Source organism: Rana temporaria, chromosome 3, assembly GCF_905171775.1.
Source record: "Rana temporaria chromosome 3, aRanTem1.1, whole genome shotgun sequence".
Lineage (NCBI taxonomy): Eukaryota > Metazoa > Chordata > Amphibia > Anura > Ranidae > Rana > Rana temporaria.
Window position 1 is genome coordinate 437,307,686 of NC_053491.1, and position 72,089 is coordinate 437,379,774.

At 44.3% G+C, this 72,089-nt stretch overlaps 1 protein-coding gene across 2 annotated transcripts; it reads right to left on the reverse strand.

Annotated features, from left to right (window-relative positions):
* Positions 1-1,192: 1,192 nt before the first annotated feature.
* On the reverse strand, positions 1,193-58,397 carry LOC120933279 (vascular cell adhesion protein 1-like). 2 transcript variants are annotated; one of them, XM_040346404.1, is made up of 6 exons: positions 58,206-58,397; positions 23,400-23,660; positions 19,271-19,585; positions 11,012-11,284; positions 5,213-5,488; positions 1,193-1,786 (listed from the first exon to the last, which is right to left on the reverse strand). In XM_040346404.1, exons 1-6 carry the CDS (start codon positions 58,264-58,266, stop codon positions 1,716-1,718), a joined length of 1,257 nt encoding a protein of 418 aa, XP_040202338.1. In that variant the 5' UTR covers positions 58,267-58,397; the 3' UTR covers positions 1,193-1,715. The 2 variants fall into 2 exon arrangements, with proteins under 2 accessions (XP_040202338.1, XP_040202339.1); XM_040346405.1 differs by lacking the exon at positions 58,206-58,397 and adding an exon at positions 31,499-31,636.
* Between the last annotated feature and the right edge of the window lie 13,692 nt (positions 58,398-72,089).

The following is a 72,089-nucleotide window of genomic DNA, read 5'->3' on the forward strand; positions in this document are numbered from 1 at the left end:
AGCCTCTAATTTGTGAAATGTGAAGTGCCTCTCTATTTTGCTGATCCAATAAATTCACTCCTCTCTAGCCAGTGGCATGGAACAAGTATGTCTAAAGGTGCCGACTTCACTCTGCCTTTCTAATGAGCATGCTTGTCCCGGGTCGGTAAGTCAGTGTTGAAGGCTCAAACATAATACAGATCAGAGTTCCAGACCAAAATCAGATGAAAGAATGTGGAAAGTTTAATACTGGATCCAATATAGATTAGAAGTCACTGCTTTTTCTGTGTCCATCCAAGTTTAATCCCATGTTGAGCCCTGATGAAGGGGAACCGGTGTTGCCCCTGAAACGCATTGCCTGTTTTCATATGAGTTTTTGTCAACAATTAAAATGATCTTGGACTCTTTCATCTGATTTTGGTCCAGAGCTCCTCTCTGTATTTTTATGGGTCAGCCTTCAACACTGACTCTGGACCCCTTGATTTCCATACTTGTTCCAGGCCACTGGTTAGGAAGCACAGAAGCCGTCACATTTGTACCAATTTTTTTTTTTACAATTTTTTACAATTGGTTTTGGACTCAAATTTTTTTCTGTATTTCTATGGTTTGATCAACTGTTGGGTGCTCATCGACGGAATCCTTGCTGTGTGGCAGCCTTGCCAGAGCCATTGAACTTGTTTGAAGTTTTTCTTCATCTATGTACACATGGCAGTCAAAAATTTAACAGCACCTCTTTGAGCAGGGATGGACTGGCCATTGGGACTACAGGGAGTTTCCCGGTGGGCCGATGGCTCAGCGGGCCAGCTTCAGTGACAGCGGACCGCCGCCCCCCTCCGCTCCTCTGTCTCTCCCTTCCCACAGCACTCACCTCCTCTCCCTCCCCGCAGCACTAACCTGGGAGGACAAAGAAGCAGGGGGAGGACCAGAGGAGCAGGGGGGACAACAGAGGAGCATGGGGGAGGGGACAGACAGCTGACTCAACAGCTATGGCCTGGGAGTTTCTCACTTCTGCTTAATCTTGTCCCATAAGGGGGGGCACCAAACTGATTCTTTGTCCTGGGTGAAATAATGTCTAGCTTCCCCACTGGTACTGCCTATATAAGAGTACCAGTACCAGCCATTCTACTCTAATAAAGTAGAACGGCTAGTGGCTAGTGAAGGGGGAGAGGGGGCTTGGGTGGCCGGAGGGGTGCGGAAGTTGTCCAGGCCGCCATGGGAGAGACCTGTCAAAGTGGGCCAGTCTGGATGAAGTCCAGGGCCAAATTTTTGTCCCAGTCCAGCCCTGTCTTTGAGTATGTTGTGCTCGAGTGTTGAAGGTTGAGGCAGCCAGGTCTAGTAATCTCAAAAGGCGGTCAGAAAAGGCATCCCCCTTATTTGTACAGGTTTCCTCTACTGAGCTGTGATAATGTTATCATACAGTGTATAATCCTATCATATAATATGTGAAAATAAGGCAGTGGGGTAACTGAGGCAGGTTTTGACAAAAATGGAGCATGACCAAGCCCAGCGAGAATGGACAGAGGTGGCCACAAATTGGCAGATCCAGCTTCCAGATGTGTCCTCATATTTTACACACAGGGATAATATAAAATGACGTCCAGCATATACGATCCTCTGTGCCAACAATTTTTACATTTCTGTCCATTTAAATACCAACAATATGTATCTTTTCATAGAACGTCCTTAGATAGGCAACGTCTGAACCATTTTAATACTGGTGATCTTTTTCCTGTTCTTCATAATAAAGCCAAAATAAAAACCAAAACAGATGGAAGCAAGATGGTGGCTGGCCTTGTATTAAATGAACCTAAAAGATGAGAAAAAAAATATCATTATAGATTACTATTATTGTCATCATCACTGCTGTTTATAGAGCAGCAACGTCATGTGCAGCGAAACATACAGCAAGATTGTAAAATACACACAGCAGTTTTCTAAATACATAGACACAAAACAGTAATGCCGCGTACACACAATGATTTTTCGGCATGGAAAAAAACAAAGTTTTTCAGCATGTCCAAAAAACAAAGTTTTTCCAACTTCATCATTAAAAACGACGTTGCCCAGACATCATCGTTTTTAAAAAATGATGAAAAAAGCGCGGTGACGTACAACAAGTAAAACGGTACTCTAAAGGGGAAGTTCTATTCGCCTTTGGGCTGCTTTAGCTGATTCCATGTTAGTAAAAGACGATTCGCGCTTTTCTGTCTGTTACAGCGTGATGAATGTGCTTACTCCATTATGAACGGTAGTTTTACCTGAACGAGCGCTCCCGTCTCATAACTTGCTTCTGAGCATGCGCGGGTGTAAAAGGTCATTTTAGCCCACACACAATAATTTTTTACTACCCGAAAAACGTAATTTTTTAAAACGACGTTAAAAAATGCAGCATGTTCGAATTTTTTTTTTTTCAGAAGCCGAAAAATGATGTGAAGCCCACACTCATTTTAAATGAAGTTTTTAAAAACTTTTTTTCATGCCCAAAAATCATCGTGTGTACGCGGCATAGGACTATGAACCCCCAACCAAAAGTGCTTACATCATAACAGAAAATATACTAAAAATAAAAAGTGTTTCCTTTGTGATAAGCAGCCAGCACAAAAAATGTGTTGGTAACTTTTAGTATAATGCCAAAATGTGTCAAAAAAGGACTCCAGAGTAACTTCCAAAGGATTAGCAAGCTTACTAATAAATAACCCATCACTTTAAATATTTTCCTGCTCTCAGGATATGTATTTGTCCTCCACGGACAATAACTGATTAATTAATAAAAAAAATATATACATATTTAACATATATATATATATATATATATATATATATATATATATATATATAAAATCGATAAATGTGCCACGCTGTGCATACCAATCTTAATGTGTATATATACACACTCAAATACGTGTTCAACAACCAATGATAAACACTGGAAACTGTGATATATGCAATTATATAAATAAAAAAAATCTAATATAATAACATAAGTAATATATTATTTGATATAAGTCCATCAAAATGCAAATACAGTGTCCCACATGTGACTTGACTCTTTCTGTGAATCACATTCAATGAAAAGACTGCGATCCAATATACAGTAAGGTGCTCCAACAACCGCTGTGCCACCTCACACGTGCCTACCCCTATTGGGTGTCTCCTCACCTCAAAGCGTGTGACCCCTCACTTAAGTTGGGTCAGAAAACGCTTGTGAGCCTCTCCAGGGCTCAGTATGGTGGATCTAGCACCGCTGGCTTCTGAGCCCTTCGTTATCACAATCTCCCTGGCAATGAACAGCATACAAGTGCATGTGGGTGTAAGAAAACCCTAATGCCGCAAACACGCGGTCAGACTTTAGACCGTGCAAAACACCGTCGGAATTTCCAACTGAAAAATAGAGAACTTGCTCTCTATCTAAAGTCCGTCAGAAATTCCGATGGAAAAAGTCAGATGGGGCATACACACGGTCGGAATGATACATTTTAAAAGAGGAACTGCAGTCTGCTCACATAATTTGTAATAAAAACATCTTTGTTATTCTGAAGCTTCCCTCCAACCACTTTGCAAATTATTTTATATATACAGTAATACCTCGGATTGCAAATAACGCGGTTAACAAGCGGTTTGCAATACGACCTATTTAAAAAAAATCCTGGCTCGGTTTGCGAGCGTTGTCTTGCAAAATGAGCAGTATTCAAGCCTCTGCGGTGTGCAGTACCACATTTGGCCAGAGGTGTGCTGGGGCGCCGGTGACACTATGAGCTGCTTGGATGCACTCGGAAAAACATTGGGGCCCCCCCACCTCTGGCCACAAGCGGTGTTGCATACAATAGAAGTCACCATTGAACGCGTTTCCTTTGACTTTTATGGGGAAACGTGCTTTGATATACGAGTGCTTTGGATTTCAAGCATTCTTCTGGAACAAATTATGCTCGTAATCCAAGGTACCGCTGTACTGTGACTCTGTACTTGCCAAATATTCTCCACTGAGTCTGGCTGCAGTCATTTTAACTGTGGGCAGCTGAAGCTGCTGCCTGTTCAATTCCTTGATTTACACAGACACACCTTCAGCTCTGCAGCTCTCATTGGCCGTCTTATGGCCTCCCTTCCTGGCAAACTCTCACAAGAGTGAGAGAGAGAGCTGTACATGATGTCATAAACCTAGGCTAATGACCAGACAAGAAACAAGAAGTGGGTTGTATATTTACTGGCAAAAAAAAATATTTTTTACTATCCAAAGTTAAAACAACAAGGGCAGAAGATTTAATAAATGGGAGGATGATAAAATAATTAAAGGTCCGCTTTAACATTCCAGCAGGAAGTTAGAACTTTGCTGCATTGCAGGTCTTCTCTAATGTGAGGCCCCAGGAAGGTTCAGTCAGAACACATTGACAGAATGATATGAACCAGCTGCCTTTAGGAAATCCTGGAATTCCCCAAGATTAGCAAAAGTCTGTGGCCAGGCAAAATACTGGTCGCTAGGCTGGTCATATTATAAAGTGTATATATTATATACATATATACATACACTGACAGTGTCAGTAGGGCAGATTGGCGTCAGTACTTTTTATTTTTATTATTTTCTTCAATTATACTTACTTTTATTTTATTTATTTTTTTATTTATTTTTTACGATCCTCATTAGGGGACTTTGTTGAAACATCAGGGGTCCAAACAGGGGGTAGTTGCGCCACACAGGGTGATTAGGGTATGCCCAGGCACACCGTGTGTGCATGCCTATGTTAAAAAGCTTTGAGTTCCCCTGGCATACGTAGTGGACATATTATAATAAAGATTTTTTTTTCCGCTCTACAGCAATTATGAGAAGCATAAATAACTGAAGCCAAATCTTACTGATGTTCCAAGACTAGCTATGATAAGCTGTTACAGACAACTCGCCCTCTACAGAGAGTTACAAGCAGGGATTTTTATCAGGGGGAACTTGGGGGAACTCAGTTCCACCACCTCTGATTCAGACCCTTTGGCACCTGCTCACCACAATCACTTGTAAACATAAGTCAGAAGTCTGGTTTCTGTGTTTACAAGTGACAGCTCTGCACTCTGTGTGTAACCCCCTGAACTCTACACTCTGTATGTAATGCAATCCTGGTATTTAATGCTCCTTTAAGACCCTTCTACTGTTTGTGAAATTTGAATGGGGTCGTGGTTGAGTTCCTGCACCTATTTTTTGAGAAAAAAAGCTCTGGTTACAAGGGTCATAGTTGGGTTTTTTACTCACCATTGGGTTGTCCAATAATCTTTACGACCACTTGCTTACGAACTTTTCCATGTGTGTTTTGAGCTTCACATGCATAGGTTCCATTGTGAGCAGAAGTTGTTTTTCTTATGAAGATTTTGCTCTTATCCGCAGAGAAAGACACACGATCTTTGGAAGGAATGATCCAGACGTACTCAGGTTCGGGGAATCCATTGGAGCGACAAGTTAGGTTTAGGGAGTCACCTTCTTTAACAGTCTCACCGGGTAAGACCATGAAAAATGGAGTATCTGGCTGAGCTGAGGGAAAAAAATTATAGAAAATAAGTCTAATGGCGTGTACACATGACCGTTTTTCATGTAATGGGAAAAAAAATAATTTTTCTCAACGTGATTCCTCTTAAGCCTGCCTTGCATACACACGATCGTGATAAAAAAAATGCTCTAGCAAAGCGTGGTGACGTACAACACGTACAACGGCACTATAAAGGGGAAGTTCCATTCGAATGGCGCCACCCTTTGGGCTGATTATGCAAATTTCCCTTCTCATAACCTGCTTCTGAGCATGCTCGTTTTTTTTCCTGTCGTTAAAGCCTACACACGAGAAAAAAAATAGAGCAGGTTCTAAATTTTAATTGCCCATTTTTCACGTGAAGAAAAATGCTCTGGAGCCTACACACGGTCGTTTTTAATGACCAATTTAAAAATTTGAATTTTTCTCGTCATTAAAAACAGTTGTGTGTATGCGGCATAAGACATAAAGAAGAACTATAATGAAATCATTAAATTTATGTCTGTTTGAAGGTGATGAGGCCGGCTGTTTGCCAACCTTACTACCCGGAATACCAGATCCAGTAGCACAACTGCTCCTCTGTAACTGTCATAGAAAGGTAAATAGTCAGTCTCCTGTGACCCCTGTTACCAGACATGGCTTTTTGAATAAAAACCTTGCAGCAGTATAGGACAATAAGCACATGTATGTTTCCTCACTTGGTTTAAAAAATATTTTATTTCCAATGTTGTGAGCTTTGTAAATTTGGTAGTAATCTCACCACATCCTGGAAGTATAATTTCCTGTCTTTGTAATTTTTCATGAAATGGGTTCTCAGTACTTCTTCACATGTATGCATGCACCTCTGAAAAATGATCCACACTCGGATTTCTTTTCAGAGGCCTTGGCAGGCAGTGAAGAGGCAATATGTCACCTCTTCACCGCCTAATTAACCCTATAATTGTTACACTACCACGCTGCATTCACTTGCATTGCATGTGGTTGTGGTGCGACCACATAGAACTGCATTAGCTGCATTTGGCAGTGGCAACACGACATGCTGTTTAATTTTTGCCATGGCCGTGATGCTGTGAGTGGCTGCCTCCTTTAAACAACCTCCATCAGCTCCTAAACCCCCCCCCCCCTCCACCTCCATTAGGAGCAAGAAGAACATGTTAGTTGTGGTCATGTTCACTGCTCTTTGTACACTACACATACCATAATGCATAATCCATAGTCCCCAGTCCAATTTGGGAGCGAGAAACAAATGGTGGCTATGTTGCATCTCGGGAGCGAGTAAGAGAGGGTGGCTATGTTGCATCTCGGGAGCGAGCAAGAAAAGGTGGCTATGTTGCATCTCAGGAGCAAGTAAGAGAGGGTGGCTATGTTGCATCTCAGGAGCAAGAGCAAGAATGGTGGCTGTGTTGCATCTCGGGAGCGAGTAAGAGAGAGTGCCTATGTTGCATCTCGAAAGGGAGCAAGAAAGGGTGGCTATGTTGCATTTTGTAAGGGAGCAAGAAAGGGTGGCTATGTTGCATCTTGGAAGGGAGCAAGAAAGGGTGGCTATGTTGCATCTTGGGAGCAAGCAAGAAGGGTGGCTATGTTGCATCTCGGGAGCGAGTAAAAGAGGGTGGCTATGTTGTTAAATACAGCTGCCCTCTAACAGGAAGTTCACAGCAGCTTTAAAAAAAATGGAATTAGGAGTTTTGGAAGAGATTTAGAGCAATAGAATGCAATTTTAAAGTTATGAATACATACTTGAATCTAATTGTTTTCTTTTTAAACCAGTTTAGTTTCCCTTTAAGAACAAATGGGAGGAAAATTTTGCAAGACATTTCTGACGGAATAGGTGCTTTCAAAAAGCGTTTGGTGTACATTATTGCAACACAACCCTACCACATTCAACCAAACCATGCAACTGTTTTTCAAATGTAAAAGAATATCTTCATGGAAAAACTGCATTCAATGAAGAAGATAAAGTGTAGCCCCTAACTTCCCATTTGCTTCCTTTGGTCTGTTAAATAAAGCATTAAAAGTGTTTTGTTATATCTGTTTGATAAGTGCACAAAAACACTCATTGATCCTGTCAGAAATTATTTGGGCTCTCTCATATACACACTACCTCTGGTACACTGAAATTCCAAGCACTACAGAACACTTCCCCCCTATGTAGTAGAAATGAGGACAGGGGGGTGGTATGTGCAATCCAAATCGCCAATTAACACCCTAGGGTGATAACTAGAGATGGGCCAAACACCCCCAGGTTAGGTTTGTGCCAGAGCCAAAATGGAATAATCAAAAATGTGCCCATTTTAAAGGCATATATGCAAGTTATTGGACATATACAAAGGGTATAAGGGTCTGGGTGCTGCCCTGGGGGACATGTATCAATGCAAAAAAGTTTTTAAAAACAATCGTTTTTAAATGAGCAGTGGTTTAACGATGCCCAAAATAAAACAATAAAAATTAAACTATAAAAATGAATAATCAGTGACATCGGCATCATGGGCGTGATAGCTGCTACTAATCAAGGACTAATTCATTTTGACAAATGTCAGCCGGTCCACAGAGTCTGTGGACAGGCGCGCTTTTTTATCTGTCACAAAACCTCCAGCAGCACTAAATGCCTGTTCGGAAAGCATGCTGGATGCAGGGCAGCCTAGCAGCTCAATTGCATACTGGGCAAGTGGAGGACAGAGTAGAGTGTTAAAGGTAGAGAAGAGTTGATAGGGACTAGATCATAATGTGTTAATGAGTGTGATAAAATTATCTCCTGGCTCCTGATGGTGGTGCATTCAGATGATGAAACGTGTAGAGAAAACTTCCAGTGACATCACTGCTGCTTCAGTGGAACGTATACTGGAAAGCATAGTTGTAGTTTCACTTTTGGTTTTTGAGCTTTATGATTTTACACTTTCCTATTTTCTGTCGATGGTCCCGCTGTACTATTTCTGCTGCCACCAAGAATCTTAAACGTTTTTACCATATTGATGGGGGACCTAGTGCTCAGGCCATAAAGAAGTGTTGACCACGTTGGTGGGGGATCCCATGCATGGTACATCAGCATAGAAAGCTTGACTTCTTTATTATATTAAGCCGCCACCATCTGGTGAGTGTGGTGGAGGGGCACTGAGGAGTAAAGACACATGCACTTTTTCTGTTTGAATTCGGAGCACAAGTGATTTGGATTCCTTTTATGATTTATAATAATAACACAATATTTATTGTTGGCATTTTCACGCATTGATATTGTGAAATCTCTTCCTTAGAAAAAGACTGGATTTATTAGCAATTAAAGTCTAACAGAGATTCTTCTCAATGTCATATTAAAAAGGTTTTTGATAGAATTAAATTTAAATATCCTAATATTTTACAGGTTTCCTTATTGAATAAGGCTTGGAACCAAAGCTTGGGACCAAGTTCAACGTGCAGAACCCCATACCTTTCTATGTTTACTGCTCAAAATGTATACTTCCTTTACTTTAAACAATTGTGATTAGTATTTTCTTATGAAATAAGCTCATCAGTCCTTGACATTAAGAACAAGTACTGTATGAAAAAGTTAAAAATAGTCACAGAGCAAAATTTTAGCCAATGAAGGGTTAAGTGTGGATCATCCAGGACATCTGTTAAATGTATGAGAAAAGTCCCGTAAAGTTCTCAAGGAAGTGCAAATGACCGTTATCTCTTCATATTCATGATTCTCTGTTGCAAGGTTTGGATAATTTTATCTCTTTCAATACGGGAAGGAGAACATTTGTGGCCCAAGAATGTTCACGGAATTGTGTTACAAGAAAAAAAAAAACTCAAAAAATACATAAAGTACATTTCCACCAAAGCTGCCTTGCCTCTTTTGAGTGTGATATCCATAAAAAAATTGGGGGGAAATAGAGTCTGCCATTGCTTATCTCTCACTCTGAAAATGCAGAAGACCTGGCCAGTATACTAATCTAATGGCTTCAATACTCTTAAGCCCTGTACACACGATCAGTTCGTCGGACCGATGGACGGTTTTCATCAGACGATTCGATCGTGTGTGGGCCCCATAGTTTTTTTATCCATCGGTGAAAAAAAATAAAATTTAAATTTTACTTATGGTTAAAAAAACGATAGAAAAAAACGATTGTCTGTGGGGAAATCCATCGGTCAAAAATCCTTGCATGCTCAGAATCAAGTTGACACATGCTCGGAAGCATTGAACTTAATTTTTCTCAGCACGTCGTAGTGTTTTACGTCACCGTGTTGGACACGATCGGATTTTTAACCGATGGTGTGTAGGCAAGACTGATGAAAGTCAGCTTCATCAGATATCCAATGAAAAAATCCATCGGATTAGATTCCATCAGATATCCGATCGTGTGTACAGGGCTTTAGACACTGGGCTAGAACAAGAGTCCCTTTGCAAGTGATAGTGAGAGGGTGCTGAGGCTTCTCTCTATAGTGTACATCACCCTAAAGGTTTTGACAGGTACCCTCTCCCACTTCTGGTCAGGTCGTCACTACAATCAACCGGAAGTTCTCCCAGCTCCTCCCTCCCACAATCTTCTGGGACACGTTACAGGTCCCAGAGGGCTGCAGGACCATTCACAAAGCACAACACAGCTTGTGCATGCACAGCTGGCTGTCCACAGTAAACATGCCAGGGCCCCGGTTTTTATTTTTTGCACTATAAACAAAAAAAGACTGACAATTGTGCAAAAAAAAAATTATATATTTTTTACTTTATGCTATAATACATATCCAAAAAAATAAGACAAATATAGAAAAAAACACATTTTTATTCATCAGTTTAGGCCAATATGTATTCTGCTACATATTTTTGGTAAAAAAAAAGCAATAAGCGTATCTTGATTGGATTGCACAAAAGTTATAGCGTCTACAAACTATAGGATAGATTGATGGAAATGGCGGTGATCTGTGATTTAGCAGGACTGCGACATTGAGGTGGACAAATCTGACCCAAGTGACACTTTTTGGTTTCCAGTGACATTATAAAAAAATGCACTGATCAATGTATAAATGACACTGGCAGGGAAGGGGTTACCACTACAGGGCGATCAAGGGGTCAACTGTGTTCCCTGGGTGTATCCTAACTGTGTGGGGGATGGGCTTACTGGGACAACACTGAGATCGCTGTTCCTGAGCACTAGAAACAGCAGATGTCTGAGTTGTCCACTGTCAGAACGGGGATCCGCCTTGTTTATCAATTCCAATAGAGACCCCATTCCCTATTTTGATAAAATCACCACTCCTAATCCCCCCCCCCCATTTAATAGTGTAAGCTGGCAGCTGTTGAGTGCTCTCAATTTGTCTCCTTGACTCCCAGGGCGGGCAGCGCCCCTCTAAAGTTGGCGCCAGGGGCCCGCCCTAGTTTTGGCCCTGTCATTAGGTATGTACATTTTTTGTGGAACCAGTAATTATGAAGTGGCTGCCTTGTGCTACCATTGTGCATTTGACTATAATAGCTATGACAATGTTATAAAAAGATTTCATCCAACCCCGTCTTCCCCCCCATCATATTATCGGTGAAAGAATTAAGACTACTTGCTTACCTCCAGGGTTTTTTATAACGTCTAAGAATTTCTCCTCACGAACTCTTCCATGTTTGTTCTTGGCCATACACAGGTATTTACCGTTGTAAGCAACAGTGACTTTGGCTATATTAATAATACTTTTATCCTCCGAGTAAGTCACATGAGCATCGGTAGGAAGCTCCCAAGAGTACTCAGGTTCAGGTAATCCCTCAGAATGGCAAGTCAGTGTTACGGAGTCACCTTCTTTGGCAGTTGTAGGTTTTATTGAGATAGTTGGCAACTGTGGCCTTGCTGAGGAAGAAGATATCAGAAAGTAAGTTTCGCACACAGAGTTTTATTAAAGAAAAAATTCTTATGAAATAGAAAAACAGATACATAGAGTGACAGCAAAAGAATGTAGTCCACAAAATCAAAACAGAAAAAATATTGCGCATACCAAAATAAACTAAATTGTGTAACAGCTGCGTCTCAAAGATGTCATACAACATCAAACAAACATAAAGAAAAAAGCGCGACTAATTTTTTTCTTTAAGTCCACAAAATCAGCCTTAAATTAAAAAAAAAAAAACGATTTTGTATTAATTTTTTATATTTTTTTTTATTTTTTAGGTGATGTTTGCAGTTTTGGAACAACCTATACTTTCCGTTGCGAACCCACACATTTGAGTCAAAGTTCATTCGATTTTTGGGACTAGGGCCAGTAATTCTTAGCATAGGCATGTTTTCACTGACAACCCAAGAATCCTAAAATTCCAAAACTGTCCCTAACTTCTAAAATGAATCTAAACAGTACCCTTTACAATTACCCTTAGCCCATCTAGACACTTAATCTAACTTCTAACGTGAGCCTGTAACACTTACCCCCACCCAACACTTCATTTCATTCATACACTACACTCAGAGACACTGTCACGTTATTCATTCAGGGCAAAATGACAGTGTTTACCCCTATAGTGACTTGAAAAAAGATTCATACCGTTTGAAATTTTCCACATTTGTGATGTTACAACCAAAAACGTAACCGTATTTATCGGCGTATATCGCGCACTTTTTTGCCCTGAAAATTTTCAGGGCAAAATCGTGGGTGCGCGATATACGCCGATACCCGCTTTCCCGCGCCGAGTTTTGAATACTGCGCCGACATATACCGAGCGCAGTACACTCGGGTATATTTGGCCAGTCTCGGCTTCTTCCGCGGTCACGTCCTGGACGTACAGGACGTGAGCGCGACAGTTGCCGAGCCTGCCCGAGTGTACTGCGCTCGGTATATGCTGGCGCAGTATTCAAAACTCGGCGCGGGAAACGAGCGGGGAGGACGCGAGGGCGCCGCGAGGACGCCGCAGAAGGACGCCGGACCCGCCGAAGAAGACACCGGACCCGCCGAAGAAGACACCGGACCCGCCGAAGAGGACACCGGACCCGCCGAAGAGGACACACTGGACCCGCCGCAGAAGGACACCGAAGCCGCAGAAGGACACCCGAAGCCGCAGAAGGACGCCGGACCCGACGAGGCCGCCGATGGACGCCGCGCAAGACACCAAAACTGTAAGTACAAAAATAACTTTTTTCCACAGGTATGGGGGTCACTTTAGGGGTGCGCGGTATACGCGGGAGCGCGTTATACCGCGATAAATACGGTAAATGTATTTTATGCTGGTTTTATGTGATAGACCAACACAAAGGGGCACATAATTGTGAAGTGGAAGGAAAATGATAAATTGTTTTCAACATTTTTTAAATATTGGAAAAGTTTGGCGTGCATTTACATTCTGCCCCCCTGAGTCAATATTTTGTAGAACCCCCTTTCACTGCAATTACAGCTGCAAGTCTTTTTGGGGATGTCTCTACCAGCTTGGGACTTCTTATGGCTTTCTTTCAACAATGACTTTCTTCTTGCTACTCTTCTATAAAGGCCAGATTTGTGGAGTGCACCACAAATAGTTGTCCTGTAGACAGATTCTCCCACCTGAGCTGTGGATCTCTACAGCTCCTCCAGAGTTACCATGGGCCTCTTGGCTGCTTCTCTGATGAATGCTCTCCTTGCCCGGCCTGTCAGTTTAGGTGGACGGCCGTGTCTTGGTAGGTTTACCGTTGTGCCATACTCTTTCCAATTTCGAATGATGGATTGAACAGTGCTCCATGAGATGTTCAAAGCTTGGGATTTTTTTTATAACCCAACTCTGCTTAAACTTCTGCACAACTTTACCCCTGATCTGTCTGGTGTGTTCCTTGGCCTTCATGGTGCTGTTTGTTCACTAAGTTTCTCTAACAAACCTTGCAGGGCTTTACAGAACAGCTGTATTTATACTTAGATTACGTTTTTGGTTGTAACATGACAAAATGTGGAAAATTTCAAGGGGTATGAATACTTTTTCAAGGCACTGTAGGTCACCCCCAGGCATGTACAGCACACTGACCCAGCCAATCTTCCTTGTCACCTTCCTACTTTGTCAAAACTCACACGGAAGCAGTGCTCCCAGGTATGGTGGAGCATGTGGGCTTCCCTATGCTACATAATTTGGGCCAGACCTGATTCAGGCCCAAACAATATAACTTGGGAGGTGCTATGATATCATCCTTGTGTCTAAGCTCTAACACCAATCAACACAGGGACATAGATGAGAGATTCTGCATGGGTGAGTAAGTATACATGTCTGGGGGAGTGGGCTATGTGCAGACATTCTCACATTGGTCTGAATGGGCAAAGTGACAGTGTCTCTTTACCCTATCCACTTACCACTCACTCATACACACTAGTAGTTTTTTTCAGCAGGGCTGAGTAAAAAAGCTCAGGAGGAACTGCTGTACTAACTATCCAACGTTAGTACATGGCTCTTCCCTTCTATTGTGTTCTGACAGGGGGGACGGCCCCCCCGCCAGAACACTCCAGAACACTCCAGTCAGCTGATCGGCAGACCTTTTTTGATCATGCCCCTTTGACAGAAGCCAGCCAAAATGCCAGCTTCTGTTCGGCCAACTTCAGTAGAAACGGGCCGAATGTTAGCCAGTTTCTATTGAACCAACCGACATTCAACCCGTCCTTTGCATATCTTTAAATTAATATTATATCTGACCTACCTGTTACCCCCAATCTTTGGATGGCCACCATAGACGTAACATCACTGTATACGATCATACCCCATGCCCTGGGTTTTGAGGCAGTTAAAATGTACCTGGATAGGGATTCTGGCTTACAATCTAAGCAGGTAGACTTCATTATGTCCCTGCTGAGGTTCGCGGCGGATTCAAACTATTTTTGGTTTGAGAACTGTTTCTTTAAACAAAACACAGGGGTGGCGATGGGAGCCAAATATGCTCCGAGTTTGGCAAATCTGTTCATGGCCAAGTGGGAGGAGGATGTCATCCACCTCGAGGAGGTCCCCCAGATTGTTATCTGGGCGAGGTATATTGATGACATCCTCCTCCTATGGGCTGGTGAGCAGGGTGACCTGATTGAATTTATCGGGAAGCTTAATGCCAACGACAGGGGCATACGTTTGAAATTTGAAGCCAGCCAGACTATGGTTCATTACCTTGATCTAAACATTCAAGTGAAGGAAGGCAAACTGGTTACTTCAACCTATTTTAAGAGTACTGATAGGAATGCCTTCATACCTGTAGACAGCTGTCATCATGAACCATGGCTTAAGGGAGTTCCCAAAAGCCAATATCTTAGGGTGAGGCGTAATTGCTCTGACCTTGGGGAGTTCCATGTCCAGGCCAAGATCCTGACTGAGAGGTTTTTGGAGAAGGGGTATTGTTCCAAATCCCTACAGACAGTTCTCCATCAGGTTGCTTCACTAGATAGAAACGATTTGCTGTGTGATAGGGAGGTGGGAAGGGGGGACACCTTCCCTGAGGGGGTCCCTTTCATCACCTCCTACTCTATCCAGCATAGGGCTATCAAGCACCTTGTGAACAAGCATTGGCACATTGCCATGAATGACCCTCAACTTAAAGAAATATTACCCCCTAAACCTAGGGTGATTTTTCGGGGGGTTCCGTCCCCGAGGAACAAAATCTCCAATAATGTTATTGACCCTCCCTTGAGGGGCTCAGGTTTCATGTTTGATCAATTAAAGGGGTACTATAGATGTGGCCGGTGCCGTGTCTGTACGTTAAATTCCAATAGACAGAGATGTGTTAGATCCTTTACCTCCACGGCAACGGGGAAGGAGTTTAAGATCAAACCGTGTGTGACATGTGCCTCTGTAGGCGTGGTCTATTTAGTTCAATGCTCATGCGGTCTCCAGTACGTGGGCCGCACTAAGCGGGCATTTCAAATACGTGTTAATGAGCATATCACGAATATATTGTCCGGGTTTAGGCACCATTCCGTTTCAAATCATTATAGACTCAAACATAGTAAAGATCCCTCCAACACTCTGTTTTTAGGGATTGATAAATATCAACCCCATTGGAGAGGAGGAAACCTGGTACGTGAAATCTCACAGATGGAAATGGGATGGATATTTCGCCTTAAAACCTATACACCTTTTGGCCTGAACATAGAAACAGATGTTAATGCTTTTATCAACAATGCCTGATGTAAGCCTAATGTGATCGGCGGTATGAGGGTGGGTGTTAAAACATTGTTTCTAATGTGGTTTGGCACAGTCTAGGATCTCAGAAAAAGCCCTGCCAGCATATCTGGATTTTTCACTTTTTTATAGAGATATTTACACGTTAGGGTTTTTTTATTTTAAGTCCTTTTTGGGGACTGTAATATTGGACATATTATATGTCCAGTCACCGAATAATTTAAAAAAAATAAATATAGATTTTTTCAATAAAGGGCTTTTTCCCTTTTTTCACGTAAATTAATGTTTATCACATTAATTAATTATTTATATATGTTCACGCGTATAAGTTGCACTGTGAAATGAAGTGTGAGGGAATCAATTTACCTATATAGCCTCACATTAAGAGGTTGTTTTCATAAATGTTTTTCAATATGGTTTTGAGTAATACACTAAGAAGTCACAGGATTGAGGGTAATATATAATTTTTCTCTAACCTAATTGGAATAATATCCACATTAGGGAGTTTTTTACTATTAATCTTTATAATTTATATTTAATTTTTATAATTTATATTTAATTTTTCCAGACAACTGGATCTATATAACACGGGCCTCTAACAACTCCATAAGAGGGTTAATGGGGTCCGTTTAAACATCTGGGGCTGTCAGACCTCTGTCTAGGTTTGAGATGGAGCTATTCCATTTATGCCCGATATGGTCACTAGGTGGGGATGATGAGCGCGCGTGGACTATTGGTAGAGAATGTCAGGTGCCAGACATATCTCTCTCCCGGTGGTCTTTTCGCCGTGATCTCCCTCTCTTAGTCACTGATACATTTGTGATATAGTGCTGTCCCGCTATGGAGGCGGGAGCATATAGGTTACAATTGGGATTAAGTTCAATGCCATCCTTGAGGGACCTCACTGTTTTTACGTTTTTTCCGTGAGGGCAGGGTTACCACATCAAAGATGGCGGACCTGGACTCATTACCAGCCGTTCACAATAGGCGGCTGGTCTATTTATAGAAGGTGATTACTGCATGACCCTACCCCCATTTGACAACGTCCTATAGTGACGAAACGCGTCAGGGAGGATCACGCAGTGACGTCACCACGCAAGGAGTAGGGCTCCTGTTATGCCGGCCGGCAACTTTGTCAGATCATTTTAATCGCTCATATTGTGAGTACCTTTTATCTTTTTAAATAAAAGTTACTGTCTCAGTGTTACGCTATGTGCACTTTTCTCTTCATTCATACATTCTAAACGGGGGAGTTGGAAACCTAGGACTTAGGGGACGGAGGACTTCACACTGCAAGGAGCCAAGGACCTAGGCTGGGTTATAGCCATCTGCCTGTCATTGCTCTCTTCTGGTAAGCAGCCATTCTGGCTGGTGGAGGGTCACCGTACGGTTAGGTTCACTGGGTGGTGTGGACTGCATGCAATTAACCAGTTCCAGGGCATTACGCAGAGGGGAGGAAGGACCCCCTACCACAAGGAGAAGGGCTGGGTCATAGCCAAACGCCTTAACCATTCAACTTCTGGTAAGCGGCCACTGTTATTGGTGATGGGTCACGTATGCACACTTATGGATAGCTGTCACTAGGTGGTGTGGACCTTAGACACTATTGTTGGGATCTGTCCCAGTATCACGCTATGTGCGCTCTCTGTTTTATTTTTATATAAATACGGTGGAGCTGAGGATAACGGATTCAGAGGACGGAGGACTTCCTGGTGCAAACCTCAGGGACAAAAGGCCTAGGCTGGGTTATAGCCACCTGCCCTAACCGCTTGCCTTCTGGTAAGCGGCTTTCTTTGTCATATTTTCCGGGTTATTCTGAGTAGAGTGTTTTTGGGGTTGCGGATTGGAGGAGCCATCATAGCTCGGAACGATCCGGACTTTCTTACCAATTCCTTTCATTACGGACACAATACACCCTCATAGATTGTGTATATTTATGGACTGGTAGCTGGGGCGCGGCTTTTTCTTTGTTTTTATATCTTTAAATGTAGTTCCAGTGTTGCTTATACACCTCTAAACTTCTATTTTAGCACAATCTGTCAGCTAAAACAGTCTACCAATGAAATTACACAGTGTCAAGATGCCAGCCCTTAAAACAACTGATCTAATGCCAGCATTTTCTTTCTGATTACACAGAACAGTCCTCTATCCCTGGAAATATAATGATTTATCTTATTAGCAATAGTGTTTGAGCTAAAGTCTGCTAAAAGCTTGTCAAACTCTTTACTTTAACAGTTTGTATATTAATGTTCTTCTGCATAATCCCTTGTGTAGCTTTGCGCTTTTCTTGCTGTGGGTCTAGGCCAGTGATGGCGAACCCTGCCATCCCAGAAGATTTGGAACTACATTTCCCATGATGCTCATGCACTCTGCAGTGTAGGTGAGCATCATGGGAAACGTAGTTCCAAAACATCTGGGGTGCCAAGGTTCACCATCACTAGTCTAGAATGATAACCGCAAATAAATCACTGTGGTTCCCGATCATGTGGTTACGATGTTGGTCATGTCATTGACTGATGCCACTGCATTTTTCTGAGTGTGTACTCGATTTGCACCTAGGAAGAAATGCCTTTCTTAACCACTTCCTGCCCGCCAATGACAAATTGACGTCGGCAAAGTGGTTGTAGAATCCTGAGTGGACGTCATATGACGTCCTCAGGATTTTGAGCCGCTGCGCGCCCCCGGGGGCGCGCATCGCGGCGATCGTTGTTGCAGGGTATCAGTCTGACACCCCGCAACACCGATCAAGGTAAAGAGTCTCTCACGGAGACTCTTTACCACGTGATCAGCCGTGTCCAATCACGGCTGATCACGATGTAAACAGGAAAAGCCGGTAATCAGCTTTTCCTCACTCGCGTCTGTCAGACGCGAGTAGAGGAGAGCCGATCGGCTGCTAATGTGACAGGGGGGTTTGTGCTGATCGATTATCAGCACAGCCCCCCGAGGATTCCCACTGGACCACCAGGGATGACCACTGGACCACCAGGGATGCCCACTAGACCACCAGGGATGCAAAAAAAAAAAAAAAGGTATGCCACCCTAGACCACCAGGGATGAGAAGGACAAAAAAAATGGATGCCAATCAGTGCCGTAATGGATGCCAATCAGTGCCCACAATACAAATAGCGCGGCTATACCGTCACCGCGGCTCCACGCCTCAATGTGAAAGAGGTCTAAATGATCAAAAACAATATGTGTGCTTATTCCTTGTGACTGGAAGCATTGTTTCGATGTTATCTCTCAGCATCATGTAAGTAATTTACAGAGGGTATACCACTGCCTGAGATCCTATTAAAAATTCAAACATCGCCTTCCAAAACCATCAAAAGCAAAACACTAATATCTGTATATGATGACCCCTACGCATGATCCTTCGCATGACCAATTATATGATTAATCCACTGCTGCACTGACTTCATCAGGGAGTCTTAAATTAAATTAAGAGAGCATTATGCATTGTTATGGAACATTCTTCAAAATTACGGAGAGCTCTGCAAATTTAGGGGTCCTTTCTTTTGAAGGATTAGCACGACTCTGGATACAAGCGCCTTGAGGCGATTCGGTTCACATTTGTCAGCGCTATACAAGTTACTCACTCACTCACTTTGCAAATTTAAGGAGCATTCTGCAAAGTGCTCTATAGCACTCCAGGGATAACTCACCCTGAGCCATCATAAACAGCTTTAGTTTTACTTCTGGGGTATGGTATGCAATGAACCTGAATAGCACGACTCACCAAATGTTTTCACGTTGATTTTCTTAGACTGTACCATGTAATCCCCAACTGTCCCAAGCTCTAAGGCCGCCTGACAGTAGAAGTCTTGAAGGTTGTCCCTTCGACTGGGTTCAAAGTAAAATGACTCAGACAGAGTCTGTTTGCCTGTCACGGTGTCTTCTGCAAATGTTAGTGTACGGATCACGGTCCCTTCTCTTATCACAGAAATCTTGAGATTGGCCAAAGGTGCCACGTCAAACACAGTGCAGGTGACTTCATGTCGTTGTCCTTCCTCCAGCTCTTCTTCCAGGTCAATTGTCACTTTACTTGGAAGCGCTAAAAAATTAAATAGAATAAAGTTATTCATTTACCTGGGAATTTACAGGTTTTGACTGTAAATCTCAAAACTCAAAATCAGCTCATTTGCTGTTATGTCAAACATAGTTACATAGTAGGTAAGGTTAAATAAAGACAATAGTCCATCTAGTTCAACCTATGTAGGTGTGCGTGTGTCAGTGTCGATAATCATTTCCTATATCCCTGTATGTTGTGTTCTTGAGAATGCATGTCCAAGAGTCTTTTAAAAATATCAATACTTCCCACTGACACCACCAATTCCTTATCGCCCCGGAAGAATTGACCACTTTTTGCGATTCGGCAATTGCTTTAACTGACAATTGCCCGGTCGTTAGACGTGGTACTCAAACAAAATGTACGTCCTTTTTTCCCCACAAATAGAACTTTCTTTTGGTGGTATTTGATAACCTCTGCGGTTTTTATTTTGTGCACTAAACAAAAAAAGAGCGACAATTTTGAAAAAAAAAAACAATATTTTTTTACTTTTTGCTATAAAAATTTCCCCCAAAAGTATATATAAATGTATTTTTTCCCACAGTTTAGGCCGATATGTATTCTTCTACATATTTTTGCAATAAGCGTATATTGATTGGTTTGCGCAAAAGTTATACCGTCTTCAAAATATGGCATTTTTTTATATTTTTTCTTATTAGTAATGGCGGTGATCTGCAATTCTTATTGTGAGTGCGACATTATGGCTGACACATCGGACACTTTTAACGCTATTTTAGGACCATTGTCATTTATAGAGCGATCAGTGCTAAAAAAATGCACCGATTATTGTGTAAATGACACTGGCAGTGAAGGGGTTAACCAGTAGGGGGCACTTAAGGGGTTAAGTGTGTCCTAGGGAGTGATTCTAACTGTGTGAAGGCTGGGCTACGAGTGACACAACACTGATCACTGCTCCCGATGACAGGGAGCAGTAGATCAGTGTCCTGTCACTAGGCAGAACAAGGAGGTGCCTTGTTTACAAAGGCATTCCCCCCCTTCTGCCATTCCGTGACACGATCGCGCTGTGTGGCCTGTATCCTCTTACACTCCCTGAGACTGAATCATTTTTTTCCCTACACTAGGATCACCATTGAGGTATTTGTAAATAGCTATCATATCTCCTCTCAGGCGCCTTTTCTCCAGCGAGAATAATTTTAGTGCTTGTAGTCAATCCTCACTCACTCACTTTGCAAATTTAAGGAGCATTCTGCAAAGTTGTGGAGTGTTCTGCAGAATTATGGAGCGCTCTGTAAATTCATGGAGCCCTCTACAATTTCATGAAATGCTCGGCAGCTTTACAGAATGCTCTATAGCAGAGGTCTCCAAACTTTTCAAACAAAGGGCCACTTTATTGTCCTTCAGACTTTAGGAGGGCCGGATTGTGGCCAGCAGGGACAGGAAATGTGACACGATCGCGCTGTGTGGCCTGTATCCTCTTACACTCCCTGAGACTGAATAATTTTTTTCCCTACACTAGGATCACCATTGAGGTATTTGTAAATAGCTATCATATCTCCTCTCAGGCGCCTTTTCTCCAGCGAGAATAATTTTAGTGCTTGTAGTCAATCCTCGTAATTAAGGTCCTCCAGTCCCCTTATTAATTTAGTTGCCCTTCTTTGGACTCTCTCCAGCTCCAGCACATCCCTTCTGAGGACTGGTGACCAGAACTGGGGGGAATACTCCAGATGACCAGAGGCAGGATTATAGTTTTATCCCCGGAGTATATCCCCTTTTTTATGCATGCTAATATTCTTTCCCGACTTTGCTAGCTGCAGCTTAACATTGCATGCTATTGCTCAGCCTGTCTTCTACTAGGACCCCCAAATCTTTTTTTCATCCTTGATTCCCCCAAAGGTTCTCTCCCTATTGAGTAGCTTGCGTTTATGTTTTAAAGCGGAGCTCCACCCTAAAGTGGAACTCACGCTGATCGGCACCCGCCCCCCCTCCGGTGTCACATTTGACACCTTTCAGGGGGGAGGGGGGTGCAGATACCTGTCTAAAGACAGGTATTTGCACCCACTTCCGGCCACACGCTACGGGCAAAAGACGGGTTTTTCTGACTTCCCGTCTGTCGCCCGTTGTGTGCTGGGAACACTCGGCTCCCAGCACACAGCGTGTGAGCCAATCGGCGGGCGCAGCGCGACTCGCGCATGAGCCGTAGGGAACCGGGTAGTGAAGCCGGAGCGCTTCACTTCCTGGTTCCCCCACTGAGGATGGAGGGGGAGCAGCAGAGAGACGAGCGATCGGTCGTCCTCTGCTGCGGACGGCGCTGGACTCCAGGACAGGTAAGTGTCCTAATATTAAAAGTCAGCAGCTGCAGTATTTGTAGCTGCTGGCTTTAATATTTTTTTATACTGGCACATCCGCTTTAAGCCCCCGAGTGCAGTCCCTTACATTTCTCCACATAAAACCTCATTTGCCATGTAGTTGTCCACCCCATTATTTTGTTCAGGGCTTTCTGTAAGGCCGGGTACACACGGGCAAACATGTACGATGAAACTGGTCCGTCGGACCGTTTTCACCGTACATGTCTGCCCGGGGACTTCTGTACGATGGCTGTACTAACCATCGTACAGAAGTCCGCGCGTAAACAATACGCGGGGCGTGTCCGCGCCGTCGCCGCGACGATGACGCGGCGAAGTGGGCGGGCCTGCCTTTTAAATGCTTCCACGCATGCGTCGAAGTCATTCGACGCATGCGAGGGACGGCGGGCGCTCGGACATGTACGGTAGGTCTGTACTGACGACCATACATGTCCGAGCGGGCAGGATTCCAGCGGACGGTTTTAAAACAAGTCCAGGAATATTTGTCCGCTGGTAAAAGGCCCGGCGGGCAAATGTTTGCTGGAATTCTTCCCGCTCGCGCCTACACACGACCGAACATGTATGCTGAAACTGGTCCGCGGACCAGTTTCAGCATACATGTTTGGTCGTGTGTATGGGGCCTAACATTTCTATATCCTGATGTGAAGTTATTGCCCTGCTTATTTTTGTGTCATCCACAAAAATTGAGATTGAACTATCTATACCAACCTCTATATCATTTATGAATAAATTAAACCGATTTGTTTAACATTTTATTAATTCTGGATGGAGTAGGGAACAGTTCTAATCCTCTGTCAGGTTTTTTTTCTGCCATCTGTGTCCCATTGGGGAGAATTCTTTTTTCTTTCTGGCAATGGTCACCAGTCAAAATAGAGAGAGTGAATGTCTCCAGTGGTGGCACAGATAGGATCTAAACTCTTCCCGGCACAATCAAAAGAAAAAAATGTTTTGCTTTTAGATACAATTTACTTTTTTTATTTTTTACCTGTAATGGGAAAATAAATTGGTTTGCTTTACAGTGAAGAACGTTAAGCAGATTTACTAACCCTCCACTCACTTTTTTGTTGCATGCACAAAGCCATTTCTAGCTGGTACTTCTAATGTGGGGGAATACATTACACTTTCACCCCAACCCCTCGCCTAACCACAACACAGCCTTTGGTGACTAATAGGTAGATTCAGGTACATGGGTGCAAACTTGCGGCGGCGTAGCTTAGCCTGTTTAGGAGTGGATTAAGCGGAAGTTCCACTTTTGGGTGAAACTCCGCTTTAAGCAAATGCATACGGAAAATAAATGTGTCTCCCCAGTGTTAACAATCTAAATGGGAAATTAGCAACTTCAAACTATAAGACAGTTTTGATTCATGTCCCCCACTATGCTTTTTTTTAAGTTATGTGCAATACTCTGATGTAATGCAAACCATTTTAATTATTGTGAGCAGACAATAAAATAAATTGAATAATATTCCACATACCATATGCTGCCACTGTCACAATGGATTCCAGCACGTTCTCCTCATCCTCTGATATACAAGATATTCTGGATGTTTCCCAGTCGTTGACAAGGACCTCTGTGGACACCCAGTGGTCTCCCTCTGTTATGTTCCTCTTTCGTAGTCTGGACTCCCAGCTAGGTTTGGAACAGGTGTAAGTACAATTTAGGAGAACCCACTCATCAAATGGTGCAAATACCTGAGTGCTGACAACCTGCACCTCACACTGCTTCTGGGACCAGCCTGAAATTGTACAAAGAACATTAAAGTGTAAGTAAACCATGTTCATAAACTTCTCTTATTTTTTTCTATTTGACCTGTTAAATTTACCTTGAAAGTGTATTGTTATGTCTGTTTCATAAGTGAAAAAATACCTGTTGATTCTGCCAGAAGTTCAGACCTGTCTTGTGCACACTTCCTGTGTTATCTCAAATAGTCTAAGGGGCAGATCCACAAAGATCTGCCCCGGCGCATCGTATCTGAGATACGCTACGCCGCCGTACCTTACCTGGCTTTGGTTCGAATCCATAAAGATTTTGTGCCGTAAGTTACGGCGGCGTAGTGTATCTCAAGCGGCGTAACGACGCAGAATTCAAGTTGGGCGGGTAGGGGGCGTGTTTCATTTAAATGAATCGCGTCCCCGCGCCGAACGAACTGTGCATGCGCCGTCCCTAAATTTCCCGCCGTGCATTGCGTGAAATGACGTTGCAAGGACGTCATTGTTTAGACTTGGACGTAAATTACGTCCATCCCGCGATTCACGGACGACTTCCGCAAACCAAAAAAAAAATTCAAATTAAACGCGGGAACGACGGCCATACTTAACATGGCAAGTCTAACTATACGCCGCAAAACAGCAGCTTTAACTATACGCCGGAAAAACCCGACTAGAGACGACGTAAGAGAATGCGACGGCCGCGCGTACGTTCGTGGATCGTTGGAAATAGCTAATTTGCATACTCAACGGGGAAAACGACGAGAACTCCACCCAGCGGACGACAAAGTATTGCACCTACGATCGGAAGGCGTACAAAGCCGTACGCCTGTCGGATCTAACCCAGATGCCGTCGTATCTTGGTTTGAGGATTCAAACCAAAGATACGACGCGGGAAATTTGAAAGTACGCCGGTGTATCAGTAGATACGCCGGAGTACTCTCTTTGTCGATCTGCCCCTAAATCAGCTGTCACTACTCCTGTAGGGATATCATTTGTGCTAGGAGTGGGATTTGGGGAGGAGAGGGTTTGAGGAGGAGGGATTGGGGGGGGGGTGCTAAGGGGGATTTGGAGCGTGCTAAAATGATGTGTGTTGTCAGCACACAACAGGAAATTAGGAGCCGAGTGCATTTCTGGCAGATAATGCTTATAAAATGTATAATACACAATTATAACATTAAAGGAGTTGTAAAGGTTTGTTTTTTATTTTCTAAATAGATTATTTAAAGCGGGAGTTCACCCAATGATGTTTTTTTTTATGTTTTTCCCTTAGATGGATGCTCGTTTTGTCTAGGGGAATCGGCTAGTTGTTTTAAAATATGAGCAGTACTTACCCGTTTTCGAGATGCATCTTCTTCCGTCGCTTCCGGGTATGGGTCTTCGGGAGCGGGCGTTCCTTCTTGATTGACAGTCTTCCGAGAGGCTTCCGACGGTCGCATCCATCGCGTCACTAGTAGCTGAAAGAAGCCGAACGTCGGTGCGGCTCTATACTGCGCCTGCGCACCGACGTTTGGCTTCTTTCGGAAAATCGTGACGCGATGGATGCGACCGTTGGAAGCCTCTCGGAAGACTGTCAATCAAAATAGGAACGCCCAGTCCCGCAGCCCATACCCGGAAGCGACGGAGAGGATGCATCTCGTAAACCGTAAGTACTGCTCATATTTTAAAACAACTAGCTGATTCCCCTAGACAAAACGAGCATCCATCTAAGGGGAAAAAGTGTCAGACAAAGAAAACAAAGAAAAAAAACATTTAGAAGGGAAATCGAAGGAAACGGTAAGTGAACCAACAATGCACTAGCTTAAAGGAACCTATTTAGAGAATAAAAGACGAACCTTTACAACCCCTTTAAATATGATTTTTTTATATATATATAATAATTATATAATTTTATATTACTTTTTTATAATATATTTTAGGTAAATATTAAATATTGCGTATAAATATTTTCTTTTATTATGCAGCCAGCAGATGCATAATAAATGAGAAGCAGCAGGTGCATCATTTTCACCCATTTTGAAGGCTCTGCTTAGCTCAACTGTTGAAAAAAAAAAGTTAGTTGTTTACAGACCACAATAGCTCAATCATAAATTTACACAAATGGTGGTCTGAGCACTGATTCCTCTGTTCTTTTGTACTGACATCTCCATAGGAAGATGCAATTAGGTACAGAGTGCATTTCCAGGGAAAGATTTTAATGCCATCTGTCTTCAGAAAACTCATAGTACTCCGAGATGTTCATTTGTAAAACAAAGATTGTATTGAAATAAAAACAAAAAACTATATATATATATATATATATATATATATATATATGAAAACATACAAACTAAAAAAAAAATGACCTAAAACCATTATTGTTTGCAATACAGTACACCGGGGAGTGAGCTGTGTTTGTTGGAGAGCAATGCCAATTGGTAGTATGGATACTGCAGAGTGAGCTATGTGTGCTGGAGTCCAATGTTCATTGATAAATAAAAAAATAATCAATATACCCTGCCGTGCTATGAACAAAAATTAATAATAAATTAAATAATCAATTAAACCCCCGAAACGTGGGAAAGTGGCACAATTGCTGTATGTAATCAGTCACAACGTGAATATCAAATACACAAAATACAGCACTAAAAACAAATAATAAATATATCAGTACTAACATAATCTACTCTTCAAATGAATGTGTATATCACAAAGACAAAAGAATCCACCAGGAAAAAAATCAACAAATGTCCTCAACAATACAAGGTCCAATAGAGTGTTATCTAAAAATGTGCTCAACCAAATATTTCTTCAAAGGTGCTTGGGTAAGTTACATCAAAACGTGCTTCCTCCACCACAATCAAGGGTTGCACTTACCATACCAGACCCTTATGCCTGTCTAGGAACAGATTAGGCAGACCAGGCTCATGTCAGGGGACTTAGGCTGTTATCCACCACTTCCTCTACTTTCCCTTGACATAGTTACATAGTTAGCCGGGTTGAAAAAAAACACAAGTCCATCCAGTTCAACCAGAAAAAAATAAAAAAATACCGTACAAACCCATATACCCACAGTTGATCCAGAGGAAGGCAAAAAACCCCAGCAAAGCATGATCCAATTTGCTACAGCAGGGGAAAAATTCCTTCCTGATCCCCCGAGAGGCAATCAGATTTTCCCTGGATCAACCTTACCTATAAATGTACTCAGTACAAGTACTCAGTTATATTCTGTACATTTAGGAAAGTACCCAGGCCTTTCCTAAATCAATCTACTGAGCTAGCCAGAACCACCTCTGGAGGGAGTCTGTTCCACATTTTCACAGCTCTTACTGTGAAGAAACCTTTCCGTATTTGGAGATTAATTTTTTTTTTTCCTCTAGACGTAAAGAGTGCCCCCTTGTATTTTGTGTTGACCGTAAAGTGAATAACTCAACACCAAGTTCACTATATGAACACCTTATATATTTGTACATGGTGATTATATCCCCCCTAATTCTCCTCTTCTCAAGAGTGAATAAATTCAGTTCCTCTAATCTTTCCTCATAGCTGAGCTCCTCCATTCCTCTTATCAATTTGGTTGCCCTTCTCTGCACTTTCTCCAGTTCTCCGATATCCTTTTTGAGAACTGGGGCCCAAAACTGAACTGCATATTCCAGATGAGGTCTTACTAATGATTTGTACAGGGGCAAAATTATATCTCTCTCTCTGGAGTCCATACCTCTCTTAATACAAGAAAGGACTTTGCTCGCTTTGGAAACCGCAGCTTGGCATTGCAAGTTATTATTGAGCTTATGATCTACCAAGACCCCCAGATCCTTCTCCACTACAGATCCCCCCAGTTGTACTCCCCCTAGTATGTATGATGCATGCATATTCTTAGCCTCCAAGTGCATAACTTTACATTTATCTACATTAAACCTCATCTGCCACATAGATGCCCAATTAGACAGAGCATTGAGGTCGTCTTGTAAAATGGAGACATCCTGCAAGGACGTTATTCCACTGCATAACTTGGTGTCATCTATAAAGACAGAAATTTACTTTTGATCCCAGACCCAATATCATTTATAAAGATATTAAAAAGTAAGGGTCCCAGCACTGAACCTTGGGGTACACCACTGATAACTTTTGACCATTCAGAGTATGAATCATTAACCACGACTCTCTGAATTCTGTCTTTCAGCCAGTTTTCTATCTATTTACAAACTGATATTTCCAAGTAAATGTAGCAATAGGAAGCAGCAATCAGCCAGCCAGCCGCACAAATCCTCAGATTGCTCACAACCCTTTCAGTGATCAAGGGACACCGATCTTTACAGTAGCAGGCTCCACTCTTTTAACCCGTGGTTGAAGGAAAGCAAATTGCATAATGTATGGCCTGCCTCTCTCTCTCATTGCGTTAATTACCCTCCTGTTGACTTTGGAAACGCAATGCCCCTTTCACATGGGCTGGATCTGGTTTTGTTCAGCAGGGGATCCGTTTGCCCATGCCCACTCCGCTTATACAGAGAGGACAGGGACACAGCCTACTCTGCTCTATAGGCAGCCAGATGTAAACAGACCAGTTATCTATTTACACTCAACTGCCCTCCGATCTAATCCGGCCAGATGGAAGGGAACGGATCACCTTAAGTTTTGTTTTTGTCGAATCAGATCAGACCCAGAGGTAGCTGGGTCCATTTACATCCAGCACTCCATAGAGGAGAATGGAGGGTTCGATCAGGTCCATCTGAAAAACAGACAGCTGGACCCGATCAGACCTCTTGTGTGAAAGGGGACTAAGAAGTATGGGCCAGATTCACGTAGAATCGCGGCGGCGTAACGTATCGTAGATACGTTACACCGCCGCAAGTTTTCAGCGCAAGTGCCTGATTCCCCAAGCACTTGCGTGAAAACTTCCGCCGGCGGCCTCTGGCGTAAGCCCGCGTAATTCAAAGGGGCGTGTGCCATTTAAATTAGGCGCGCTCCCGCGCCGGACCTACTGCGCATGCTCCCTTTTGAATTTCCCGCCGTGCTTTGCGCGAAGTGACGTCATTTTTTCGAACGGTGACGTGCGTAGCGTACTTCCATATTCCCGGACGTCTTACGCAAGAAGGAACAATTTTTACATTTCAACGCGGGAACGACGGCCATACTTTATACAGCACATACGTGTGCTGTGTAAAGTTAGGGCACCTAAAACGACTACTAACTTTGCGACGGGAAACTAGACTAGCAGCGACGTAGCGAACGCGAAAAACCGCTGTGGATCGCCGTAACTCCTAATTTGCATACCCGACGCTGGTTTACGACGCAAAATCCCCCCAGCGGCGGCCGCGGTATTGCATCCTAAGATCCGACAGTGTAAAACAATTACACCTGTCAGATCTTAGGGCTAACTATGCGTAACTGATTCTATGAATCAGTCGCATAGTTAGGAAGACCGTAAAACAGAGATACGCCGTCGTATCTCTTTAGTGAATCTGGGCCCAAGACTCAACAATACCCTTTCCATATTGGTTTCTTTGCAAGAGTGATGGGGTACAATTTCCACACAACCCCTCAAAAATCTCTTACGCTTCCTGGGAGTTAGGCTTCCCAATTTTCCTAATAGAAGTTTGCATTGAACCAGGACGGAACTTAGAAGTATCCCTGCTAGGATTTTAATTTTTGATGAGACATTTCCTCGGCTTTGTCTATGCTTAAAGGGATTGCAGCTCTTATCTATTTTTAAACCTTGTTTTGAATATTTTCATTATTTTTTTTACTTTTTGAACTTGGAACTTTTCTTTTTCAATCTTTTTAAACTGCAAACAATTTAAGTTCAAGTAATAAAGCGCTTATTTTGTCTGGTAATATAAATAAGGTTCACATGAGTAAATGTTATTAGTAGCCTTTTCATCTGATAAATATGCAGTAACTTTTTGGTTTTGCGCTCATAGTACATTAAGACATTAAGATGTTGTTTTACTCCTGTGCCAACATTAATTTTCTCATTCTATTATCATGTTGAAAATAAGCCTTAACCACTTCAGCCCCGGACCATTTTGCTGGTCAATGACCGGGCCACTTTTTGCGATTCGCACTGCGTCGCTTTAACTGACAATTGCGCGGTCGTGCGACGTGGCTCCCAAACAAAATTGACATCCTTTTTTTCCCACAAATAGAGCTTTCTTTTGGTGGTATTTGATCACCTCTGCGGTTTTTATTTTTTGCGCTATAAACAAAAATAGAGCGACAGTTTTTAATTTTTTTTTATATTTTTTACTTTTTGCTGGAATAAATATCCCCCAAAAATATATGAAAAAACTATTTTTTCCTCATTTTAGGCCGATACATATTTTTACATATTTCTACATATTTTTTTTTTTTTAAAACGCAATAAGCGTTTATTGATTGGTTTGCACAAAATAGGGGATAGTTTTATGGCATTTTTATTAATTAATATTTTTATTTTTACTAGTAAAGGCGGCGATCAGCGATTTTTATTGGTCCTGCGACCCTACGGAAGACAATTGGGACACTTTTGACACATTTTTGGGACATTGGCATTTTTATAGTGATCAGTGCTATAAAAATGCATTGATTACTGTAAAACGCACAGGAGCGTCGCTGGTTGCCTGGACACCGCCGCTGTGATACAGCAGCGTGGCTAGGAATCACCGCTTGTTTTGAATCTTCCCTGCACTGGCGCTGATCCAATAGAGCAGCACATACAGATGTCCCTCGGCAGCCGGAACATTCACTTAGGGACTGCGGTCACGTTTCAGGTACAATTCAGGCCTGCTTAAAGAGGAGTTCCACCCAAAAATGGAACTTCCTCTTAACCCACTCCTCTCCCCCTTACATGCCACATTTGGCATGTAATTTTTTTTGGGGGGGAGTGGGGGCTTCAGGAGAAGGGGACTTCCTGTCCCACTTCCTCCTTCCAGGGGCTGCAAAGGCGATTAAGCTTAATCGCCTTTTGGCAGCCCCTCCCTGTAGGCAATCGCCTAGGACGCGTCAGGTCCTAGGCGATCGCCTGTCCAATCAAACAGCGCAGCGCCGGGCCGCGCGCGCATGCGCAGTGCCGCTCGCGCATGCGCAGTGGGTGCCCGGCCGTGAAGCCGAAAGCTGTCACGGCCGGGTGCCCACAGTGACAATGAAGACAACGGCCGGGGAGGGGGGAGAGGAGCGGACCCCCAGCCGGCACGTCACTGGAACGCTGGAGCAGGTAAGTGTCAGTTTATTAAAAGCCAGCAGCTACACTTTTTGTAGCTGCTGACTTTTAATAAACTTAAAAAATTGGTGGAAAACCCCTTTAAATATGCCTTTTTCCTGAAACCTCTTTTATGATATTGCTTTGTGCCACTTATGTTAACATACTAATGCACTTAGGTGATTTTTACTGTTTTCTGGGGGGGATTTAAGACCGATAATAGCAATCCATACCTGGTGGCAGGTGACGTGGCAAGCGTCAATTCACACCTGGTGGAAGGCGACGTGGCAAGTGACAAACCGGCATCTGGTGGCAGTTTCTGCATTATGGTGAGTTTGAACTATTTCATTTTACATTACAATGTAATGACAAATAATGTGCTTCAATCATCCCAACACCATATCAGCCATTGTTCTGTTATGATTGAAGCGCTAACACCAGCCATTTCCTCGAAAAATTGCCTGCGAAAAGCTACATAACAACCCTTCTATTCCACAACGCCGGTCCTCGGTGCCAAAAAGGTTGGGGACCACTGCTTTAGTGTACATCAGTCTGTATGTTATCAAAAATCGGTTTTGAAGCTTACTATGCCCTTTAAAACACAGCTATAAAATGCACCCATTTCTGGCAGATTCCACCATACTTTCAAATTTCCAGCCACACCATAGGCTTAAAGAATTAAAGAAAGGTTCATGCTAAATATCAGCTCACCTTTCTGAAGGATGCCACAGATGTATAGCAGGAGACAGAGGTGTACAGACTTTTTCATTGTGATATATCACCAGCGAGTTTGCTCAGCAGGGGTGCCTTCGCTCAGAGTGTCTGCCTGGATTTTACTGTATAAGGCTTCCTTCAGCTCTATTATACACACATGTGCCTGACTCATGGAAAAGGGGAACTTCTTTACTTGTCACATAATACAAGACGATGGGCGAAGAAAAAAAACAAGATACTCCTCTTTTAAAGCAAAATCATTACAATGCCTTCTCCACCACAGAATTTTGTATTAATTCTGTGGGTAGAATTTTGTATTGAAAGGGAGTGATATTGTATATATTTTCTGTCTTGTAATGATCACAACTAAAAAAATACATTTTTATTGTTATTATTATTATTATACAGAATTTATAAAGCGCCAAAACTTTGCACAGAGCACTATATATAATGGAGTGTAATGTATTCTCATACTAAACTGACAGGGCCAGATTCTGGTACATCATGTGTATCTCTGCGGCTGCGTAACGTATGTCATTTACGTTACGCCGCCGCAAGTTTTTCAGGCAAGTGCTTTATTCACAAAGCACTTGCCTGTAAAGTTGCGGCGGCGTAGCGTAAAACACCCGGCAGGAATTCAAATTCGGCGGGTAGGGGGTGTGTTTCATTTAAATGAAGCGTGTCCCCGCGCTGAACGAACTGCGCATGCGCCGTCCCTAAAATTACCCAGTGTGCATTGCTCCAAATGACGCCGCAAGGACGTCATTGGTTTCGACCTGAACGTAAATGACGTCCAGCCCCATCCACGGACGGCTTACGCAAACGACGCAAGTTTTTAAATTTTCGACGTGGGAACGACGACCATACTTAACATTGGCTGCGCCTCATATAGCAGGTTCAACTTTACGCCGGGAAAAGCCTAACGTAAACGTCGTAACTTTACTGCGTCGGCCGCACGTACGTTCGGGAATTCGCGTATCTAGCTAATTTGCATACTCAACGCGGAAATCGACGGAAGCGCCACCTAGCGGGGAAAAAAAAAATTGCAGTTACGATCCGACGGTGTGAGAGACTTACGCCTGTCGGATCTAATGGATATCGATGCGTAACTGATTCTAAGAATCAGTCGCATAGATACAACGGCCCAGATTAGGACTTACGATGGCGTACATGGCGCTGCGCCGTCGTAAGTCCTTTGAGAATCTGGGCCACAGTGTGTAAGGACATTGGCGGCTCATCCATTAGGGGCGCCAGAGCGCCGCCCCCTCTATCCATGGCCACCACCTCCTATTCAAGCCTATTATGATGAGTTTTCCTGGGATCACCTAAAGGTGGAGTAGGCGGAGAGTAGGAGATAGCCATACGGGTTGAGGTAGAGAGTTCCAGAGGATAGGAGAGGCTCTGGAGAAGTCCTGGAGACAAGCATGGGAGAAGACGACTAGAGAGCTTGAGAGCAGGAGGTCTTGGAAGGAGCAGAGAGGACAGTTTTTGTAATATTTGGAGACAAGATTGGTGATGTACTGTAGCTCGGGGCAGAGTTGTGCATGGCTTTGTATGTTGTTGTTAGTATTTTAAATTTATTTTACTGAGCAATCGGAAGCCAGTGGCGGAATTGACAGAGAGGAGACACTGAGTGGTTGGTAAGGTGAAAGAGTCTGGCAGCAGCGCATTCTTAACAGATTGAAGAGGAAACTAAGGGCCAGATTCACAAACAGCAGCGCAAATTAAGTTACTCCAAACATATGTCATTTAAGTTACGGCGCCTTCATTTTTTGTCGTAAGTGCCGTATCCACAGCGCATTTGCGCCCAACTTAGCGCCAGCGTAACTTAAATCCCGAGGCGTAAGGCGGGGTTATTGCAAGTGGGAAGGAAGTGGGCGTGCTCCATTGTAATGAGCCGTGACGCCATGCAAATGAAGGGCCGGCCGTACTGCGCATGCACGCACGAATCTGCACCTTACTGGGCATGTGCAGAACTTGGCTCGGCGCAATCAGTGAGATAGGAAAAAGGCCAAGCGTACTTAGTTTGAGAATCGCCCTGTGTATAAATAGCCCCAGACAAACACACTTCCCTTGCAAAAGTACATCCCTGTGTTCCCCTTCCTAGAGCAAGTTTCTTCTGCTCTGTCGTCTGTTGGTGTGTATTGGTGAGTTTAGTGTTAGTTAAAAGATTTGGAGGAGTAGTAGAGTGTAGTAGCTGTGTTTTCTTTTCTGATTGTATTTTCTGTTTGTTTTTTTGGAGTTTGTTTTTGAATTTGTATTAGCTGTCTGCTTGTGTGGTTTGATTTTTGTGTGTGTTTGTTGTGTGAGTATTTGTGTTTGTTTGTTGTGTTTGCTTTTTTTGTGTGTTTGTTCTGTGAGTATTTGTGTTTGTTTGTTGTGTTTGTTTTTTGTTGTTGCTGAGTGTTGGCTGTTATGGCACCGAAGCGCAGGAAGTTACATTTTTCTGTCGCAGAGAAGCAGATACTTGCTCGGGCCATCGCCCGATATGGGCGTTATTTGCATGGCCCTGAGAGCCGGAACACCCCCCCGGCCAGGAGGAAGGAGATCATTCAGAAAATTAATGACCAGATCAATGCGGCGGGGGGGGGGGGGAGACAAGGACCCCCAGTGGGATACAAAAGAAGATCAATGATCTTAAGAGCCTGGTCCGTGACAAGATGGCCAAGATCAATGCCCATGCCACGGGCACTGGAGGAGGCCCACCCTGCCCCGTTAGGCTGAGTGAGGAGGAATGGGCAGTGGCCCGGTGTTTCCACCCACAGCAGGTGGTGGGCCTGCCTGGCTATCAATCAGATTCTCCTGTGAGGACAGGTAATTTTGGGGTTTTTCTATCTGGTGATTAGCATGTGTGGGTGGGGAAAGGGAATATGTGCCAAGTGTGTGGATCCTCCAACCTGTGAATGTTTTGTGTCCTCCACAGATGGCCAGGAGATTGCTGGGCCATCAGGCCAGGAGATTGCTGGGCCATCAGGCCAGGCTGCACCATCCCCAGGACAACAGGCTGCAGAAGAGTCCCAAGAATGGCAGGCCCAGGGGAGGGGAGTGGCCACACCTCCCCTCATGAGGAGGTTGAGGGGGGGAGGATGAGGGGGTGGAGGCTGAGGATGAAGATATGGACATTGCCAGGGAAGTCCTTTTGGCCTTGGATTTGTTTACCCCTGAGGCTACCCCTGAGGCTGGCAGCAGTCAGGCCACCATCAGGGGTAGCCCCTCCCACTCCTCCCCCAACAGGCCTCCACCCACAAGGGTCTCTCTCTCCCCTCCTCCCAGGCCACAAGACTCAGCTGCAGGCAGGAGGGCTACCCATGAGACCAGGGGGGTGGCCGAGCGTCTGCCGGCCAGTCTGCAGAGGGACAATGCCCGGCAGACCCACCATCTGGGTCACATCAAACAGACTCTGACCCAGATGGAGGACAGCCTGGGCTCAATTAAGGAGTCACTCACTGATGTGGCCACAAACTCCTTGGCGGTCATCACATGCATTTGTGACCTGCAGACCGCCACAACAGGCGTGGCCCAGGAGGTGAGTGCCCTGACCCAGGCTGTCCAGGACAACACCCGGGCTGTCCAGGCCAATACAGCTGCCCTCACTCTCAGTCTGACCAGGATAGCAGTGGCCTTGGAGGGCAGGCCAGCAGGAGGACAGTCACCAGGGGAGGCTCCTCCTTCCCCTGCTCACCCCCCACCCATGAGTCTCCTCCTTTCCCTGCTCACCCCCCCAGGAGTCTCCCCTGGTTGGGCGTGGGCGTGCCCGTGGGCGGCCCAAGCGTAGCTCACGCCGCCGCCGTTCATTTTTGGGGGTACTTTTTTTTTTTTTTTTAGTATACTGTACTTGTGATTTGTTTTATGTGTGTGAATGATGTGTGAATGTGGGGGTGGCATTCCTGATTAAATAAGGGTGTCACCCTCAGTTTTGGTGGAGTAGGGATCCCCAGGACCAGGGAGAAGTGATCCCAGGTCCCTGAATGGTGTATGAATGCACAGTGACATAATTGGAGCCGTGGCGTGGCGTTACTGCTCCCAAGTACCATTGGGGGTACTTGGATCTAATCCAATTAGATGTGCATGTGATGTGTCTGTGCTAGGGACCACAGTGCATGCATTCTCATTGTGCCATGATTAATGTGTGTGTTTACTGTGCAAAGATGCATTCTGCGAGGCGTCTCCTGACTGCTGTTCCCTCAGAAGAGGGGGTACCCTCGGTTACTAAAGTCAATAGTATAGTTATGAGCATGGATGCCCCTGGCATGTTGGCATAAAGATTGTTGTCCTGCAAGTGTGTGTGCTCAGCTCTTCTTTAATGGTGTTGCTTTAGCTGACCTTTACACGGCTGGTGTAAAATTAGGGCACCTTTTATAAAGTGTAATTTTACACCATGAAACTAGCAGAAGCGCACAGGGCGTAATCTACGCCGCACACACTTAATTTTGTGGATCGCCTTATCTCCCTCATTTGCATCTTTGCATATCAAAACAGTGGTGTGTCTAGCGTATTTTGCGTGCGAAGAAGCGCCGGTGTGATTCTTTTAGGTAGGACGGAAAAACCTGGTTTTCAGGCGTATCTCGTTTTGAGGATCAGGCGCAAAGATACGCGCGGCGCAAATTTCAATTACGCCGCGTATCTCGAGATAAGTCGGCGTAAGTGCTTTGTGAATCTGGCCCAAGGTATGGAGAGGTAGGCTTATGAGAAAGGCAAGAGATAACGAGGGAGAAACTTGGTGGTTTCATTCGTTAAAAAGGGGCGATTTTAGAGATGTTCCATTTATACATTGTGATAGAGAACAATGAGCTTGCTTCTTCTCTGAAGTCTTTCAGAAAATGGCATTGCTCATGATAAGCTGGTTTGTAGTTTTAAATATTTAGCAAAGGTCACACAAAATAGTTTTTCTATCCCTGCTATGTCCTGCTATACCTGGGACCTTAGGCCCGGATTCACAAAGCACTTACGCCGACGTATCTGGAGATATGTTGCGTAAGTGTAAATATGCGCCATCGTATCCATGCGCCGTGCCCACAAACTGAGATACGCCTAAAAATAGGCTTCATCCGGCATCTGGCGCTCCCATTGATTTCCTATTCAAATATGGAAATGAGGGAGAAACATCGATTCACGAACATACTTACGACCGGCGCATAATATGCGCGGTTTGCGTAAGTCGTACGTCCGGCGTAAAGTTATTCCCCATATATGAGGCACAACCCATGCAAAGGTATTGACAAGGGAACTCAAGCCGTCGTATTTTACGTTGTTTACGTTGTACGTGAATATGGCTGGGAGTAGGTTACGTTCACGCCGTAGGCAGTGATTCGTTGTATCTTAGGCATTCGTTCCGACGTGATTCTGAGCATGCGCACTGGAATGCGTCCACGGGACAGCGCATGCGCCGTTCGTTATTCGTATCTGTCTGAGACTCAGCCCATCATTTGCACGGGGTCACGCCTCATTTGCATGGCTCACGCCCACTTCCACTTACGACGACTTACGCTTTCGAAACCCAGCGTAGATTTGGGAGCAAGTGCTTTGTGAATACTGTGCTTGCCTCTCTGCGCTTCGCCGGCGTAGCGTATATTCGATACGCTACGCCGGCATAAATATGCGCCAATGTATGTGAATCCGGGCCTTAGGCGTTTATCTTGGTTTACCATGTAAAATCCTTTAATTATTTCTAGGGAAACTGAAAGCATTTTTCTTCCTTTAGATAAACATAGATAAGATATCCTGTAGAAGGTACAATTGCCTTAAGTACAGTATTTAAAGTTCATATGGCCTATAAGACTTCCAGTCATAAAAAATAATTCAGGAAAGTACTTATTTTGAGATTATGTCCATTTGAAATTCGTTTTTTTTTTTCTCTTCTGTTTAAAGTTACTATTTTCTATGTTTAACCTTTTAAATCTATAATTTGGTGTATATTTATAAAAAAATTTACAGAGCTATTCACCCTAAGAAATTTGATGCAAATACAAATGTTTTTAGGCTATTTTCTCTCCAGGTCAAATATACAGAATAGATTGAATAAAGAAATGACTGCATTATGGTCACCAGATGAAAGTAAATAGATAGATGGACAATCACAGTAAGTAAATGCTTATCTGCTATGATCACCAGCTCTATCTAGTGACCATAGTGCTGTATTTTTATATTTCACTCTATTCTATATGAATGAAAAACATTAGAATTGGAGGGATAATAGTCTAATAACATTCATATTCATACAGAACAAATGTGCATGCAGTTTCACATGATGAATAACAAGTGTTTTATAAATACACCACTCAAGCCCTGTACACACGACGGGGATTCCTGACGGTATAAAATCCGCCGGGAATCCGACGGGAAAAGCGAGAACCTGCTCGGTAACTTTCCCTGTGTACACACGAGAAGTTTTCCTATCGGGAAAACTGCGGGGAGAGCTCTGGCCAGGAATCCCGGCCGTGGCCCAGATTCAAGTAGCAATTGCGCCGGTGTAACCATAGGTTACACAGCGCAATTGCTTACTTGCTCCGGCGTTACGAATTCTCCTGATTCAGGAACATCGTAACGCCGACTGCAGCCTAAAATCTGCGTGGCATAAGGCTCTTATGCCACGCATATTTTAGGCTGCATTCTTGCGATGTCCGCTAGGGGGCGCTCCCATTGTGCTGAGTGTATAGTATGCAAATTGCATACTAACACCGATTCACAATGTTGCGCGAGCCCTGCGTACGCAAGTTACGTTGTTTCCGTACGGCGTGTTTAGCGTAAGGCTGCCCCTTCTAATAGTAGGGGCAGCCAATGCTAAAGGATACCCGTCGTTCCCGCGTCGCGATATTTGAATGTTACGTCGTTTGCGTAAGTGATTCGTGAATGGCGCTGGACGCCATTCACGTTCACTCTGAAGCAAATGACGTCCTTGCGACGTCATTTGCCGCAATGCACGTCAGGAAAGTTTCCCGACGGAGCATGCGCTCTATGCTCGGCGCGGGAGCGCGCCTAATTTAAATGATTCCCGCCCCCTGCGGGATCATTTAAATTGCGTGCTCTAGCGCCGGGCAATTTTGCCGGCACGCCCTCGCAATTTACGGAGCTACTGCTCCGTGAATCGAGGGCAGCGGAGCAAATTTGCGGGGGCGCAGGGCAAAATCGTTGCCCTGCGCCTCCGCAAAAAAAGCGCAATTCTCTTTGAATCCGGGCCCGTGTGTATGCTCCCTCACAGTGTTTCCCCCATAGGAAAACTGCCGGGTTTAAAACCGCCGGGAATCCTGGCGGGAAAATAGAGAGCAGGTTCTTTATTTTCCCGCCGGGATTCCCAGCAGTTTTCCTGTCGGGAAAACTGCGAGGAAGCATACACACGTCCGGTTTTCCCGGCCAAAAGCTTTCTTGGCAGTTTTCCTGGCAGAAAAACCAGTCGTGTGTGCGGGGCTTAAGTGTATAGAGTGTTTATTTAGAGTCTCTTCCACGTGCCCCATGTGAGTGTCCTGTATTCAAATGTGCTTCAATAAGCAAAAATGACATTTCTTCTGTGATTGCCACCTATACCTCACTCCTCCTGCTCCTAACGCTTTGCTCATTGTTATGGTGGGCAGCCATACTAACCAGTATTGACTTTCAGGAGGGAGAAGGGGTTGGGTAGAGCTGATAAGCAGAAAACTGTTTTTAGATCAGAGCACCCCAATATTTAACCACTTCCTTACTGGGCACTTAAACCCCCTTCCTGCCCAGAGGACTTTTTGCGATTCGGCACTGCGTCGCTTTAACTGACAATTGCGCGGTCGTGTGACGTGGCTCCCAAACAAAATTGACGTCCTTTTTTCCCACAAATAGAGCTTTCTTTTGGTGGTATTTGATCACCTCTGCGGTTTTTATTTTTTGCGCTATAAACAAAAATAGAGCGACAACTTAAAAAAAAAAAATATTTTTTACTTGTTGCTATAATAAATAGCTAAAATTTTTATTTAAAAATATTTTTTTTATCCTCAGTCTAGGCCGATACGTATTCTACATATTTTTAGTAAAAAAAAAAAAAATCGCAATAAGCGACTGGTTTGCGCAAAAGTTATAGCGCCTACAAAATAAGGGACAGAATTATTATTTGTTATTATTTTTTTTTTTATTAGTAATGGCGGCGATCTGCGATTTTTATTGCGACTACGACATTATGGCGGACACATCGGACACTTTTGACACATTTTTGGCACCATTCACATTTATACTGCGATCAGTGCTATAAATATGCACTAATTACTGTATAAATGTGACTGGCAGGGAAGGGGTTAACACTAGGGGGTGAGGAAGGGGTTAAATGTATTCCCTATATAGTGTACTAACTGTGGGGGAAGGGGGGTGATTGGGGGAGGTGACCGATCTGTGTCTCTATGTACAAGAGACACAGATCGGTCTCCTCTCTCCCTGACAGCACCGCTGTCTGTGAGAGCCGGCAATGAGAAATGATCTCATATGTAAACATATGAGATCATCTCTCATTGGCCGCACAGATCGCCTAGCAAACGGCCACTCCGATCTGTCCAAGGGACACGGCCAGCACAGCAGTTCCCCGCTGCACGCTCGGGAGCGCGCGCGGGGAACGCGGAAAGGGGCGGACGTATAAACACGGCGCCCCAGAGAAGTAGAACCACCCTGCGGCCGCATATAGTCGTACGGCCGTCGGGAAGTGGTTAAAGGCTCTCTGAAGAAAGTTTTTGCAAAAGTCATGGGCAGCTGGAGTGGCCTTTTCTACTAATGATGGATGATTGTACGATAAATGTTTAATAAAGCCACAGCTTTTTATATATTATTTTCAGAGAATCGGATACAAGCATATTTAATATGTCAGTTATGTGTCACATTACATTCAACTGGCAACAGAACAATTTGGTAGTAGCAAGATTGGCCTTGAGGGCTTTATAAGTAGGTTGGTGGAGCAACAATATTTCTCATCCAGGACCTAATGTATCCAGGAAGCCGTTACTAAGGCGAAGTTCTCTCTCGTTCTCTTAATTTCGTCATGTTACAGAAAATGTTGCAACTTATTTAAAGCCAGCCATACATGGATCAAAGTTTGTTTGGTTTCGTGGGGACCGGCCAAATTTCATTCCATGTACAAGCTAGCTGGTTATACACAATTCAATCTATTAATTGGCTTATGTACAACCAGCCTGTCGTGTTTTCCCCAAACGATGAGTGCTAGTGGCTATAGCCGACAATGCTGATCATTGTATTCTGCTATTGGGGAAGCCTCCCCACTAGCAGAATACAGTAGCAAGCAGGAACTACATTGAATGTGTGGCCTGAGGCAACTCTGACTCATCCTGGTAATAGCTTCAAATACAGTGGCGGCTGGTGCTCAAAATTTTTTGGGGGGCGCAAACGAAAAAAAAATTGCAGCCTCACTGTGCCCATCAAATGCAGCCACTGTGCCATCAATTGTCACCACTGTGCCATGCCATCAAACGCAGTCACTGTGCCATTAATTGTCACCACTGTGCCATGCCATCAAACGCAGCCACTGTGCCATCAATTCGCACCACTGTGCCATGCCATCAAACGCAGCCACTGTGCCATTAATTGTCACCACTGTGCCATGCCATCAAACGCAGCCACTGTGCCATCAATTCGCACCACTGTGCCATGCCATCAAACGCAGACACTGTGCCATCAATTGTCACCACTGTGCCATGCCATCAAACATAGCCACTGTGCCATCAATTGTCACCACTGTGCCCATTGTCCCCACTGTGCCTATTGTCACCACTGTGCCCATTGATGTCGCCACTGTGCCCTGTAAAGTGCCCCCCCCCCCGCCCGGCACTTACCTTTACTGGAGTCAGCCATCCACGTCCCTCGATGTCTTCTACCTCCCTCGATGACTGACAGGCGTCTCAGCCAATCAGGTTACCGGTAGCCGGAATAGGCCAACCTGATAGGCTGAGACGCCTGTCAGTCTTATACAAGGAGCGCATCCCTAGTGCGTTCCTTGTATAAGCTTCCGGGACCCGAGGGCTGTACTCGGAAAAGCCTATCAGAGCCGTTGGCTCTGATAGGCACTTCCGTGCAGCCAACCAGCTGCCGTTATTCAGATGGCCGGACATGAGCGCCGACCATCTGAATAGAACAGCGGCAGCGGCGATAATAACATAGATTCGTGCAATGCATGAATCTATGTTATTAGACTCAGTGGCAGTGAGAGCCAGAGGGGGCGGCACTCCAGCGCCCTCTATGGACGAACCGCCACTGTCCAAATAACTCCTTGACATCCAGAGCACTCCCAACACACAGGCCTGTGCTTTGGCATGGTCCAGGTTAGGGCTCCAGAAGTTTTTACAATTAAAAGTTGTGTTAAAAATTAACACAAACAATTTACCATTGAAGTGCCAAACTTGTAAATTCACAACTTCAAAGAAAAAAAATATATACCGTATTTATCGGCGTATATCGCGCACTTTTTTGCCCTGAAAATCAGGGCAAAATCGTGGGTGCGCGCGATATACGCCGATACCCGCTTTCCCGCGCCGAGTTTTGAATACTGCGCCGACATATACCGAGCGCAGTACACTCGGGTATAGTCGGCCAGTCTCGGCTTCTTCCGCGGTCACGTCCTGGACGTACAGGACGTGAGCGCGACAGTTGCCGAGCCTGCCCGAGTGTACTGCGCTCGGTATATGCTGGCGCAGTATTCAAAACTCGGCGCGGGAAACGAGCGGGGAGGACGCAATGACGCCGGACCCGCCGAAGAGGACACCGGACCCGCCGCAGAAGGACAACCGAAGCCGCAGAAGGATACCCGAAGCCGCAGAAGGACACCCGAAGCTGCAGAAGGACGCCGGACCCGCCGAAGAGGACACCCGAAGCCGCAGAAGGACGCCGGACCCGACGAGACAGCCGATGGACGCCGCGCAAGACACCAAAACTGTAAGTACAAAAATAACTTTTTTTCCACAGGATTGGGGGTCACTTTAGGGGTGCGCGGTATATGCGGGAGCGCGTTATACCCCGATAAATACGGTATTTAAAATATACATTCTCCACTAAACAAGGGAATAGTTTAAATATTTTGCAAAGATGGGTGAATTTCAGAACAAATCTACATTCACTGAGTGATAATAATAATAATAATAATAAAACGAATTAGTACAGTACTGTAAGGCACTTTCCCATTGAAGAACAGATATGAATAATGTTTACAGGAATGTTTACATTGACAGATCTTGTTTGAAAAGCAAGCAAATCTTGTTTAAAAACAAGTGGAAAAAACTGTGATACATAGAGAGAATGTGGAAAATTGAATCTTGGTCAAAAATGATGAGAAATATATGACTATCGGGCAAATGTGTGGTGAATTTCAATTAAATATCCGTAGAGAGCAGCAAGGGGATAAATCAGTTCTCTGATCTTTCAGTTATGTGCGCAATCTGGGCTTCAACTTTTGAGGTCTGTAAACAACAGGTTTGATTTTCAGCAAAGAAGTTAAAGGAGAAGTACAAACAAAGCTCGTTTGGATGTACTTCTCCTGTTGATCCCAGGAGTGCAGTACGTTTTGCACTCCTGTGGCCCGTTTTCAGCAGAGAGCGGGCTGAAGTCCGCTCTCTGCTGACATCACAGAGTGGGTCCAGGCTAGGGTTGCCAATTTTTCTTCAAGCCAAACCCAAACATTGAAGCCTCGTACACACGCACAGTTTTCTCGGCAAGATAACTGCTAGCAGAGCTTTCTTGCCACGTAAACCATGCGTGTGTACGAGGCTTTGAGGTTTCTCGTCCAAAAAACTGTCCAAAATCTCGACGAGAAAAATAGAGAACCTGCTCTCTATTTTCTCGTCGTGAGATTCTCGGCAGTGTTTTCCTGCCAAGAAACCCAAGCGTCTGTATAATTACCTGTCTCCATGGAAACCCGCGCATGCTCGAAATGACTTTCACGCATGCGCGGTAGCTTCCAAGGCATAGGTAGGGTGAAGCAAGATGGCGGCGACGGCATCAAATGTGACAAGCGTATGCTCGTCGTAGTCGATGACGTCACCGGCGGTTCTTTTGAATGGTGTGTTTGTACACTCGGCCGGCAAGAAAATCTTGCCAGGAATCTCGTCAGGAAAAACTACGTTTTTTTCCTGACGAGAATCCGGGCCGTGTGTACAGGGCTTTACATTTTTTTTTTTTTTTTTAGCATACACTAGTGACTAGAGGATTACAATAGACCTGGGACACCTCTGTGCGGGCCAAAGAAAACAGTATTGTGGCATGCATAGTGCCCCCTCACCCTTCTATTAGGCCCTGTTCTGAGCCACATTCCTGTCCGAATATTGCGCCTAGGTTTCAGGAGGACACATGATTCAAAACCCAAACTGTCCGGGTGAATCCTGGACAGGTGGCACCACGTCATCATGACCATGGAGTCGGGATCTGCCCAGATCCCTGGATCGCTAAGAGCCTGAGCTGACCGCTTCCGCCCCATCCACAGCCCAGCGCTCCAGTTAGCAAGGAGGGGGCAGAGCAGAGAGCCGGTGACAGTCAGCAGCTCCCTGCTTGGGGAGCTGTGAGAACCGAGTGATTGGCGGTGTTCGATTGCTCGGTTCTCAGTGTTAGAGGCGTCGGAACAGATGCAGCATCGGACCTAGGTAAGTATCAATCAAAAAAAAAAACATACTTCTCTTTTAAAATATAAATAACGGCATAACTTTTTTTTTGGTTTTGGGTAGAGTAGGGAGGGATTAGAACCACTGTCATGTTTTTTTTGCTGTCTGTGTCTCTGTTTTTCACAATGCTAGGCTGTGCGTTAATGTGCATTGTGTTACAGCAGTCAATTCATTTTGAATTGACTGCCAATGCACCCCAGGCTACGCAAAATTACGACTAACCCTTTTGTGGAAACAACACACACTAGTTCATTGCCCAACTGACTAGAATAGAATGCTGTTTACTGAACAGTGTATCCAGAATCACACAGAAGTATTTCATATTTACTGCTGAATTTTGTGCTTTAGCTGCAGTGATCTGGTAATCTAGTGCAGTATTGTTTTCTTGTTTCTTGTCAGTTTTTATGCTTTTGTTTTCAGTTCCTAAACTAGAACAGAGGGCTGTACAGTATGTACAGATGAAGTGCTCATAGGCATTCATTTGTCAGCACCCATTCTCTTAAATATTATCATGATAGTTACTCTCAGTGCAGTATGTTGAAGTTAGACTGCAGCTTTCTTTATACGCAGGACATGCATAGAACTAAAGTTCCACAGAGTTGAAGAGACTCAGTAGACAAGTGTATGTTACTAAAGCAACAGAGACTCCTCAGAATCCCTCGCCCCATTCCCCTTCCCCATCAGTGCTCCTCAATTTACATACAGTGCCTTTATTCATACCCCTTGAAATTTCCACATTTTGTCATGTTACAACCAAAAACGTAAATGTATTTTATTGGGATTTTATGTGATAGACCAACACAAAGTGGCACATAATTGTGAAGTGGAAGGAAAATGATAAATGGTTTGGGGTTATGAGCGAGTTTGGGGTGAAGGAACTTCACTGGCCTGCACAGAGTCCTGACCTTAACCTGATAGAACACCTTTGGGGTGAATTAGAGCGGAGACTGCGAACCAGGTCTTCTTGTCCAACATCAGGGCCTGACCTCACAAATGCACTTCTGGAGGAATGGTCAAACATTTCCATAGACACTAGGGTTGTCCCGATACCGATACTAGTATCGGTATCGGGACCGATTCCGAGTATTTGTAAAGATTGTGACCACACCACCCTTCTTCTCCACCTTGTCCAATCACCTTATATTTATTGAAATGGAGGCGGTGCTGAATGAGCAACCCCTGTGGTCAGTATGCAGTGGAGCAGCTGCTCAGCACAGGACCCAGAGGATCGCGGTGATCACTATAATAGTGTTTATTTTTTTTTTTAACAAGTATTTTACTTTTTTCTGTAGGCATAGTTTGAATAAAGATCTAACGTTTGCCTGTTCAAATATGTTTCAAAACTTCAACAATATCAATGGCGTGTACTTCCTTTTTCTATATGACTGTAATAAGTAATGTCAAATGTGGTGAGACAAAGCCGTATAAAGAAAAGGCCATTACAGATCGCAGTCGTGCTTTGTTGTTCCTTTAGGCACAGAGCCAAATTCTCCCATGATAAATATAGATCTGATAAATCATCTTATATCAGCATAAAGGAATGGCTGCCAATGAAAATATTTTTTCTTAGATTGATATTAGGACTTATCCAGTGACATGCAAGAATGGTCAGCAGACATGGACAGACCCAAACTGCTGTTTGCGCTACATAATGGTGTAGGGTCCAGGAGTCTATTCAAGAGCGACGGCTGGTGCTCTATTTTGAGGGGTGGCAAACAAACCCCCTTGGTTGATCCCCCCACCAGCCCTGCACTTACCCCAACTAGGTTGCGGGCAGCTTTGGATCCTTCCTACGTATCTTCCTCCTCAGAAGCTTCATGGTGGCGTCTCCTATGTCTCCTCCTCCTTGGTGGATTCCTCCTCGCTTCCTCTCTTGGTCAATCGGGTCTCAGGACCCGCTTCCTGGTTGGCTGGGAGGAGAGTCGGGAAGACAATAGCAAATATTTATTCGCTATTGTCGAACAACTGGGTGGGCTCAGGGTGCAGTCCCCTGCGCCTTGAGCCCACCCTTTTTGAAGCCAATAAGAGCCACCGACTCTAATCATGTTCTTTCGGAAAAAACAAAAAACATTGGAATCCATGTGTTAAGTGCCCTGCATGTAGATTAGGGACCAAGCACATGGATTGGGGGGGGGGGGGCGATGCCCCTGCGCCCCCCGTATGGGCGGGCCACCACTGCTATTCAAGTATATATTCCTAACTCAAAAAAGTACCGTATTTATTGGCATATAACACGCACAGGCGTATAACACGCACCCTAACTTTAAGGCCGCGTACACACGGTCGGTCAAAACCGATGAAAACGGACTGAAGGACCTTTTCATCGGTCCAAACCGATCGTGTGTGGGCCCCATCGGTCAGTTAACTTTCGGTCAAAAAATTTAGAACTTGCTTTAAAATTGAACCGATGGACGCCTAACCGATCGGTCAAAACCGATGGTTAGTATGCAAAAGCATCGGTTAAAAATGCACGCATGCTCAGAATCAAGTCGACGCATGCTTGGAAGCATTGAACTTTGTTTTTTCAGCACGTTTTACGTCACCGCGTTCTGACACGATCGTTTTTTTAACCTATGGTGTGTAGGCACATCAGACCATCTGTCAGCTTTATCGGTTAACCGGTGAGAACGGTCCTTCGGACCGTTCTCATCGGATGGACCGACCGTGTGTACGCGGCCTAAGAGGGAAGTTTAATTTTAAGGGTAAAAAAGTGAGTGTTATACGCCGGCGTCATTTAAAAATTCTTGCGTCGTATCTTTGTTTTGAATCCTCGGCTTGATCCGACAGGCGTACGTCTTCGTACGCCTTCGGATCTTAGATGCAATTTTTCGGTGGCCGCTAGGTGTTGTTTCCGTCGAAATCCGCGTCGAGTATGCAAATTAGCTATTTACGGCGATCCACGAACGTACGTCGGCCCGGCGCATTTTTTTCCATCGTTTGTGTTCGGCTTTTTCCTGCGTATAGTTAAAGCCGCTGTTCTGAGGCGTACTCAATGTTAAGTATGGCCGTCCTTCCTGCATACAATTTTGAATTTTTTGCGTCGTTTGCGTAAGTCGTTCGCGAATAGGAATTTCCGTAGAATGACGTCACCGTCGTAAGAATTGGCTGGTTCTGGTTTAATTTCGAGTATGCGCACTGAGATACCCCCAGGGACGGCGCATGCGCAGTTAAAAAAAACGCTGTTTACATCGGGTCACGACGTATTAACATAAAACACGCCCCCATCTCTTCCATTTGAATTCCGCGCCCTTACGCCGCAACAGATACACTACGCTGCCGTAACTTACGGCGCAAATTCATTGAGGATTCAAACCAAACAAAAGTAAGTTACAGCGGCGTAGATGTATGTGGATCTGCCCAGGTATGTTTAGCTGTGTCAGCACTGTTATCAATGCAGGTTCAATGCAACAATTATTTTCTACGTGACCTTTTTTTAACCATACATCCATGATTTGTACACCATGCAACATACACTCATGTGTTACAAACACACCGCAGTGTGTCGCAACGCACTGTTAAGAAAAAAGTTGTGTAAAGTTTTATTTTGTGACACTTAAACAGAGTTTTAAAAAGGAAAACAAGAGGAAAGAACTAGATGACCCTGAACATCCTTTAGGAGGTGGGCTCTAGCTGACTAATCCACTTCTAATGCACACTGTAATAAGCTTAGAGTATGCAGCACATAGTAAGCAATTCATTACAGAAGATGAGCCTGTAAAACTGTGCAAGACTGATGGGAAGGCAGAAGTTCAGCTTAAGGCTGCTTTCACACTGAGGCACTTTGTAGGCACTATTGCGCTAAAAATAGCACCTGCAATGCACCCGGAATGAGCCGCTCCTTTCTATCCAGTGTGAAAGCCTAAGGGCTTTCACACTGGAGCGTTGCACTGGCAGGACGCTAAAAAAAGTCCTGCCAGCCGCATCTTTGAGGCGCTGTAGGAGTAGTAAAAATACCGCTCCTATAGCGCCCCTGCCCATTGAAAACAATGGGGTAGCGCCTCCAACCCGCCTGCAAAACGCAGCAAAGATGCATTTTTGTGGACGGTTTTAACGGGTTAGAACCGCAACGCTAGCGGCCGAAAATCGCAAAACAAAGCGGTAAAACCCAGCGCTTCAGTGTGAAAGTAGCCTTAAGCTCACCACAGATGTCATCCTAAATCTACAATCTCTGTTAGATCGGCCAGTAACCATGTAGTACAAGGGCCTGCCTGATTGGATACAAATTGAACGTATAAGTTCTCAGACTTTTTCAGTAATTTCTCTTCTGGTATACATAGCTCTCAACTGTCCCTGATTTCGAGGGGCTGTCCCTGATTTGGAGCAAAGTCCCTCTGTCCCTCTTTCTCTCTCATTTTGGTCTGATCTATATACAGTAGTTGTACATAAAATGCACCTTTTAGCTTTCAAAAAGTATTTCCCAGTGCTAAACCTTTCATCCAAATTCTAAATTGCTGCATTTGTAAATTTCAAAAGCCAATATAAAGGAATAGTAGTGGTAAAAAAAAAACTTGTGGGTTTACCTAATCTTTTTTTGTATAATTCTCCTTTAACCACTTACCGCCTGTACCCATCAGTGCCACCCATAAGTACCCATCAGTGCCGCCTATGAGTGCCCATCAGTGCTGCCTATGAGTGCCCATCAGTGCTGCCTATTGGTGCCCATTGGTGCTGCCTATGAGTGCCCATCAGTGCTGCCTATGAGTGTGTCAGGTCACCTGTGGCCAGGTGACAAGTGCACCCCGTAGGGGTCAGGGATGCACCACAGGGAAGTGAACCCTATAGCCGACTACTGCTGGCAGGGAGGAAGCGTAACCCAAGATCACCCAGGGCGCGGAGTCTAAGACCCAGTCTTGTATTCACCAGAGCCTTTGATGGTAAGGATGGTCTTGGCCGCGACTGGGTCCAGGTCGCATCCCCGAGATTCCTCAAGTCACACTCCGCAGGGAGAAAGGGGAAGCAGTCAGCAGGACAAACCGTGGTGATGGGCAAGCCGAGGTCAGGGCAACAGGCAGACAAGGATAACTGTGGAACATGCAAATAGTCAGGGGCACAGGCAGACAGGGAAGTCGGGGACAAGCCAAAACGGTACACGGAAGCACTCTGCAAACAGGAACTAGCAATACACTGCAGACAGGAACTAAGCATAGGAACACTGTTGAACAGCACTGCAGACCTGTAGAGCAACGGTTAATATAGGCTTCCTGGGATGGACTAGGGTGGAGCCATACAGGAAGAGGAAGTGATAAAAAGGGGAACCAGAGCAGGATCAGCCTCTAATGAACACATGGAGATCAGGTAAGCAGACAGGCTTGTTGCATATTCATGACAGTACCCTCCCTCTTAAGGCCCCTCCCCCTCCCCAGCCTGGAGCCAGGGCTAAAGGGGAATCCCAGAAGAAACCTCTTTAACAAATGGGGCGCAAAGATCTCAGATGCAGAAATCCAAGACGCCTCCTCAGGACCAAATCCTCTCCAAAGCATAAGGTACTGAGGAATGCCTCTGCAGAGACGAGAATCCAGAACTTGAGTATCCTCGTTGACCAGAACCGAAGTAGGGACAGGAGGAGAGGATTTATTGAGGACCAAAGGCCTTTTAGGAATAAGTAAAGGCATGCGAGGGTCAACAGCAATCTGAGGAGGATCAAGCAGACCCTTAAAGATGAACTGGGGATTAAGCACAGGACCATCAGACTGGGCAGAGGTCAGAGGAACCGTAAAGTCAGGTTGGTTAGAAGGTGACAGGGCACAGGAGTCAAGCTGGATAGCAGGGAAACCAGCAGAATGCAGAGAGCCCTGAAAACAAGGTAGAAAACCCCATTTGGCCGAATGAGGCAATCTATCCAAAGGATGGATTGAGCCCCTTAGACAGGTTGCAGGAGGGCCTGAACAAGAAAAGGTAGGAGGCTCACTGGGCATGGGCTGACCTGGCATAGCTGATGCAGAGGCCAATTGAATAGCATAGTCAGGTGTAGTGATTACCCGAATAGCTTCACAAGGCGTAGTGACTGCAGAACTCGCAGACAAGTTAGCCTGGCTGTGCGTTTTAGGGACAGTCAATGGTAAACTGGAGTGAATGATCGGCTCAGGTTCACAGACGGGCTCCTCATCCAGAGTACTACATTGGCTAGAAAGTGCATCAGCCTGACTATTGCAGGACACATTCCGGATACCACTACATGTGGTAGGACGAGCAAAAGATTCTGGAATGGTGGCAACAGGAAGTTTCTCTTTTGGGGCAACCTTGGGTAGGCAAGATGTGGAACAGGAGGGACCCCAAGCCAGGATCTGTCCGGCAGTCCAGTCAATGTGAGGAGAATGGAGTCTTAACCAAGGAAGACCCAAAACGATAGGAGCTGAGGTCTTAGGTAGAACAAGGAAGGATATCCACTCCTGGTGAAGTGTGCCTACTGACATCTTAACAGGGACTGTCTGGAAGCGAATAGGACCCCCCGGGAGAACAGTGCCATCAATCGCCGAGACCACCAATGGTGTGGTGAGGGGCAAAAGGGTAAGTCTCATGGACGATGCGATTTCCCAGTCTATGAAATTGCAAGCGGCTCCGGAATCCAGATATGCCGAGACCGAATGAGAAGAAGCACCAAAATGAAAGGACACAGGAAGAAAAAGACGAGAAGGTGAAGGAGATATTTCTGGATCCAATACTCCACCTTCCAGATGTATTGAACCCGAGCGTTTCTCGGGGCGAAGAGGGCAAGTGTCACGAAAATGACTTTTGCCCCCACAGTATAGACACAGGCCTAGAGTTCTGCGCCTGGCACGTTCCTCAGGGGATAGTCTGGTCCGACCCAGCTGCATGGGTTCCTCAGTTGGCAAGGAATGCTCCACGGGTCGAAGAGAGGGGAGCTCAGGCTGACTAAGGGCCAAGGGATGTTGGCGTCGCTTTTCTAGGGTCCTTTCCTGAAAGCGAATATCGATCTGATTACACAAGGAGATCACTCCGTCCAGATCAGTGGGGATGGTTCTTCCTGCTAGTTCATCCTTCACTCTATCAGATAGGCCATGCAAAAAGGTTGCGACTAAGGCCTCATTGTTCCAACTCAGTTCAGCTGAGTGGATACGGAACTGAAGAGAATATTGTCCCACTGAACGGGATTCTTGGCGGAGACGTAAAAGGGCGCTGGCTGCTGAAGAGACACGAGCCGGTTCTTCAAAGATATTCCGAAAAAGTTTCAAGAAAACAGGCAGGCTAGAAACCACTGGATCATTCAATTCCCAAAGAGGGGCAGCCCAGGCTAAGGCTTCCCCGGAGAGGAGAGAAATAATATAGGCTATCTTGGCCCGATCAGACAAAAAGTACTGGGGCAGGAGCTCAAAATGAATAGTGCATTGGCTAAGGAATCCCCTGCAGGCTTTGGAGTCTCCAGAAAAACGGATTGGAGGTGATAACTTCAGTGAATGCGACTCTGCGACTGGTGTAACAGGTGCAGCTGCTGGTTGTACTTGGGGTTGCGGATTCGGGGTTCCCAGCGAGGTCTGTAGCTGATCAAAGCGGGAAGCCAGATCCTGAAGGAAACGCATCACCTGATCCTGATTAGCTTCATGCGTCTCGAGTCTGCGAACAATGCACTGTAATGGATCATCTGCAGGAAGCGGCACGTCGGCCGGGTTCATGGCTGTTCAAACTGTCAGGTCACCTGTGGCCAGGTGACAAGTGCACCCCGTAGGGGTCAGGGATGCACCACAGGGAAGTGAACCCTATAGCCGACTACTGCTGGCAGGGAGGAAGCGTAACCCAAGATCACCCAGGGCGCGGAGTCTAAGACCCAGTCTTGTATTCACCAGAGCCTTTGATGGTAAGGATGGTCTTGGCCGCGACTGGGTCCAGGTCGCATCCCCGAGATTCCTCAAGTCACACTCCGCAGGGAGAAAGGGGAAGCAGTCAGCAGGACAAACCGTGGTGATGGGCAAGCCGAGGTCAGGGCAACAGGCAGACAAGGATAACTGTGGAACATGCAAATAGTCAGGGGCACAGGCAGACAGGGAAGTCGGGGACAAGCCAAAACGGTACACGGAAGCACTCTGCAAACAGGAACTAGCAATACACTGCAGACAGGAACTAAGCATAGGAACACTGTTGAACAGCACTGCAGACCTGTAGAGCAACGGTTAATATAGGCTTCCTGGGATGGACTAGGGTGGAGCCATACAGGAAGAGGAAGTGATAAAAAGGGAAACCAGAGCAGGATCAGCCTCTAATGAACACATGGAGATCAGGTAAGCAGACAGGCTTGTTGCATATTCATGACAGTGTGTCCATCAGTGCTGCCTATGAGTGCCCATCAGTGCTGCCTATTGGTGCCCATCAGTGCCGACTATGAGTGCCCATCAGTGCCGAATACCAGTGCCACCTATCAGTGCCACCTATCACTGCCCATCATCAGTGCTCATCAGTGCCACCTCATGGTTGCCCATCGGTGCCGCCTTATCAGTGCCGTCAGTGAAGCCATATCAGTGCCCGTCATTGAAGAAAACTTACTTATTTACAAAAAAATTAACAGAAACCAAGAAAAACATTTTTTTCAAAATGTTCAGTCTTTTTAAATTTTTTGCACAAAAAATAAAAACCGCAGAGGTGATCAAATACCACCAAAATAAAGCTCTGTTTGTGGGAACAAAATGATAAAAAATTTGTTTGGGTCCAGTATAGCATGATCGCGCAATTGTCATTAAAATTGAGACAGTGCTGAAAGCTGAAAATTGGCTTGGGCAGGAAGGTGTATAAGTGCCTGGTATTGATGTGGTTAAGGGGGTGTGGCAGGGGGCATGTTCTATGCCAGGGATATGCAATTAGCAGACCTCCAGCTGTTGCAGAACTACAATTCCCATGAGGTATAGCAAGACTCTGACAGCCACAAGCATGACACCCAGAGGCAGAGGCATGATGGGACTTGTAGTTTTGTAACAGCTGGAGGTCCGCTAATTGCATATCCCTATTCTATGCCAACATACATTTGCTAATAGGTGTCCCTCGTTCTCATCTTAAAAAGTTGGGAGGTATGACCATTGTTTCCTTGACAGGAAGTGAGGGGAAGTCTCTTTAACAGAGTCCCACCTAGCAGTAAAAACCCAACATTCTGACCTGTCCCCACTCTATGGAAAAAAATATGTTTTACCAGAGCTACCCTTTAATTATTGCATTTGTTATTTTGAAAACCGAGTATACATAAAAAGCAAGCATCATTTCTTGCTCTTCAATAATGAACTGTCTACATTGTGCTGAAAGGGGTCCTTCCTATCTCGAAAAGCTGGTAGGAATGGGGTTAGCCTTAATTTTGGTGTAGTATTGCTATAATAGTACTAAAAGTCAGCGGAAGGACGGCAAAGGAAAGAAACAGAGATAAAACAGCAGCTCTGTGGCTAAGTGGTTAGCACTTCCACCCTGGCATCACTAGGGTTGTTAAGGGTTCTTTATCACAGCACGACCTGCCTGGAATTTACATGTTCTCCCTGTGCCTGCATGGGTTTCCTCCCACACCCCAAAGACATGTTGGTAGGTTACCTGGCTTGACCTTAGTATATGTATGAATGGGAGTTGTAAGCTCCTTAAAGGAAAGGGACTAGACATGTGCGATTCGGTTCATAACGAATGGATTTTCGTACAAATGTGTTAGTATTCGTACATTCGGATCAATTCGAACATCCGAATAGGTGAAAGAACCAAAATACAAAAGTTACGAAATTACGAATAAGCAAAATAACGAACATGCGAAAATACAAACTTACGAATGGACAAACTTCTGAAAATACGAAACAGTAAAAGAACGAAATTACATCTACAACGAATGATTTGCATTCCGTATTTTCAATCGTTTGTCTGTTCGTAATTTCGTATGTTCGTATTCCATTTGTGTGTTCGTAATTTCGTATGGTCGTATTTCATTCGTGTGTTCGTAATTTCGTGTGGTCGTATTTCATTTGTGTGTTCGTAATTTCATATGTTCGTATTTCATTCGTGTGTTCGTAATTTAGTTTCTTTGTATGTTCGTAATTTCGTATGTTCGTATGTCATTCGTGTGTTCGTAATTTCGTATGTTCGTATTTCATTCGTGTGTTCGTAATTTTCGTATGTTCGTATTTCATTCGTGTGTTCGTAATTTTGTATGTTCGTATTTCATTTGTGTGTTCGTAATTTCGTTTCTTTGTATGTTCGTAATTTCGTATGTTCGTATTTCATTCGTGTGTTCGTAATTTTGTATGTTCGTATTTCATTCGTGTGTTCGTAATTTCATATGTTCGTATTTCATTCGTGTGTTCATAATTTCGTATGTTCATATTTCATTTGTGTGTTCGTAATTTAGTTTCTTTGTATGTTCGTAATTTTGTTTGTTGGTGTTCTCAAAACATTCTTTTGAATGGACAGGGTAAGAAAGTGTATCTTAATATGTATGTTCGTAATTTCGTATGTTCGTATTTTCATTCGTATGTTCGTAAATTTGTTTCTTTGCCTGTTTGTAATTTCGTGTTCTCAAATTGTTCTTTCGAATGGGCAGTGTAGTGAGTGATGTATATTACTTTATATCTTAGCCAATCAGCTTATCTCTTTTGTGTCTGAGTCGCAATGAATTCTGAATCTTTTTAGATTCAGTTGAGGAGGAGTCAGGTCTTGTGACTGAGGGCAATGCTGTATCCTGGCCTAGGCCAACAAGGCCCAGGTCTAGGGCAGCACTTTGCAGGGGCGCAGCACGGAAATTGTCCCCGCCGGCTTGTGCTACACTGTTAGTGTAGCGCCAGCCTTACGGGGCGGACTGGGCTGGGAGGCAAATTTGTCTAGCGCCCCCATAAATTGGCCGCACTGCTTCCGGTATGTGGGCGTTCCGCAACTGTGGAGGGGGGCGCTGCTTCTAATTTTGACTGCCCTATCATCCTGGACCACAAACCTTCCTTACTGTGCTATGTGTTTTCTGCTGCACCATTGGCATGGTTATATCTTCTTAGTCCTCTCCATAAAATTATCAGAAATTTGTGCTTAGTAGAACTATAGGCAACACTTATTTTTTTCATTTTTGATAGAGTATCCCTGTCCCTCTGTAGAGATTTTCCTTCACTTCCTGCCCCATAGCCAAACAGGAAGTGAGAGGAAATCTATGCAAATTAAGGGAAGATACACCCTCTCAAAATGGCGTACAGGGGTAGAGGCTATAGCTATGTTGAAAACTAAACTAAAAAAAAAATTACGAATGACCGCAATGTATTTACGAAAGTACAGTAGGAGGCTATAGCCGCGTGTTGAAAACTAAACTAAAATACTAGATTGTGAATGACCGCGATGTATTTACGAAAGTACGAATCCATTCGAAGCACGGTAGTAGACACGAATCAACGAAAACAAAGCAATGTTACGAATCAACGAAAAAGGCAATCTCACTAAAGTAATGCCTTGTACACACGACCGGTTTTCACGACGAGAAAAGCTGCCATTTTTTATATTGGTCATGAAAACCGGTCGTGTGCTCCCTAGCAGTTTTCTCGATTAAAAAACTGCCCGCAAAAAAAAATGGAACCAGCTCCCTTTTTTCTCATCGTGTTTCCCGTCAGTCTTTTTCTCATCGCAAAAATGGTCGTGTGTATGCTTTTCCAAGGGGAAAACATCAAGTATGCAGCCCAAAAGCAGCCCAAAGGGTGGCGCCATTTGAAAGGAACTTGTCCTTTATAGTCCTGTCGTACGTGTTGTACGTCACCGCGTATTGGTCGGACGTTTTTTTGCATGAACGTGTGTATGCAAGTCATGCTGGAGAGGAATCACGTCAGGGAAATTTTTTTTTTTCCTGCCGAGAAAAATGGTCACGTGTACGAGGCATAACAATTACTAAATTACGAGTAGTGTACCTAGAAACGAAAATTATTATCTAACTAAATTACGAATTTCCAATCAAAGTAAAATAAATTAGACAGAATTACGAATCATTCAGTATCAACGAAAATAAAACTGTAACGAAAATACGAACGAGTCCGAATATGAAAACTCGCGTCTTACGAAATTATGAATCTTTTTTTTGTTGTGCACATGTCTAGAAGGGACTAATGAGAATGTACAATATATCTGTATAAATTGTATAAATTGTTGGTACTATATAAGTACCTGTAATAAATAAATACAAAATTGAAATGGGTTATTCTACCCCATGGTATATACCGTATATACTCGAGTATAAGCCAAGTTTATCAGCACATTTTTTGTGCTGAAAATGCCCCCCTCGGCTTATACTTGAGTCACCTTCTAGCACCTGATCTTCTGGACTTTGGGGACCCGTTACTGGCCAGCCATAGGTCCCCTGGACCCCAAACTTGTAGCCCCACTCTTCCTCTATAAGTATGCAATGTTTTTTGTCTGGGGGACCTACGGCTGGGGAGCACCAATTTTTCAAAGCCGGGCACTCCTTCCATAGACTCCCATGTTAAACGGTAATTTCTCTGTTGAATTTGGGTACCCGGTACCGGACGGTCATAGGTCCCCTAAACTCAAAACTTGGCACATCCTCTACAAGTGTACAAAGTTTGTTGTCTGGGGGACCTACGGCTGGAGAGCACCGATTTTTCAAAGCCGGGAACCCCTTCCATAGACTCCTATGTTAAACGTCAGTCTAGTCATGGGCACAGTGAGGCGTGAGCACAGTGAGGCATGGGCACAGTGAGGCATGGGCACAGTGAGGCATGCACATGGACACAGTGAGGCATGGACACAGTGAGGCATGGACACAGTGAGGCAAAGTGAGGCACAGTGAGGCATGCAGATGGACACCCTAGGCTTATACGTTTTCCCATTTTTTTGTGGTAAAATTAGGTGCCTTGGCTTATATTCGGGAACCCCTTCCATAGACTCCCATGTTAAACATCTAGTCATGGACACAGTGAGGCATGGGTACAGTGAGGCATGCACATGGACACAGTGAGGCATGGACACAGTGAGGCATGGGCACAGTGAGGCATGGGCACAGTGAGGCATGGACACAGTGAGGCATGGACACAGTGAGGCATGCACATGGAGACACAGTGAGGCACAGTGAGGCATGCAGATGGACACCCTATACTCGAGTCAATACGTTTTCCCAGTTTTTTTGTGGTAAAATTAGGTGCCTCGGCTTATATTCGGGAACCCCTTCCATAGACTCCCATGTTAAACGTCTGTCTAGTCATGGACACAGTGAGGCATGGGCACAGTGAGGAATGGGTACAGTGAGGCATGCACATGGACACAGTGAGGCATGGGTACAGTGAGGCATGGACACAGAGAGGCATGCACATGGACACAGTGAGGCAAAGTGAGGCACAGAGAGGCATGCAGATGGACACCCTAGGCTTATACTCGAGTCAATACGTTTTCCCATTTTTTTTGTGGTAAAATTAGGTGCCTTGGCTTATATTCGGGAACCCCTTCCATAGACTCCCATGTTAAACGTCTGTCTAGTCATGGACACAGTGAGGCATGGGCACAGTGAGGGATGGGTACAGTGAGGCATGGGCACAGTGAGGCATGGGCACAGTGAGGCATGGGCACAGTGAGGCATGGGCACAGTGAGGGATGGGTACAGTGAGGCATGGGCACAGTGAGGCATGGGCACAGTGAGGCATGGGCACAGTGAGGCATGGACACAGTGAGGCAAAGTGAGGCACAGAGAGGCATGCAGATGGACACCCTAGGCTTATACGTTTTCCCATTTTTTTGTGGTAAAATGAGGTGCCTCGGCTTATATTCGTGTCGGCTTATACTCGAGTATATACGGTAAGCCTCTAGTCTATTCTTCTTCTTCAGACCTCCGGCTGTAACATCTGAACTTCAACATCCATCTGCCTATCGTAGACAACAAGCATCTGTCACCTTAATTTCTCCTTTATTTTACAGACAATAAAACACGACACAAGGCAGGCATTGCCAGCAATTCCGGAGGTTTGGTCTCTGGAGTCCCGGATAGATGAGACCCACCAGCCTCCACCCATAAATGAAGACTCCTTGTTGGCACTACAAACTCTTTCTAAACACAGCTTTCAATACATCCCACTCTGGAAATGCCATCACCTATTAAACCCAGCCACAGCATAAGCTAAAGCATTGAAATAAGTTTCTGGTAACCATCAGCTCACCTGTATGAATGATGCCACAGATGAAGACTAGTAGGCAGAGGTGGGTTCTTGGCAGCTCCATAATGATATGTGCAGCAAGGCGGCTCAGCAGAACAGACAGGGACTCTATGGGTGATGGCTATCAGCTTTTTACTGTATAAGGCTTTGCTTCCGCTATATTACACACAGACATCTGCTGAGGAATTTCCTGTGTTCAAATGGCTCCTTTGGTCTGCTGATGTAATTAGAGAGCCTGGGAATAGGGGGGGCGCTTTCACTTTCAAAAACAGGACCCCCGCTACTTCTGCTTGCATTAGAACATCTGGGACCTATTTATGGAACTCTGTAACTTGGCTATACTGCCTTTCCTTCCCTACATCATCCAGACTATGGCACTTCACTTGGCTTTATTCTGTAAGACAAGGAATGGAATCCTGATCCCAAGTTCCCAACTGTTCCCAACTGTCCCTCCTTTTATCACCACATCCCTCTGTTCTTCTTTCCTGCTAAGTTGTCCCTCTTTTTGGTCTGATGTATAGACCTCTATAATACCAACACATCCTATTCATCTATAGAGATGTGCATGATGGAAAACATTTTTCCCTTTGGATTCATTCGTTAACCCCTTATACACCTTCCTGCCCAGGCCAATTTTCAGCTTTCAGCGCTGTCGCAATTTGAATGACAATTGCGCGGTCATACTACACTGTACCCAAACAAATTTTTTATCATTTTGTTTCCACAAATAGAGCTTTTGGTGGTATTTGATCACCTCTGCGGTTTTTATTTTTTGTGCAAAAAAATAAAAAAGGACAGTAAATTTTGTAAAACAAAAAAAAGGTTTTCTTTGTTTCTGTTATTTTTTTTGTAAATAAGTATGTTTTTTACTTCCATCAAGGGCACTGATATGGCTGCACTGACAGGCACTTATAAGGCGGCACCGATGAGGTGGCATCAATGAGGTGGGCACTGATGATGGATACTGATAGGTGGCACTAAGTGGCACTGATAGGCGGCACTGATGGGCACCAATAGGCGGCACTGATGGGCACCAATAGGCGGCACTGATGGGCACCAATAGGCAGCACTGATGGGTACTTATGGTGGCACTGATGGGTACTTATGGTGGCACTGATAGGTGGGCACAGATGGGCACTGATAGGTGGCATTGATGGACACTGAAGGATGGCATTAATGACACTGATGGGTGGAATTGCTGGGAATCACAGAATTAAGGTGTTTCAAAATGGTGCCAATCAGTGCCCATTTGTGGGCACTGATTGGCACATATTTGGCATAAATTTGCATATGTGGATGGCCATGGGGGATGTACCTGGCCATCCACATGCTTGGGGCATTCCCTGGTGGTCCTGGCGGCTTCCCTGGTGGTCCAGTGTGGGCATCCGTGGGGGGGGGGGGGCTGCGCTGATAAACAATCAGCGCAAAACCCCCCATGTCAGGAGAGCCGCTGATCGGCTCTCCTCTACTCACGGCTGTCAGACGTGAGTGAGGAAGAGCCAATCAAGGGCTCTTCCTGTTTACATCGTGATCATCATCGTGACGGCTGATCATGTGGTAAAGAGCCTCCGCCGGAGGCTTTTTATCGAGATCGGAGATGTAGGGTGTCAGACTGACACACCGCAACACCAATCACCGCAATGCACGCCCCCACGGGCATGTGCCGGCATTTTATCCTGCTGGACGTCATATAATTTCTATATTTAAATTTATAAAAATGTATGGTACCCATTTCATAAACCCATTCGGTCTCCTTTTTAGACACTTCTATCAATTTGTCCATCCCTCCATCCTATCTATCCCATAGAACAGGGATATGCAATTAGCAGACCTCCAGCTGTTGCAGAACTACAAGTCCCATGAGGCATAGCAAGACTGACAGCCACAAGCATGACTCTCAGAGGCAGAGGCATGATGGGACAGCTGGAGGTCCGCTAATTGCATATCCCTGTCATAGAAGGTTAACACACTGGGCTACTTATTATGTTATAACTGAAAATGTCTGGAGACACTATGTTGGTTAAAATCCTTTTTTTATATATTACAATAAGACAATCCAAGGAATGTAATCCTGATTCAAAGCTGCCAACTGTCCCTTATTCCTCGTGGCCCGCCAGGCTGGGGGTGCGTGTTGTGAATCCGAGCTCCAGGACCACGTTGGCCTGGGTCTGTGGCTTTGTCTGTTGGGCCCAGTTGTCTGACTCGGGCCTGTACCGCAGAGGTGATCCTGTGCTGTCCGTCCTGTAGGAGGAGGCCACTTGATGAAGGCGGGGAGGGGAAGACCTATCCTGGTAGGGGCCATGCAAGAGGTTGGTACCTTAGGAGAAGGCCTGGAAGCTTCACCAAAGGATGCACCGTACACTGAGAGGCCTGACAGTGTCGCCTGTTGAATTAAAAGGTTCTAGTGAGAAAAAGATAAAGAGATCCGGGTGCTGAATCCTGTGGCAGAGGATTCTGGACCAAAATATCTCACCAAGAAAGGAAGGTCTGTGGCAGAGACTGTACTTTATTCCGTGCGCCATTCCGGCTGCTAGACCAGTGAGGCCTAGTACACACGACCGAACATGTCTGCTGAAACTGGTCCGCGGACCAGTTTCCGCAGACATGTCCGACCGTGTGTAGGGCCTAGCAGACCGGATTCCTGGCGGAACGGACAGGTTTCCAGCGGACAAAAGTTTCTTAGCATGCTAAGAAACATGTCCGCTGGAAAGCTGTCCGTCGGACATGTCCAATGGTCAGTACGACTCATCGGACATGCCCGCTGGCCTGAAGTCCCGTGCATGCGTCGAAGTGATTCGACGAATGCGTGGAAGCATTGAACTTCCGGGTTCGCGCACGTCGCTGCGTCATCGTCACCGCGTTTTCTGTCCGCGGGGGAATTTGGTCTGATGGTGTGTACACACATCAGACCAAATTCTGCCAGCAGACATGTCCGATGAAAACGGTCCGCAGACCGTTTTCATCGGACATGTCGGGTCGTGTGTACGAGGCCTGAGGCCCAGTACACACGTCCGAGGAACTCGACGTGCCAAACACATCGAGTTCCTCGTCGAGTTCAGTGTTGAAGCCGCCGAGGATCTCGGCAGGCCGACTTTCCTCATTGAACAACGAGGAAATAGAGAACATGTTCTCTTTTCGGCCCGACGCTTCATCGCTGAAAAGTGTACACACGACCGAGTTTCTCGGCAGAATCCAGCTCTGATCGAGTTTCTAGCTGAATTCTGCCGAGAAACTCGGTCGTGTGTACGGGGCCTGAGAGGGACCTATCCGGGTGAGCAATACCCATTCTGGCTAGAGTGACGACGAGAACTGTTTGCTGGAAACAGGAGCGTTTCCTTACTTTACACCTAAACCTACCTACCCTTCCACCCCTTACTCCTCTTTTCTATTAAAGTTATCCAAAATAAAAGAGAAAGCGGTACGTTGTGTGTGGACATTGAAATTCGTTGGACTCTCCTTTCACCCTGGACAGCGAGAATAGAGGTAACGTGCCATCCAAAATCTAAACCAGCAGCTCCTACGTGGGTAGTGCTACATAGAAAAATGGTAATGCAAAATAAAAAGAAAATTAATCCGAATCAATTTGGATCAATTGTTATGTCGTTACGTTATTTCAGATGTGTCAAACATTAAAAAAAAGCCCAAACTATCGCATCATATCATCCAAATGAAAAAGATGAAAATCAATTAATTGGTTGTTTTGTCAGAATTTATTTCGGATTTGTTGGAACCACCTTTTACCAACCCAAACACAATAAGTAAGACTCATCATCGTATTTCATTTTTATATCTTACTGTATTTATTGCAATATGTTTCCTTTTCATTTGCAGTGTTCTTTTTATAATAATGAAAAATGGTAATGCAATATAAAAATGAAATGGATTCAAATCAATTTGGACCATTCGTTATGTCAGTACATCATTTCAGATGTGTCAAGCATTAACAAAAAGCCCAAACTATCGTATCATATCATCCAAATAAAACAAATGAATATCAATGAATTTGTTGTTTCATCATAATTTATTTTGGATTCATTGAAATTCCCTACTACTGTGATTTGGAGATTCGGTTATATCCGAATAACGAAAATTTCATCCAAATTTCAAATCGTAACTAAACAAAACGCACCTGTCTATTTAACTATCAAAACTGTTTTACAGATGTGAACCTTTATCCCACTTCTATGTTATTACATGTGTTATTTTGAAAAGTTAGTATAGAGGAAACATTACGTTTTTTTTGGGGTACACTCATGGCACAAATGTTTATTTGTATTTATCAAAGCCCAGTGTAAACAGATGTTTATTGTAGCAATCTGTGAAATCTTGTATCTGAATGACTGTTATGATTGACAGCTGATTTATACCTTAGTATTAGACTATATGGTAGATGGGCATCCCCTGGCAAAAAAAGGACTGGCATCCACCTGACTCCAGGCAAAACTGATAACGGATCATTTGTATTTAAACGTCATTGAGCAGTCACATACGTTGGTATCAGCGTTGAGTCGCAGTAAGGTAACTGGCCTGTTTAACCCCTTCAATACAGGGCTTTTATATCCACCTCCGTACTGGGCCTATTCTGGCACTTCTCTCCTACATGTACAAATCATCATTCTTTTGCTAGAAAATTACTCAGAACCCCCAAACGTTATATATGTTTTTTTTTAGCAGACACCCTAGGGAATAAAATGGCGGTCATTGCAACTTTTTATCTTGCACGGTATTTGCGCAATAATTTTTCAAACGCCTTTTTTTGAAAACTTTGTTACTTAAAAATCTCCATAGGCGACGCTTTGAAATATTTTACAGGTTACCAGTTTAGAGTTACAGAGGAGGTCTAGTGCGAGAATAGTTGCACACGCTCTAACGCACGCGGCGATACCTCACATATGTGGTTTGAACGTCGTTTACATACGCGGGCGGGACTTTTGAGCGCGAGCTACCGGGGACAGGGGTGTTTTAAAAAAAATAATTAATATTTATTTTTTATTTTACTTATTTTATGTTTTTCTTACACTTTTAATCACTTTTATTCCTATTACATGGAATGTAAACATCCCTTGTAATAGGAATAGTGTGTGACAGGTCCTCTTTATGGAGAGATGCAGGGTCAATAAGACCCCACATCTCTCCTCCAGGCCCGGAAAGCATGAAATTGTGAAAGAAAATTCACCGATCTCATGTTTACTAGTCGCAATTAGCGGCTTTGTTTACTTCTGGGTACCCGGGCGTGACGTCATCACATCGCGCCCGGGCCTCTGGTCATCTCTATGCTTCCCATCCGTTGCTGGACGATTCTTTCTCCGGACCCCCGATGGCACAGGAGAGCCCGAAGAAGCACCAGATGGCGCCGCCTATAAGAACGATAAAGTGGTGGAACCACTGATATGATCATTCTTATGGTGTGCAGAATCGCCGCCGGCAAACAATGATATCTGAATGATGCCTCTAGCTGCAGGGATCATTCAGATATCACCGCACAAAGCCCAGGAAGTCATATGACGTCCACCCGGGATGGGAGATCCCCTCTGTGGACGTCATATGACTATGTGCGGTACAGAAGTGGTTAAACACACCTCTGCCCTTCTTTGCAAAACAAGTCTGTGCGGTGACCCTTGTAATGAGGGGCGGGGCTGTTACTCAGCTCTGCCAACACAGAGCACTGCAACGTGAAGGTAAGAGGCAGCATTTTCATTGATATAAAAAATTGACTTTATTTTCTGTTATTTTGAATTGTTATTTCATAGCAAAAATAAGTTACACATCATAACAAGCGGGGGTACAAAGAGATAAAAAGGTGTGAGCCAACAATTGCAGTTTATTGTATTTAATTTTTCAGCTCATAAATTGCTCGGTGCTGAAGTAAAGGCAACATAAACTTTGCCAAATTTACCAAATCACAAAATAATGCAAACTGGTCCACCATCTGTAGAAACTCATATCAGAATAAAATGATATATATATATATTTATTTATTTATAGATAGATAGATTTTAGTTTTTTTTAATTAATTAATTACATTTTCTTCAGATCAGCTAATAACCTTAAATGGAATTTTAAAATGAAGCAAACTGAAGGCTAGAACATAAAATAATCTGGTGTTTGTTCCAATTTATAATAGCATGTTTGTTCTCTGGTTTTGTTCAGCGGCAGAATGTTTCAATTCTTCTTTTTCAAGTTGGCCCTAAATCCAACATTTACAGCCGTTTAGGATGGTTTTATTAAACTTTAAAACCCAAAAGTAAAAACTCCAATTCCAGCCAACGATTGTTGTTGGTCAGCAAGCGTAAAATTTATAACCTCTGGCAAGTTTTGTTCTTTGAACTTTTACAAGGATTAACTCTAAAAGGTTTTAAAAGCTGTCACCACTTGTAAATTAAAACACAAATTGTATTAATTTAATATCTAAAAAATCTTAACTCACACTTAAAGCATAACTAAAGGCAAAACTTTTGTTGGTTTATTTTGGATAAAGTGGGGAAGAATTAGAACCCAGTGAGGTTTTTTTCTTTTTCACTTTAGAGGATTTCAGATTACAAAGATAATATGACAGTTTGAATGACAGCAATGAGTTTAGAAACTTGGGACCCAGTGTCGGAGATAACGGTTATGAACTTCAAACAGCTATGCAATGATGCTTCAATACTAAGTATCATTAGTAGAAGGGTGGGGGAAGGAGAGGGTGGAGGGAAATACCTGGGAACTTAGCAGAGTGACAGTGAAGTTGAAGGCTGCAAGAAGAACAGCAAATATAAGGTTTACTTTCATGGTGTAAAGATATTACATCAGGTAATCTAAGTTAATATTCTTAGGCCTCGTACACACGACCGAACATGTCTGCTGAAACTGGTCCGCAGACCAGTTTCAGCGGACATGTTCGGTCGTCTGTACGTCCGACCGGACAATTTTCCGGCGGATCGGACAGGTTTCCAGCGGACAAATGTTTCTTAGCATGCTAAGAAACATGTCTGCTGGAAGCCTGTCCGTCGGACATGTTCAGTCGTCTGTACGACTTACCGGACATGTCCGCTCGGCCAAAAGCCCTCGCATGCGTCGAAGTGATTCGACGCATGCGTGGAAGCATTGACCTTCCAGGGTCGCGCACGTTGCTGCGTCATCGTCGCGGCGACGGCGCGGCCACGTCACTACATATTCTGTGCGCAGGGATTTTGGTTTGATGGTGTGTACAACCATCAGACCAAAATCCGGCAGCGGACATGTCCGATGAAAACGGTCCGGCGGGGTGATAATGTGCATGGAGTAATCAGGGCCGTCTTAATAGCATCTTGGGCCCCTGGGCAAAGTAATGCTCTGGGGCCCCTACAATGATGACAGTGCAGGTAAACAGACATCAAGTAGGTAGGAGGCAGACTGCCACCCCTGTGCATCTATCACTCTCAGTGCTATCATGGAGCCACCAATGTTGGGGCAGGTTGGGCTCTAAGATCAGCTGCTTTGGGCAAAGTGCAGGGGCCCCCCATGCAGCTGGGGCCCCTGGGCAGTGCCCAGGTGTGCCCTCTCATTAAGACAGCACTGGAAGTAAATGGTCCAAGGGGCCAAGAGCTCTTGCATTTTAGATACTGTAAGGTGTGCTTTTGATGAATACATAGTTCCCAACTGAAAGTGCTGATGTAGCGTGGCATGTAGAAGCTGACTTAAAGGAAGAAGGTTGCTGTTCCAGTTACGTGCTATTAAAAGCCATGCATCAATGAAGAGATGCACAATAATGGAGTGGTATGGAAGGGGCCACGACTTAAAGCAGAGGCCCACCCCATTTTTATTTTTAAAAGCCAGCAGCTACAAATACTGCAGCTGCTGACTTTTAATAAATGGACACTTGCCTGTCCAGCGTGCCCGTGATGTCAGCAGTTGAGGCCAAGCAATCGCTTGTCCCTCGGCTGCCCCGCCGCCATCCTCGGTGAGGAATTCAGAAAGTGAAGCATTGAGGCTTCACTGCCGGTTCCCTACTGCGCATGCGTGAGCGGCGCGGCCCGTCCTCACTGGTTCCCGCTGTCTCCTGGGACCAGTGTGTTTCCCAGAAGACAAGGGGGAGGAGGGGCTTGACTCCCGCAGGAGTCTATTCCCAGAAGTGGGTGCAAATACCTGTATTACACAGGTATCTGCACCCCCTGAAAGGTGCCAAATGTGACACCGGAGGGGGGGAGTGTTCCGAAAAGCGGAGGTTCTCTTTTTGTGTGGACCTCTGCTTTAAGGTCTAGCCTTAGTAAGGCTTGTTTGGGGGTGAGCGTGTTGGAATTTTCCAATAAGGGATTGCACTGTGTTCCAAAAAGGGAGAAGTAAAGTGAAAGACCACCAGATGTGAATGGTTGATCCTAGGTCGCCACACCCTTTCCAACAGGTGGCTGAGTGTGAGGGAGATATGCATGCTAGTTTTGCTGGTGTCAGGTACCAATGGTGTAGGAGTTTCTGTGCAGTTTTCCAATGAGTAAGGCACCTGGAAAATTTAAGTGGGGCTTTTGTAGCATAGTGCCAAGTCTTGATATTTGTTGAGAAGTTGAGGATTTGTTCCCATTTGGCCATTGAGGGTAGTTTGGTGTGATTCTGAGCAAAATTCAGCGTTTTGTAGATGTATGAAATCCCTTTATCAGGGTATGAGTTTTTTTTTTCCAAAAAGCCTAGGATGTTAGCAGATAGGGTATTGTCTGAACATGTAATTGCTTGCAAAGCATGGCAGAATTTGTAGAAGTCTTGGTTGGGGATCTGGAAATGACAGTGTAGGCTTTGAAATGTGCGCAGGACGCCCTTATCATATAAGTCCTCAATTGTTGAGGGGAGTGATGAGTAACAGGGGGGAGAAGGAAGGAACTTCCGAGTTTGCAAAGTTAGGCATGTTGGCTGCCAGATTTCCAGACTTTGTGGCGTTTACTGTGTTGAGAAAGGAATGGGATGGGTTGTATTTTAGCCAGATTGTGGCAAGGTCTGGTGGGGTGTTCTAGGGAAGTCTCTTAGATTTGGACCCATGAGGGGCGCTCCGATAGTGACCACCAGTGTTTAGCTTGGCTTAGAAGGGTGGCTTTCTAGTGTTGCCTAATGTCTGATACACCCAATCCGGCTTTGGATGTTGCTGTGCAGATAGTGGAATGCTTTATTCTGGGATGTTTGTCATCCCATATGAAGGTGTTGATGACTCTTTGTAGCGTAGATAATTGAGTATGGGCACAGGGATTGTGCAGAGAAAATATAACACATGAGGCATTAGGAAAATTTTTGTCAGCGCAATTTTCCTAGTCCAGGAAGCTCTGGTTGAGCGTAAAGAGGAGCTGAGTTTTTGTAGTTTGCTGAGTAAGCCCAGTCAGGTTCTTATTGCTGCAGATATATTCGCCAGCACACCGAGGATCATTTAGAAAAACATCCAAAAATTGAATGCATAGAAACGATCACAAAAAAAGCAACGTTTCGAAGTCACACAGGACCTCTTCGTCAGGCAAGTATCACTTGCCTGACGAAGAGGTCCTGTGCGACTTCGAAACGTTGCTTTTTTTGTGATCGTTTCTATGCATTCAATTTTTGGACGTTTTTCTAAATGATCCTCGGTGATGTGCTGGCGAATATATCTGCATGATTGCCTTTCCAGTTCCCAGCTGGTAATCGCTTCAGCACCCTCCTTTCTTATTGGTCGTTCTCAAAGAAGGTGTGCAATTGGAATATTTTTGAGGTTCTTATTGCTGTCTGTGCCCCCATTAGGTAGATTCACCCTCTTTATCTGTCCTGTTTACTGTTATCACTGAAAGTAGTAACTGAAGAAAACCCAAAATTTGGGCTTGTCATCAGAACAGAAATATAGGGCAAAACTACATGTAGTTCTGGTGACAACCAGGCATTATCTCACTTAGGGTCAATTTCCTCTCATTTCCTCTTTTGGATATAGGACAGGAAGTGAAGGGAAATCTGCCCAATGAGACATGATGGAAAAAAAATACTAACAGGGGTTGTTACCCTCCCTTAAAGCGGTTGTCAACGGAGGAAAAAAAAACCCTGCAAGACAAAAGGCATAATGTGCTAGTACTAGCACATTATGAAATACTCACCTTAGAATGAAGCCCTCTCAGTGGTGCCTGGTCACCACTGAGAGTGCTGAAATCTTTTCCCGTCCTTTATTCTGGGGCCCTGGGCTCCGGCGCTGTGAGTGGCCAGAGCCGCAATGACGTCCCTCCTGCACAAGTTCTAGAACAGTAAGCTGGACCTTCAGAACGCATGCAGCGCTGATGTCAGTGGCTGCATGCTGGGTAAATATCTCCTAAACCATGCAGGTTAAGGAGATATTCATTTTTCCTACAGGTAAGCCTTATTATAAGCTTACCTGTAGGTAAAAATTAAAAAGTGGGGTTTACAACTTAATCTATGCAAAAAAAAGTTTTGCATTTAACTAACATGAAACATACTGTATACATGTACAGATGCATCACGCTGTAATGAATAAATAAACTTGAAAATTCAAATTAATTTACAAAAACAGATGCTAAATATTAAAATAAGTGCCATTAAATGTGCTATAAAAATTTGCCTATAAGTCTAAATAACAACTTAAACAAATTTCTTCACTTCAGGTGTGCCACCCAACAACGTGCCCACTACACTTGCTGATGAGCGCTCACCTTTTATGTTGGACCTTCAAGTTATGAATAGTCTGGGGTGCGGAGACCCCAGGACAAGCTCTATTGAATTATTCAGCCTGATTCCACCATATAATCAACCAAAAAAAAATCACAGATAAGATATCCATAGTGCTCTCCATTTAATTAAATACACGCAGATTCGCTTATCAGGACAAGCTCTATTGAATTATTCAGCCTGATTCCACCATATAATCAACCAAAAAAAAATCACAGATAAGATATCCATAGTGCTCTCCATTTAATTAAATACACGCAGATTCGCTTATCAGTAAATTCATATGAGAGCAAGGACACCTCTCACAGTTTACCACTCACTGATAATGCTGCTCGGGAAACAGTTTCTGTAGACCAGTGTCTTCTACTGTATGTTCTTTCCCCTCACTCCACTGTGTGCAACCAACAGGTCTTGGTGCCCGCCCTACGCGTTACGTCATCAACCTCTTGTCCCTGAATGTGCACAAAAATGTTTCAATTTGTAATGTATGCACTAACATTTATTTTAGTGGCTAGAATAAATGAATATTCTAACCAAATTAGTTTATGTGGATATTTCCTCAAAAACACGCATAATTACGTGCCAAAATGATAATTTTTGGCTGTAACTTGTGTGCACTAATAACAACTTTGGTGTATTGTCAACAAAAATATTGAAAACATTTGCGCAACTATTATGTCTGAAAAATGGTCTTTTAATTCTTTAGATAATTTTTTTTTCAGAAAAATATGGTCTGAGGGTTGTTTTTTTCCAAACATTTTGAGTCTGTTATGTGTATTTGATCAGTGGATACAGGAAATGGAAAAATGGTTCGTCCAACCAAGGTGGTGGAAAGGCAATCCACAGAAGAGAAGGGGTTAAAGGAAATGAGTAATAACAAATAAAACACCCCTTTCATGGATTAAAAAAAAAAAAAAAAACACCCGAAGACCCAGTTCATCAGTACAAGTAATCTAATAGAATATTCTTGTTTCATTCTTTCCTGAACCTCAAGAGTTACATTTGAAAAATTCCTCCTTACCTCTCTCAAGGTCTTCCTCAGCATTGCCTGAATTTATTAGAGATTCATATCAGTACTGGACTGTGGGATTCCGCGACCTTCCCACACTCCATTTCCAGAAATGCTGTTGCTAATTTGCTGATTCACTTTTGTGGTTACAGAGAATACCTTGTAACCGCCACGCAACACTGGGGCCAACCATGTGTTTTTAATAGTGCAAATCTTCACATATGGAACCGATAATAAATAATAAAACAGCTGTTGGGCCAACAGCTTCGAAAGAGAATAGGAAGGAATCTGTAATAAAAATTGAAAAAATTTGTGTTTTAGGTTTTCTAGATGGTTTGATTTCAGGCCGGTGCACTGCAATAAAATGAAGCATGTCTGCATTGTATCCCAGCATGCTACAGCACAACGCTAGGCTGCCTTGTGGTGTGAATGAGGCACATAGGAAACAATTGTTTCCTGTGTGTCCCTGCAGTGACATACATTTTACCATTTTAAAATGTCTGCCACCTCATATAGTGTGAATTTGCCTTAAGTTTATAGATCACAAAGCCTGTAGTGTATCGAGCTGCTATTTCAAGATTCCCTTCAGAACATATTGATCGCCTTAGAAAGAGACAACCTATGGAGACCGACCGTTAGTGATGATGATGATAATGAAAAAAGAAAACAAACACAAAATATAAAAATCCCCCACCTCTGTAAGCCTGACTCACAAAATGAACGCCAGTTTATTTAAAAGGGGGATATTGGTTTAAAGGAATTACAAGTGGATTTGGATGGGGGGTTATTATTGCTAAAGATGCATCATACCGTACTGCAGATATTTCAGAAATCCCCTATGGCAGGGTAGACGTATGGCTAATTCAGGACGCTCTCTACTTTACAGATAGAGAAAGGAGCTCTGTGTTAGTGGGCGTCCTGACTCTCCTGTAGTCCAAGGGAGGGGGCGAGCACGACACTCCACACCAGGGAGAAAGCCTTGCATTACTGTGTGGAGTTACAGGCAGAAGAACAGGAAGTGAGGATTTCTCAGAAGAAATAAGGACACTTAAAAGCAAAATGGACGGATGAGGTAAGTGAAGGAGGACTGCACCAAGGTAAAGAAAGCTATTTAGGAAAATAAATTGTACCTTTACAACCCCTTTAAGTATACAATATTTTCTCACTAGGTGCAGTTAGAATAGAAGAGAGTAGACACACACCTGATTGATGATCTTGTTGAACGCTTCCTGTAACTTCCCATGGACTATGGCCAGCTTCTTGTAATCACGATTTGCTTCATAAATAGGAATGATAACTTTATAGACTTCATTCACTGCCTCAAACAGCCCACCCTGCAGGAAAATGTACACATAATCAATGCACTTCAAATGTTCAGATCACGTTCTGCAAAACAAGACTTTAGGAACTATTCCAGTAATAAGTGAAAGCATTCTGTGAGCTTCAGTAACCACAACTGTGCCAACAACATTTTTCTATGGCGATTAACAGCGCCATAGATAAACCGCCCCGTGAACTCTTCAAGATGGTCACCCAGACCATGAATCCAGGATGTCTTGAAGCCCCCAATTCAGACACCCAAGAGTTTTGCAATGAATTATCGGATTTCTTCATCAACAAAATTGAGAGAATCCGGGAAAGCATTCTGCACAACAATACCCCCCTCAGCCCACCACATAACACCCAGAGAAACTTTCTACAGTCAACAAAGTTCACTCTGGAACCTATCTCCATCGATGCCACAAAAAATATCATCGGTACTTTGCGAAACAGCACAGCGCCCAATGATATTATCCCCACTAAACTGCTGAAGGAATGTGTTGACATCCTGGCACCACCTATCATGCAGCTTATAAACCAGTCATTTAAGGAAGGCATAGTGCCCTCCCTGCTGAAAGAGGGCACAATCCAGCCCATCTTGAAAAAATCCACCCTCGACCCCAAGGACCCAACTCACCGCCGCCCCATAACAGGCCTAAATGTCCTCTCTAAGGTAATGGAGAAAGCAGTGGTACAACAGCTGCAACAGCATCTAGATACCCATGATCTACTTGATCCATTACAATCAGGCTTCCGTCCCGGACACGGGACGGAAACAGCATTACTCAAAATATGGGACGACGCCCTTGAGGCCGCAGACAAAGGAGAATCCTGTCTCCTGGTTCTGCTGGACCTAAGCGCAGCCTTTGACACGGTAGACCACAAACTGTTACTGATGCGACTGGCTGAGGTAGCCAGAGTCG

What these genes read in the sequence shown, in the direction of transcription:
- LOC120933279 (XM_040346404.1), bottom strand. Translation starts at nt 58,266, where the DNA reads ATGGAGCTGCCAAGAACCCACCTCTGCCTACTAGTCTTCATCTGTGGC. An exon ending in CTGTGGCATCATTCATACAG is followed by an intron (nt 23,661 to 58,205) that starts GTGAGCTGATGG and finishes GTACAATTTCAG; the next exon opens with GCTGGTCCCAGAAGCAGTGT. An exon ending in AATCAACGTGAAAACATTTG is followed by an intron (nt 11,285 to 19,270) that starts GTGAGTCGTGCT and finishes CTTCTTCCTCAG; the next exon opens with CAAGGCCACAGTTGCCAACT.